At 29.2% G+C, this 70,878-nt stretch overlaps 9 protein-coding genes across 17 annotated transcripts in view; 3 read left to right on the top strand and 6 right to left on the bottom strand.

The window, feature by feature from the left end:
- Positions 1-20,923: 20,923 nt before the first annotated feature.
- Positions 20,924-26,787, bottom strand: LOC111676078 (N-terminal kinase-like protein). Of its 2 annotated transcripts, none has more exons than XM_023436964.2 (13): positions 25,876-26,787; positions 25,593-25,816; positions 25,204-25,530; positions 25,030-25,108; positions 24,742-24,963; positions 24,518-24,673; positions 24,328-24,443; positions 24,113-24,261; positions 23,894-24,058; positions 23,671-23,816; positions 23,477-23,596; positions 22,997-23,417; positions 20,924-21,164 (listed from the first exon to the last, which is right to left on the bottom strand). In XM_023436964.2, exons 1-13 carry the CDS (start codon positions 26,254-26,256, stop codon positions 21,037-21,039), a joined length of 2,634 nt encoding a protein of 877 aa, XP_023292732.1. In that variant the 5' UTR covers positions 26,257-26,787; the 3' UTR covers positions 20,924-21,036. The 2 variants fall into 2 exon arrangements, with proteins under 2 accessions (XP_023292732.1, XP_023292730.1); XM_023436962.2 differs by having other exon boundaries at positions 23,477-23,605; positions 25,876-26,786.
- Positions 26,788-27,373: 586 nt separating this feature from the next.
- Positions 27,374-29,798, bottom strand: LOC111676086 (integrator complex subunit 11). Of its 2 annotated transcripts, none has more exons than XM_023436971.2 (4): positions 29,664-29,798; positions 29,093-29,447; positions 28,060-29,034; positions 27,374-28,002 (listed from the first exon to the last, which is right to left on the bottom strand). In XM_023436971.2, the coding sequence occupies exons 2-4, from the start codon at positions 29,304-29,306 to the stop codon at positions 27,398-27,400; spliced, it is 1,794 nt and encodes a 597-aa protein (XP_023292739.2). In that variant the 5' UTR covers positions 29,307-29,447; positions 29,664-29,798; the 3' UTR covers positions 27,374-27,397. The 2 variants fall into 2 exon arrangements, with proteins under 2 accessions (XP_023292739.2, XP_023292740.2); XM_023436972.2 differs by having other exon boundaries at positions 29,093-29,345.
- Positions 29,798-33,789, top strand: LOC111676144 (GATOR complex protein WDR24). Of its 2 annotated transcripts, XM_046948636.1 has the most exons (11): positions 29,798-29,896; positions 30,358-30,560; positions 30,620-30,737; positions 30,804-31,245; positions 31,312-31,423; positions 31,486-31,574; positions 31,639-31,968; positions 32,032-32,113; positions 32,174-32,803; positions 32,870-33,055; positions 33,192-33,789. In XM_046948636.1, exons 3-11 carry the CDS (start codon positions 30,629-30,631, stop codon positions 33,546-33,548), a joined length of 2,337 nt encoding a protein of 778 aa, XP_046804592.1. In that variant the 5' UTR covers positions 29,798-29,896; positions 30,358-30,560; positions 30,620-30,628; the 3' UTR covers positions 33,549-33,789. The 2 variants fall into 2 exon arrangements, with proteins under 2 accessions (XP_046804592.1, XP_023292808.2); XM_023437040.2 differs by lacking the exons at positions 29,798-29,896; positions 30,358-30,560 and having other exon boundaries at positions 30,587-30,737.
- On the bottom strand, positions 33,668-35,718 carry LOC111676145 (probable glucosamine 6-phosphate N-acetyltransferase). The gene is made up of 5 exons (XM_023437041.2): positions 35,563-35,718; positions 35,135-35,345; positions 34,818-34,945; positions 34,695-34,756; positions 33,668-34,629 (listed from the first exon to the last, which is right to left on the bottom strand). Exons 1-5 carry the CDS (start codon positions 35,665-35,667, stop codon positions 34,392-34,394), a joined length of 744 nt encoding a protein of 247 aa, XP_023292809.2. The 5' UTR covers positions 35,668-35,718; the 3' UTR covers positions 33,668-34,391.
- Positions 35,719-40,708: 4,990 nt separating this feature from the next.
- Positions 40,709-41,920, bottom strand: LOC111676105 (complex I intermediate-associated protein 30, mitochondrial). Its single transcript, XM_023436997.2, has 3 exons — positions 41,303-41,920; positions 41,051-41,236; positions 40,709-40,996 (listed from the first exon to the last, which is right to left on the bottom strand). Exons 1-3 carry the CDS (start codon positions 41,816-41,818, stop codon positions 40,766-40,768), a joined length of 933 nt encoding a protein of 310 aa, XP_023292765.2. The 5' UTR covers positions 41,819-41,920; the 3' UTR covers positions 40,709-40,765.
- Positions 41,921-42,259: 339 nt separating this feature from the next.
- LOC111676076 (dehydrogenase/reductase SDR family protein 7-like) lies at positions 42,260-43,645 on the top strand. Of its 3 annotated transcripts, none has more exons than XM_023436959.2 (4): positions 42,260-42,354; positions 42,478-42,844; positions 42,907-43,372; positions 43,441-43,645. In XM_023436959.2, the coding sequence occupies exons 2-4, from the start codon at positions 42,530-42,532 to the stop codon at positions 43,638-43,640; spliced, it is 981 nt and encodes a 326-aa protein (XP_023292727.1). In that variant the 5' UTR covers positions 42,260-42,354; positions 42,478-42,529; the 3' UTR covers positions 43,641-43,645. The 3 variants fall into 3 exon arrangements, with proteins under 3 accessions (XP_023292727.1, XP_046805086.1, XP_023292728.1); XM_046949130.1 differs by having other exon boundaries at positions 42,275-42,354; positions 42,452-42,844; XM_023436960.2 differs by having other exon boundaries at positions 42,296-42,354; positions 42,418-42,844.
- A 27-nt stretch (positions 43,646-43,672) lies between these two features.
- Positions 43,673-45,711, bottom strand: LOC111676074 (probable cardiolipin synthase (CMP-forming)). Of its 3 annotated transcripts, XM_046949129.1 has the most exons (6): positions 45,463-45,662; positions 45,038-45,368; positions 44,706-45,004; positions 44,419-44,634; positions 44,220-44,355; positions 43,673-44,154 (listed from the first exon to the last, which is right to left on the bottom strand). In XM_046949129.1, the coding sequence occupies exons 2-6, from the start codon at positions 45,246-45,248 to the stop codon at positions 44,015-44,017; spliced, it is 1,002 nt and encodes a 333-aa protein (XP_046805085.1). In that variant the 5' UTR covers positions 45,249-45,368; positions 45,463-45,662; the 3' UTR covers positions 43,673-44,014. The 3 variants fall into 3 exon arrangements, with proteins under 3 accessions (XP_046805085.1, XP_023292726.2, XP_046805084.1); XM_023436958.2 differs by having other exon boundaries at positions 44,706-45,368; positions 45,560-45,711; XM_046949128.1 differs by having other exon boundaries at positions 44,706-45,368.
- Positions 45,712-57,227: 11,516 nt separating this feature from the next.
- Positions 57,228-70,878, bottom strand: part of LOC111676115 (flocculation protein FLO11) — a 78,004-nt gene continuing 64,353 nt past the window's right edge. For both annotated transcript variants that reach the window (XM_046950186.1, XM_023437009.2), the window contains exons 4-7: positions 62,917-63,020; positions 62,185-62,322; positions 58,037-58,177; positions 57,228-57,448 (exon numbers count right to left, since the gene is read on the bottom strand). In XM_046950186.1, the coding sequence (XP_046806142.1) occupies positions 57,341-57,448; positions 58,037-58,177; positions 62,185-62,322; positions 62,917-63,020 (491 nt within the window). In that variant the 3' untranslated portion in view covers positions 57,228-57,340. The remainder of the gene's footprint in view (positions 57,449-58,036; positions 58,178-62,184; positions 62,323-62,916; positions 63,021-70,878) is intronic.
- Positions 68,464-70,878, top strand: part of LOC124419719 (neprilysin-4-like) — a 3,084-nt gene continuing 669 nt past the window's right edge. The window contains exon 1 of the mRNA XM_046950185.1: positions 68,464-70,878. This exon is cut by the window's right edge and continues 669 nt beyond it. Coding sequence (XP_046806141.1) covers positions 68,531-70,594 — 2,064 coding nt within the window. The 5' untranslated portion in view covers positions 68,464-68,530 and the 3' untranslated portion in view covers positions 70,595-70,878.

The raw sequence follows: 70,878 nt of genomic DNA, 5'->3' as shown, positions 1-70,878 counted from the left end.
TATAGACTAGACTATAGACTAGACTATAGACTAGACTATAGACTAGACTATAGACTAGACTATAGACTAGACTATAGACTAGACTATAGACTAGACTATAGACTAGACTATAGACTAGACTATAGACTAGACTATAGACTAGACTATAGACTAGACTATAGACTAGACTATAGACTAGACTATAGACTAGACTATAGACTAGACTATAGACTAGACTATAGACTAGACTATAGACTAGACTATAGACTAGACTATAGACTAGACTATAGACTCCACAAGTGCAGCTCTGGTTCTCTCCGGTATTCCACCCATTGATCTTCTTTTACTAGAGCGAGAAGAAATATGGCAGAAGTTAAAAGTAAATCCGGACCATGAATTTAACGCCCAAAGTATTGGGAACATAAAAGAAGAAGCCAGAAATAATCTAATCCTAAAGTGGCAAGAAAGATGGGATTGTGATGAAAAAGGTCGGTGGACTCATAGGTTAATACCATATATCAGAAACTGGATCAACCGAAGACATGGTAATATGCACTATTACATAACACAAATGATGACCGGACATGGTAACTTTAATCTATACCTAATGAGGTTCAAAATCAAAGAAAATTCCTTCTGCGATGACTGTGGGGCAGCTGATGATAATGCCGAGCATGTTCTATTTCTCTGTTCAAAATGGGCTGAAAGAAGACAATCCTTAAATAGATATATTGGAACTACACTAACACCGGAAAATATTGTGTCGGAAATCTTAAAGTCCGAAAATGCATGGAAAAGATGTCACGATTTCATTGTTCGTATAATGAAAAATAGATATCAACGAAACTCTGAACCCCTAATCTCATACGAGGATGGGGGAGTAGGAGAATAGTAAACAAATCGTCCGCCCTGATGAAATGCGAGAGTGGTACCGGGGCTGGGCGAAGAAGCAATCGTGGGGCCACTAGCTGATGGCGCGCTATCACTACGTCCTATCAAAAAAAAAAAAAAAAAAAAAAGACTAGACTATAGACTAGACTATAGACTAGACTATAGACTAGACTATAGACTTGTCTATAGACTGGACTATAGACTAGACTATAGACTTGTTTATAGACTAGACTATAGACTAGACTATAGTCTAGACTATAGTCTAGACTATAGACTAGACTATAGACTAGACTATAGACTAGACTATAGACTAGACTATAGACTAGACTATAGACTAGACTATAGACTAGACTATATACTAGACTATATACTAGACTATAGACTAGACTATAGACTAGACTATAGACTAGACTATAGACTAGACTATAGACTAGACTATAGACTAGACTATAGACTAGACTATAGACTAGACTATAGACTAAACTATAGACTAGACTATAGACTAGACCATAGACTAGACTATAGACTAGACTATACACTAGACTATAGACTAGACTATAGACTAGACTATAGACTAGACTATACACTAGACTATAGACTAGACTATAGACTAGACTATAGACTAGACTATAGACTAGACTATAGACTAGACTATAGACTAGACTATAGACTAGACTATAGACTAGACTATAGACTAGACTATAGACTAGACTATAGACTAGACTATAGACTAGACTATAGACTAGACTATAGACTAGACTATAGACTAGACTATAGACTAGACTATAGACTAGACTATAGACTAGACTATAGACTAGACTATAGACTAGACTATAGACTAGACTATAGACTAGACTATAGACTAGACTATAGACTAGACTATAGACTAGACTATAGACTAGACTATAGACTAGACTATAGACTAGACTATAGACTAGACTATAGACTAGACTATAGACTAGACTATAGACTAGACTATAGACTAGACTATAGACTAGACTATAGACTAGACTATAGACTAGACTATAGACTAGACTATAGACTAGACTATAGACTAGACTATAGACTAGACTATAGACTAGACTATAGACTAGACTATAGACTAGACTATAGACTAGACTATAGACTAGACTATAGACTAGACTATAGACTAGACTATAGACTAGACTATAGACTGGACTATAGACTAGACTATAGACTAGACTATAGACTGGACTATAGACTAGACTATAGACTAGACTATAGACTAGACTATAGACTAGACTATAGACTAGACTATAGACTAGACTATAGACTAGACTATAGACTAGACTATAGACTAGACTATAGACTAGACTATAGACTAGACTATAGACTAGACTATAGACTAGACTATAGACTAGACTATAGACTAGACTATAGACTAGACTATAGACTAGACTATAGACTAGACTATAGACTAGACTATAGACTAGACTATAGACTAGACTATAGACTAGACTATAGACTAGACTATAGACTAGACTATAGACTAGACTATAGACTAGACTATAGACTAGACTATAGACTAGACTATAGACTAGACTATAGACTAGACTATAGACTAGACTATAGACTAGACTATAGACTAGACTATAGACTAGACTATAGACTAGACTATAGACTAGACTATAGACTAGACTATAGACTAGACTATAGACTAGACTATAGACTAGACTATAGACTAGACTATAGACTAGACTATAGACTAGACTATAGACTAGACTATAGACTAGACTATAGACTAGACTATAGACTAGACTATAGACTAGACTATAGACTAGACTATAGACTAGACTATAGACTAGACTATAGACTAGACTATAGACTAGACTATAGACTAGACTATAGACTAGACTATAGACTAGACTACAGACTAGACTATAGACTAGACTATAGACTAGACTATAGACTAGACTATAGACTAGACTATAGACTAGACTATAGACTAGACTATAGACTAGACTATAGACTAGACTATAGACTAGACTATAGACTAGACTATAGACTAGACTATAGACTAGACTATAGACTAGACTATAGACTAGACTATAGACTAGACTATAGACTAGACTATAGACTAGACTATAGACTAGACTATAGACTAGACTATAGACTAGACTATAGACTAGACTATAGACTAGACTATAGACTAGACTATAGACTAGACTATAGACTAGACTATAGACTAGACTATAGACTAGACTATAGACTAGACTATAGACTAGACTATAGACTAGACTATAGACTAGACTATAGACTAGACTATAGACTCGACTATAGACTAGACTATAGACTCGACTATAGACTAGACTATAGACTAGACTATAGACTAGACTATAGACTAGACTATAGACTAGACTATAGACTCGACTATAGACTAGACTATAGACTCGACTATAGACTAGACTATAGACTAGACTATAGACTAGACTATAGACTAGACTATAGACTAGACTATAGACTAGACTATAGACTAGACTATAGACTAGACTATAGACTAGACTATAGACTAGACTATAGACTAGACTATAGACCAGACTATAGACTAGACTATAGACTAGACTATAGACTAGAGTATAGACTAGACTATAGACTAGACTATAGACTAGAGTATAGACTAGACTATAGACTAGACTATAGACTAGACTATAGACTAGACTATAGACTAGACTATAGACTAGACTATAGACTAGACTATAGACTAGACTATAGACTAGACTATAGACTAGACTATAGACTAGACTATAGACTAGACTATAGACTAGACTATAGACTAGACTATAGACTAGACTATAGACTAGACTATGGACTAGACTATAGACTAGACTATAGACTAGACTATAGACTAGACTATAGACTAGACTATAGACTAGACTATAGACTAGACTATAGACTAGACTATAGACTAGACTATAGACTAGACTATAGACTAGACTATAGACTAGACTATAGACTAGACTATAGACTAGACTATAGACTAGACTATAGACTAGATATAGACTAGACTATAGACTAGACTATAGACTAGACCATAGACTAGACTGTAGACTAGACTATAGACTAGACTATTGACTAGACTATAAACTTGACTAAAGACTAGACTATTGACTAGACTATAAACTTGACTAAAGACTAGACTATAGACATGACTAAAGACTGGATTAGACTAGACTATAATTTATACTAGACAATGAACTGCACAAGCTTCCAGCGTTTGAGTTTTTTTTACGGAAAATTTCGAATTTATAGAGAAATTCCAATTAAAATATTTTCTGCAAAAATGTTTAGCAAAATCTGTCACACAATTATGGTCTCATATCATAAATAATTAAAAATAATCGAAAAAATATAAAATTTTCAGAATGTTTCTTAAAGTACTTTTTTAGCACACAATTGTCGTCTCATATCATACCTGAAACATATTGTTGTACCAAATGATGCGATGTGATTTAAATTGAAATATAAGTAAACATTTTTAAACGTTTCTTTTGGATTCAATGGAAAAAACGTGATTTTTATTGTATTTTTTGATTTTAATTCACTAAATAAAAATAATTGTATCAGTTTAGACTTGTAAGCCGGACCTAGGTCTATATGAAACCTTAAACTATAATGGAATTTCATAAAATAATAATAATGAAATTATTTAATTTCACGGAACAAAAACAGTTAAATGTAACAGAGTTCTGTTGTTTTTGTTATTATATGGAATTGTTGTTGTTGTTTGTGTATTTCAGCCGTGTTTCCCTTTGAAGTTAATTTTATGATGGCAAAATGGAAATGCCAATGGTATTTTAGTTGTGTTTTTTTTTTTGCGACGTTATCATTAAAAGAAATTTAAATATATTAACGCGTCGCATATTTTTTTTTTAAGTCAAGGTGAAGGTTTTTCTATTTATTTCAATGTAATTTTTTCTATATTTCTAGAAATTATATTAAAATAAAGGGGCAAATAAAGTGCAGTTGGTTAAAATAAAATCATTTTATAAATGACGGTTTCTGTGGTTGGTAGATTTGAAATAGATTTCGAACTTTGTAGATTTGTATATTTTATGAGCAAAATAGACTTTCTAAGATTTAAAATGATCACATGACAAGAAGACTTAAAGGCATTTATTTTTTGAAATTAATTACTAAAAGAAAATAAAGCTTAATATTAAATGTAAAACAAAACCATTTTGGTTATTCCAATTAACCACCACTTTATACAAGCGAAATAGAAATTATTTTAAAAACCCTATATAAACAATAAAATCCCTCCTAACTAAAATAGTCCATTTCTAACAATAAACATCGTGAAAAAAAACTCCAAATAAAAATAGTACACAAAATAACAATAACACTCATGATTACCCTTAAAGTTAAGATAAAAATATGAATATTTAAAATAAATTATAACACAAAGTAGCTGTAGTATATGAAGTGCGGGTATCGCACTCTAAATAAAGCGAAACACTTCCAAACACTTAAAATTGCACTGCCACTCCTTGAAAAATTTAAACAAAAATATGTATTTACAAAGAAAAACATAAAAAAATTTGAAATTCTAAATAAAATCAATATTGCACACAATGGCCATGGAATTATAAAAAAATACAAAAATTAAAAAAATAAATGTTAAAAAAAACAGCATCAGATAACCCTCAAAATAAATAAATACTCATTATTGTAGCATTAATAACAACAACAGCAACAACTATAAAATTTTAAATAAAACAAAACTACAATGGAGACAACATGCAACTTTAAAAAAAAACTGCAGGCACATAAGACGCAGTCAATCCATGTATGTTTTAAACAGGGTGTTGCATTTAAAAAGAGTTATATGACTATAGACTAGACTATAGACTAGACTATAGACTAGACTATAGACTAGACTATAGACTAGACTATAGACTAGACTATAGACTAGACTAAACTATAGACTAGACAATAGTCTATTATAGTATACTATAAACTATACACTAGGCAATACATTCTACTATAGACTAGACTATTGACTAGACTATAGACCATATAACTCTTTTTAAATGCAACACCCTGTTTAAAACATACATGGATTGACTGCGTCTTATGTGCCTGCAGTTTTTTTTTAAAGTTGCATGTTGTCTCCATTGTAGTTTTGTTTTATTTAAAATTTTATAGTTGTTGCTGTTGTTGTTATTAATGCTACAATAATGAGTATTTATTTATTTTGAGGGTTATCTGATGCTGTTTTTTTTAACATTTATTTTTTTAATTTTTGTATTTTTTTATAATTCCATGGCCATTGTGTGCAATATTGATTTTATTTAGAATTTCAAATTTTTTTATGTTTTTCTTTGTAAATACATATTTTTGTTTAAATTTTTCAAGGAGTGGCAGTGCAATTTTTAAGTGTTTGGAAGTGTTTCGCTTTATTTAGAGTGCGATACCCGCACTTCATATACTACAGCTACTTTGTGTTATAATTTATTTTAAATATTCATATTTTTATCTTAACTTTAAGGGTAATCATGAGTGTTATTGTTATTTTGTGTACTATTTTTATTTGGAGTTTTTTTCACGATGTTATTGTTAGAAATGGACTATTTTAGTTAGGAGGGATTTTATTGTTTATATAGGGTTTTTAAAATAATTTCTATTTCGCTTGTATAAAGTGGTGGTTAATTGGAATAACCAAAATGGTTTTGTTTTACATTTAATATTAAGCTTTATTTTCTTTTAGTAATTAATTTCAAAAAATAAATGCCTTTAAGTCTTCTTGTCATGTGATCATTTTAAATCTTAGAAAGTCTATTTTGCTCATAAAATATACAAATCTACAAAGTTCGAAATCTATTTCAAATCTACCAACCACAGAAACCGTCATTTATAAAATGATTTTATTTTAACCAACTGCACTTTATTTGCCCCTTTATTTTAATATAATTTCTAGAAATATAGAAAAAATTACATTGAAATAAATAGAAAAACCTTCACCTTGACTTAAAAAAAAATATTGCGACGCGTTAATATATTTAAATTTCTTTTAATGATAACGTCGCAAAAAAAAAAACACAACTAAAATACCATTGGCATTTCCATTTTGCCATCATAAAATTAACTTCAAAGGGAAACACGGCTGAAATACACAAACAACAACAACAATTCCATATAATAACAAAAACAACAGAACTCTGTTACATTTAACTGTTTTTGTTCCGTGAAATTAAATAATTTCATTATTATTATTTTATGAAATTCCATTATAGTTTAAGGTTTCATATAGACCTAGGTCCGGCTTACAAGTCTAAACTGATACAATTATTTTTATTTAGTGAATTAAAATCAAAAAATACAATAAAAATCACGTTTTTTCCATTGAATCCAAAAGAAACGTTTAAAAATGTTTACTTATATTTCAATTTAAATCACATCGCATCATTTGGTACAACAATATGTTTCAGGTATGATATGAGACGACAATTGTGTGCTAAAAAAGTACTTTAAGAAACATTCTGAAAATTTTATATTTTTTCGATTATTTTTAATTATTTTATGATATGAGACCATAATTGTGTGACAGATTTTGCTAAACATTTTTGCAGAAAATATTTTAATTGGAATTTCTCTATAAATTCGAAATTTTCCGTAAAAAAAACTCAAACGCTGGAAGCTTGTGCAGTTCATTGTCTAGTATAAATTATAGTCTAGTCTAATCCAGTCTTTAGTCATGTCTATAGTCTAGTCTTTAGTCAAGTTTATAGTCTAGTCAATAGTCTAGTCTTTAGTCAAGTTTATAGTCTAGTCAATAGTCTAGTCTATAGTCTAGTCTACAGTCTAGTCTATGGTCTAGTCTATAGTCTAGTCTATAGTCTAGTCTATAGTCTAGTCTATAGTCTAGTCTATAGTCTAGTCTATAGTCTAGTCTATAGTCTAGTCTATAGTCTAGTCTATAGTCTAGTCTATAGTCTAGTCTATAGTCTAGTCTATAGTCTAGTCTATAGTCTAGTCTATAGTCTAGTCTATAGTCTAGTCTATAGTCTAGTCTATAGTCCAGATTATAGTCTAGTCTATAGTATAGCCTATAGTCTAGTCTATAGTCCAGATTATAGTCTAGTCTATAGTATAGCCTATAGTCTAGTCTATAGCCTAGTATATAATCTAGTCTATAGACTAGTATATAGTCTAGTCTAGATTATAGTCTAGTCTAGATTATAGTCTAGTCTAAAGCTTTTTGTGTAGTCTAGTCTAGTCTAAAAAATAGCTATTAGGTGTAAACGTAGCTGTAGTAAAAATGTATGTTGGTTATCAAAGGATATTGCAAAATATGACGAATTATATTTTGCAACACCCTTTGACAAAATTTCATGTTAAACATAAACCAGAACTTCAAAGGAGCAATAACAAAATTATTAAATAGATGGTACGATGTTTGATCACATGTTTGTAATGAAATGTATGGATTTTAGTACCATCACTTATATTTTCCATATAATTCGCCGCATTTCATTACCTGACCATTAATCACAAAGGCCAATGTTATAGAATTATTAAAGATTTAGATCTCCAAGATATCTGGGATCTTAAACAAATTAATTTAATTTAATCAAGAAAAAGGGGGCGTGGGTTCAAGTGAGATCTTATTAAGTTTATAGTTCCCTTTAATGCCTTAGTATAACAACCATATTGCAACCGTATTATGCTATGTGTTAACTTTTTTGTTATTATTACATTATAATTTAAACTTTTTGAAGAGACTTTTAGGATCGTTACATTTATAAAATCATGTAACGATCATGGTGTGTCAACTGGTAAAGTTTAATGAAAACACCAACACAAATATATAGAGAAACATTAATTAATTTGTGTTAGTCTATAAATCTGTAGATTGAGGTTTCGATTCTTTATTCTTTCTGAACAAATTCTTTTCTCTAGAAATTATAAAATGATCTCATTCATTTACATTCCCCTTAAACTGTTACTAAGGTGTTTATATTTAGGGAAATATACATTCATACATACATCTGAAAAAAAACTAATTTACATTTTTCATGATTTTTTTCTCGTTCAGTAAGCGGTTTTAATTTGGTAAGAAAAATTAGCAAAAATTAATGCAGCATATCATGATAACGAAAAAAAAAATAAAAAACTCAAACCAACAACATCACAATACAAATTTAAATTTATGAGGGAGGGTTTCATATTGTTGCAATTCATATTTATACATTTTACTTTTACTAACTTGAACATTTGCCACAAATTATTCTAATGTTTTATTTTATTATACGTTTAAATTTTATTCATTTTTGCACCTGCATTTCAAATTGTCACATTATTATGAATTATTTTGAAAAATAAAAACGAAATGTGTTTAAAATAAAACTAAAATTAACTGGCGGCTTTTTAAATATTATTCTTTTGTTAGGTTTAGTTAAGTTATTAAAAAAATTGTTTAGTGGAAAGACATTAATAATTATACGACATATTTAATATGAAAATATAATTTAAAATTAAAAAAAAAAAATAATATTTTGTTGAGAAAAAACAACGATGCTGGTTTAGAGGAAGACACTGAAAAAAAGTATTTGAAAACAACATTTTTAAAACAATTCAAAATAAATTTCTAAGATTTAATTAAAGAATTTGTAATATGTATTGTTTTTTTGAAATCTTTGTCAATTAATTTTTGTCAGTGTTTTATTATTTTGTTATTGTTTTCGATTTGTTGCCACTAGACATCATGGCGTATGAGTAATTATTTATTTTTATATGAATTACTTTACTCTAAATTCACATTTCAAGCATGAGATTTTTTTAGAGATTAGTTAGATGAGATATTTGTATGTTTTTTTAAACACTTGCAAATAGTTGTATGTATGTGTATACATTTAAATACTACTAGATTTCAATATGTTTTCTATTTGTGTGATGGAAAATTTAGATAATCTATTTTTTAAGGTGTATGTACGAGTATTATATAGAATTATTATTATTATTATTTTTTTTGTGAATACTTTTGTAATTTTGTCAACAAACAATAAAAGAAATATGCTAACATAAAGTATTAAAATGTATATTTATTTAAGTGAAAATACATTTTGACAACCTCAAATATGGATCAAAAAGACCGCGTTCTTAATACATAAGGGTTTTTTATTTTCAAAATTTAGAAATATAGAACGAAAATACGGTGAATGAAAAAAATTGCTTGATTTAAAGCAAAACGAGCAATATTTAAAATTTTGATTGATAAGCTAACAATAACATAAGGTAACAATTATTTAAAATTTATTTGAAAGTAGACAGAAAAAATTAATTCATATCTGGAATGAATTTGGTATTAAATATTATGAATCGAACATGACATTTTTCCCAAACCATTTTTATTCAGAATATTAAATTTTTACTTTTTCCTACAATATTTATGAAAAAATGCAAAAGAAGTTCATGATCATTTATTCCGGCCAATTTCGCAAATATTTCATCGATTTTAATCTAAAAATCATAAAGAAATAAAAAAAATTCCAAAGAAAATATCAAACATTTTTAACAAAAAGAAAAATATAATTTAAATTTGAAATATTTTAAGTCAAGGCTTCTGGATTTTGTTTGAAAAATTAATATGAAAATCATGCAATTTAGGAACTTATTCTTAAATATAATTAATTTTTGTCAATGAAAGTAGTTCATAATATTTATGTTGATACTTTTTCCTTTGTATAACCATATTTTGACATAAGCAATAAAACCCAGGGAGATTTTGCTAGCTTCCTAGATTAATTTTTTTTCAATATACTCTGGCTGTTCTAGTTTTTCAGATATTTGGATTTCAGTATTTACATCATACATACAAATATGAGGTTCCCTGGGACATTGTGATTGAAATTCGGGAAAAGAGGTGCTAACAAAACCTCTAGTTTTTCGGAACTATAAATTGGTTCTTTCGTTAAAATAATTTGACCGGTGGTCGTGCCAGAAAGCCATACATTGAACTTTTTCCTGTTTCGCTTACGAGACTGTTACACAGTGAAATCTATATTTCGAAATAATAACTCGAACTTTGTCTTGCATTTATTTTTAGGGTGCACTTGGTGATTGTGGTTTAAACCTAACCTTGCGGATAGAGAATGTTGTATAAAGACTTATACATAGTGAAATCTATATTTTGGGATAATGAGGACATCTTGCGAAGAAGGACATGAAGCGTTTGGAATTTTTTAAAATCCAAGGTAATTCCAGAAATTATAAATTGGCCTTCCACATGCTTGAAACATAAGAACAGATTCGTCTGAATGCAAAACTCTCTATCTTATCCAAAAATTACTTCAAACTCTATTATTTTGGAAAATTTTCTGTTGCAAAATAAGTGTTTTTACTAATTTGGACATGGTGAATACAAATCCGCAAAAATATTTAAAACCGGTGATCATAAAATTTTTGGATGGATCTATGTTTACATAAAATACAATTTTTAGCGAATGGTGAAAATTTAAGTCATTTTCTGAAGGGGTCTTTCTATCAGGGCTAGTAAGTCAAGCGGGGCCCGAAACTTACAGCAGAGTCATAAAGGCAAGTATCAACCTTAATATGCCTGCAAGGAATAATTCCATAGGCAAATAAATATATATACAAATAAAAGATTTGTCGAGATACGAGTATACGAAACATATTATTCAAGATGTTCAGTTGTATGGGAGATAGATGAAATAATTAAATAATAGATCATGTTTCATTCATTCACTTATTTTCAAAATTGTGACTGTAGTTTAAGTACAAGGTTTACAAGTCCTATTAGGGATGTTCTGTTGCATGGGAAATAGGTAAAATTGTGGACCTATAGAATATAAGATCATGTATAAAATTTCATTGAGTTATCATTAAAATTGCGACCACTTTAGAGGGGAAGGTATATTGGGTTTGTGCTGATGTTTGTAACATACAAAAATATTCGTTCTACCCACCTTTATCTATACCAATCGGCTTACAATCGTTTTCTGAGTCGATTAAGTTAATAAAGTACAGGTCACAATTTTCAATATAATTGAATGAAATTTGCACAAACGCTTTTTTAGACCAAGGACGAAGCCTATTGAAAATAGTTTAAATCGGTCCATTATTTCACCTAGCCACCATACAACAGAATACAAATCCGCAAAAATATTTAAAACCGGTTTAATAGTTTTCGAGATATTTCTCATTATGATACAAATTTGATTAATTTTATTGTCGTGTTTAACCATATAACATTGATTTTGGACCACCACCTCATAAGCTGTTGCTTTTTCAATAATTTGGTTTATATTGCAAAAGAACATAATATTTATTAACATTAAATCAAATAAAAATATTATATTTCTATGAAAAACTCTCTCTATGAAAAATTTTTTCGTAGAAAAGAAGCTCTATCTGATATAAATTGTAAATAATTTTGCAAATAATGCAAAATTTTAAATTCTTTTTATATAACGATTTCGAAGATGGTCGTAAAAATATATTGTAGAAGAAAAAACTCAAAAATCTTCATTAACTAGCGAAATAAACAGTTTTTTTGCTCTCCTGAAAACTTGTGTTATTTTAGATAGAGACTATTAAATATAGTCCCTCGATATAACATTGTGTTCTCTGTGAGTAAGAACTTGTCTTTGGATTATTTGATGGATTCGTATTTAAGTCTATCGATAATGTCCATTAAAGTCCATCCTATTCGGGTGGTTGTAAATGGAAGTGAAGATAATTTTGGAAATATCACGCCTTTCAGCATAAACTTCACATACTTAAGCAGAGAAGTAATATTGGAGAAAATTGGAATATATTTTTGGTGAATAACTGGGTACAAGTGTGAGTACCCGATTTCCCGGATTTCAAACCCTTCTTAAATTTCTTTTTTGCGTTTATTTGTATGTTCGCGTACTCAATGCTCCATTACATTTGATGCATTTCTACATGCTCTCTTGTTTTCAAAAAACAGGAGAGTTTATTTGACTCTATATCGATATCTGTTTTAGTATTTTTGTTTTATATTAAGAAGTAACGAAAAGAGAAATGTACTTTTAATTCCTTAAAATATATAATGATATTTTAGAGAATTATTTGATAAACATTGGGAAAGAATAGATTTCGCTAATTGTTGTTATCATCTTCTTAACATATTTTCAATATAAGTTTTTGCTGGGAACCTCTACTATACCTAGTCCGTCCCAAGAGTACAATAGATTATGTCCATACATAATTTCCGTTTTGTCAATTAACCACATTCATAGTTCGATATGAGATAAAACGACGGCCCAACAAGCAAATAAAAACAAACAACAGACATGGCAAGACAAGACCAAAATCAAACAAAACAGTTTGACAATTGTGTGTATGTTTAACATAAAAAGAAAAAACTAAAAACCCAAAATAAAGGTGTTAAGATATCATCGTTAAATAAACAAGAGTCCAAAAGTTTAATCAGTAGCCAAACCCAGAAAAGCTAAGAAAATAAACAAACAGCAACAACACTAGAAGCAGCAAAAAACCAACCTACAACACAACAACAACAACAAAAAAACAGCAACATTGTGTTAAGAGAAAAAAACACACACGAAATTTACATAAATGACTACAATATCAAACCGCAAAAAGATAAAAATATACTCTACACACAAAGTCTAAAAAAATATAGAATGAAGACTTTGACTTGACGTGCGTTCAAACACACATAATCTTGGAAACATTCGTACGTACGTACGACGTACATACGGTCCAAATGTGGTGATCATAGAGGCTACGAATGGATAAGAAACCACAAAAACGACAACGAATATAAAGTAATATTTTGTAAAGCAGAAACGTTTTTAAACTGGGTTTTTTACTTTTATTATATTTTCCTTTTTAAAACCATTAAAACCAAAACAAACCATTTTTTTTAGCTATTTTGGCTAAAGTCGAAAAAATATATAAATGACTCATGTTTGTGGGTACGCATGTGCCAAAGACAGGCATTCCCCAACAAGAACAACAGCAACAATTATAGCACAAGCAACTTTTTTTGTTGCTTTTTTATTAGCAGCTTCTTGTAGTCAAATTCAGAGCTGATAATGAATTTACTTTTTAAATTATATAACAACAGGAAATAACTAAATAATTCCAGAAACTTTGAATTTTCGTCTAGGTTTCTTATGAAAACATAGGAAACTAGAACTTGTTTCCTATTAGAGTATTCTACATGTTTCCTATAAAATATTATTCGAATGTTCGAAATTCGACAAAAATTTCTATAAAAATTCGAACAGCATTCTTTAAAGTTTTTAGTCGAATTAGTATTCGTAATTTTGTAAAAAGCTGTACAAGTTTCTATAGAAAACTGTTCGAATATTAATCATAGTTATACAGTTTGAATATTCGACTTGTATTCTATAGACGTTTTCTACAGAAACGCATTCTAATATTCGACATAATTTATTTCGACAAGTTTTCAATAGAAATTCGACAAGTATTCAGTTCGAATATTTGACATATTTTAATGTAATTATTTTAAGAATTTGATTCGAATATCCTAGAGACTTTATATAGAGTCTGTTTGAATATTCTACAAGTTTTTTTTTATAAACAACTGTGTGAATAGTCGATTAGTTTTCTTCAGAAATTCAATCAGTTTTCTAATCAAAGAGTTCCCTAAAGATAAACAAACGTTGGAGAATTAAACCTATTTTTTACAATATTCGACCAGTTTTATGTGGAAAAGTGTGTGAATGCACGATAAGTTTTATATTGAAAAAAACTATTGGAATATTTGACAAATTTCTAAATCAAACATTTCACAAGTTTTCTAGAAGAATTTGATTGCATTCCTTAACGATATGCTTAGACCCGATATTTATTTGGCAACAACTCTTAGCACCGACCAAGTGTTCACGCGCCAACTTTAGCAGCTGTTCAGTTGTAAAAGCACTAACAACAACAAAAACTCACACAAGACTCAGAAAAAAGTTGCAGCATGCAACATGTTGTAGTGGCATAAATAAAAAAACCTCAACACATAAATACAAACTTATGTACATACATTTGGCTGAATGTGAATTTGTGAATGAATGAAACAAATTATGCCACAACAATTGAGTATCTGAAAGATACAATGTTTAACAGAAAAAAATCTGACTGCTGTTAAATCATTGCACGAGTCCATAGGCAAACAAACACTCGTTCATATCTGTGTCAAAGTACTTTTTTTGCTGTAAAATTTGTGTTTTGAACACACAAAATCCCTTTAAAATATTGTAAATGAAAACAGGTTTGAGAACATTGCAAAACATGGTTTTTGCAAAATAAGAAAACACACGTGTTGCAAACAAATGTTTTTTTTTTGTCTTTTTGTGTCTATAAAACATATGGACTCCTACAAATATGAAAACAAATTTTAAACTACTTTTTTTCATAATATTACTTACAAATTTTACCGACTGTAATCACCATTGAAAGAAGGAAAAAAACATTTTGGTTGCTGTTTTTATGCAACTGGCAAATTGGGTCAATTTCAATTTGTATTAATGAATTATTGGTTTTATAAACATGTTTATTTCTTGTTGATTTGATTGCACAGAAACTCAAAACTAAATAACTGTAAAAGAAATTATATTAAATCAACCAGTTATGGGTGTTAGCAAAAATGTATAATTACTTCAATATTTTAATAAATGACAAATTTATAAGAAATAACATCCAAACAACAATGTTATCTCTGAACTAGGACTCGAACTGCAATAGAATCCAACTAGAACACAACTAGAAGTATATATAACTGAACTAGAATTAGAAATGAATAAGAACTGAACTAGAACTTGAACTGCAATAGAACTGAACTAGAACTGAACCAGAACTGAACTAGAACTGAACTAGAACTGAACTGGAACTGAACTGGAACTGAACTGGAACTGAACTGGAACTGAACTAGAACTGAACTAGAACTGAACTAGAACTGAACTAGAACTGAACTAGAACTGAACTAGAACTGAACTAGAACTGAACTAGAACTGAACTAGAACTGAACTAGAACTGAACTAGAACTAAACTAGAACTGAACTAGAATTCAACTAGAACTGATCCATAACTGAATTTGAACTGAACCATAGGGACACATATACAATACAGAAGTTTGCATATTTGTTACTTTTGTCTTTTCATGTATGTTAACGTCTTGATTTAAACCAAAATTAACAGCAATGACCCCCCATTATAACACTTTTATTATTATTTCATTTTTTTATTTTTTTATTTTTTTATTTATTTTTTACGTTTAATTACTAAATTACCACTTCAATGAATTTTGTTTTATTTGTATGTTTTTTATTTTTTTGTAATTTATTTTATAATTTTTGTTTTTCTTGTTTGTTGCAGTCTTAAAAAATTTTCTAAACATTAATTTAGTTGTTTTGTTTTTTAGTTAATTTTAAATAATATGTTTTTGTTTACGCTTTTTTTCTTTAAACATTTTATTTGTTGTTTATGTTCTGTTACAGATACAAGGGTACCAAAAATTTATGTATTTCTTGTTTCTTTTATTTATTTTTGTGTTTTGTATTTAGAGGTTCATTATTTACAGGATACAATTTGAAATGTTAGTCCTGTTTCTATAGCGAGGATGTTGCACTGTTATTTTTCTATATATGAATATATTTTGGTAATTTATTTTTTTTTCTTTTTTTTTTTTGTTTGTAGTTGCTTATTTGTACAAATTCTATTTGTTGTGGTAATCGAGGAAAAATGTAACTGACAATGAGATTTTTTTGTTATTTTTTTGTAAAATGGAAAAATTTAATGTTAAATTTTTTATTTCATATTTTCGATAACAATTAAAAACATGACAACTATAGTAAAGAGTAGGAGGAGCGGTTTAGGAAGGAGTTGGAGCAGAATTTAATATGAAAAATTTGTTATTCGTTTTAAAAATATTTCTTTCGGTTTTTTTATATATTTTTTTATTTTATACTGTTCATATTTAAACACATTGATTATTAGTGGATTTTCTTTGACGATTTTAACTTTTGTTTTAAGAAAAATACACTTTATTTATTTTAAAATTTCAAAAATACTTTTTGTGTTTCGTTTGTTTGATAAATAAATTATTAAAAAAATATCTTATTTTAGGGTGCATAAACTGAACTAAATTAAAACAATTTTCAAATTGTTTAACAAAGTAGAAATTTTAAGCAACTTAAAATTAAAAAAAAAATGTGCTGAAGTTTTGATGATTTTATCAAAATGTGTTTTTTTGTTGTAATTTTTTTTTTCGCAAAAAAAGCCTTAAAATGATTTTTTTTAATTTTTACACATTTGATTTAAACATTTAATTGTTGTTGAAGGAGATTGTGAGGTTTATTTTATTTTAATTTGTCTATAAAAATATTTTAATTTATTTTCATAAAAATACATTTTTTTCATGGAAAAGTTTTATCGGTTTTGTTCTAAGATTTAAAATGTTGTTTACTATATAGAATTTATATTTCATAAACTGTACAATTTTTATATATAAAATAAAAAAGGCAAAATAAAGAATCCAAATTAATCACTTTTATAGCCGATTTTCTAAGTGTTCAAATGATATAAAAAAATTAATAAATAAAATATGATTCAGATTCGTAAATAGATACACATCAGTTTTAAACTAGTTAGCACTGATTTTGATTTTGAGGGAGAAAGAGAGGAGAGAAGAAAGATATTTTTTGTCTTCTTCAGGGCTTAAGGGAATAAAAGAACAAAATGCACTAAGCATAAAAATTAAAATTTAAAAAACATACAGTTAAAGCCTTTTATAACGAACTATTTCTCAAGTCCCGACATTTTGGTATTTTCGTACAAAAAAGTTTGTTGTGCGCTCTCTCACCAGGGTCCCAGGTGGGCACCGAACCCATAACCTACAATCTAACAGATTAGAAAACTTACCACTACAAAATCTACCGAAGGCCACGCTTTAACGAACTCGGTTTAAATGAATTCTCGCATAAAACGTTATCTGTACCAAAACCAGATCTAACTTAAACTGTATCATTCAAAAGACTTGGACACTAACCACTACACAACCTACCGGAGGCCATACTTTAACAAACTTGGTTTTAACGAATTCTCAGATAAAACGTCATCTCTACAAGATCCAAATCTAACTTAAAAATATCATTTACGATTTCTAAAAAAAGATAAAAATCGAGACGTATTTTTGGACGATGCGAGACTAGACCAGACACAAATTGTCAACTCTTTTGGTCAACAACTGCTTGAGTTAAAGGGGGTTTAAGTAACAGGGTCATTTCAAATGATGATAACTTTTTACCCCTTGCTCCAAGCAAAAATTGTCCAAAGGTCTTAAAATAGCTATTTCTTTAATGTTTCCAAAAAATAGACCTCTATTTTGTATCTGGCATACAATCCAATAGTACTAATCTAGGTACAAATTTCATTTAAATTGATTTTTTTGCCTGTATTTTGATGTGAACAATATTTGAAGATGTGCTCCTATCTATATATTTTTCTATTCCATAAAAATTTTATTGATTTAATTTCACATCAAATTTTTTCACAAATTTATTCATCCCTTATAATTTTGTTCTGAATAGAATGCTGTTCGTTTTTCGAAAGCATGCTGATATAAATATTCCTAATTTGAATCCAGTCAATATCTGAGGTCTCATCGAGGAATTCACTGAGGAACTCATTTCAGATCAACGATCCTGGCTAAACTGGCAGAAATATTTTCTACCAATAAAGATGACAATACGGATGTTGCTGGTGTTGACAACATTTGGGTGTCGCACAAATTGCAAAGTAGAAATAAGGTCCACAAAGCACTAACAGGTAGCAGGAATTGATAAAGAAACCTTGTTGGTTAAATAAAGAAGATTAGTCTGTCAGTGGTTAATAAGGATGGTCCAGTGTGGTCGCCAGTGGAGAAATATTCAAAGCTGCCACAATGCCGCCCTACAGACTGTAAGGGGCTGCCTACTAATCACTTCGGAACATCACCCACTTAAGGAACACAATGTCATGTTGATTAAACAGTTCTTCCTAAGATATCATCAGTGGAGTTATCCGAACTTTAACATTACACAGTTGGCATTTCAGGAAGGATCTTCGTACATACGAGGATAACCAACACAGATATGTGTAAGATCCATTAGATCAGTCCTTGCATACGGCAGGCTACATAAATTCCGCGATCGCAGGATACCGCTTGAATGTCGTACTTGGAGCACGCCTACTGCCCATAAGAAATGCAGAAAAAACCTGCCGCGAAAAAGAAGAGTAGTTCTGAAAAACTTACATTGGGATAATGCAACAGACGTAGTGCCTACTGGTCTCGTATAGACCGTGTCGTCACCAACGAATATCTTGTATGTTTGTCAAGGTCTTCATGACACCACATGAATATGTGGCATTCAACTGTTCAGCCAACTATACTTCACTTTTTAAGAATGGATTTATAGACGAATTTAGTTGTAGTAACCCAATTTTAAGGCCCCAACTAGATTATAGGTTAGGTTTAACTGTTACAACAAGAAAAATACGGAATGCTGGGTAAATACTAATAAACCTAATTCAATCAGAAAATAGTTTTAGCTTTCATGATTATATGACGAATTCCAATAAATCTATAAAATTCGATATTAACAAGATTTTTTTACCTAGTTTTTAAGGAAATAAGTTTAATGTCGAAATTCAAAAAATTATGTGTAAAAAATTTGGTAGAGTTCTTATACATATGTTTTGTAGTTCGCAATTGGCTTTAAAATCGTTATTGGCCTAAATCACGTTACTTAAACTTTTTATATTACTGATCAATCAGACGTGTATGTTTTCATTTTAAAAATATGAAATACAACAGTTGGCTAAGAAATTATCGAAATATTTAAACCACAAATAAAAAACCTAAGAATCAACGGATATAACCAAACAAAAGTTTTAAAATTTTAAAATGAAAAATTCAAATTTATAAAAAAAATAATAAAATTTTGGACTAGATTCTCTTTTAAACAGCTCTGAACATGAGAAAAATTAAAAACAAAAATAAATCAATTATTTTTTACAATATTATCTATCGTCTTATTTGTTATTATTACAATATGAAGTTATTTGGTAATTTATTATTTTCTTTATATTAAATTAGAGTTTATTTTTTTACAATGTATTGTAAAGATATATTTCTTTTTTTATAACTTAAATCATCAATTAGAAGATTCGTTTACAATTTCAAAATTGATAAGCTTAATAATAAATTTTATATAAGACCTAATTACAAATATATATTTTTGTATTCTTATTTTTTTTTTTTCAAATATATATATTTAAGTTCAAGTTGATTTTAAATTCTTTTTAAAAATTTTTTGATATTTATAAAATCTACAAATAGATTGAGGTGAAAATAAACTATAGAAAATTTAAACAAAAATTCATTGTTATAGTTAACATTTTTTATAATATCTTTTTTTTATTTGTTATTATTAAAAATAAATACAGTTTTACTTTAACTGAATAACAAATACTGCAAATAATATATTTAGTTTTTATTATTAAATAAACACAAAAGCTGTGCAATGAAAAATATGACAAAAATTACAACAATTATTAAAAAAAAAGAAAACCAATGCATACTGGAATTATTATTTATATTGTTGTAATATACATTAAACATTTTAATGTGAGTTTTTTTTTTAATTTAAAACAATATAATTATTTAAGCTAATGTTTTATAAATTTAAAAAAAAATTAGAAGAGGAGATTTTTATTTTTTTTTTTTATTAATTATTTAGACAATTTTTTAATATTTTTTAAAATTATTTTTGTTTTATTTTCCTTTGTTATCGAATTCAATGCGTAAAGTATTTATACTTTTCCTAAACATTTGTCGCTTTTTTTGTTTTTGTTTTATTATATATTAAACTGGCATGCAATTTATTTCTTTTTTGTTGTTTGATGTTCAAAAAGAATGATTTTTAATGATTTTTTTCTTTTCTATTAAATATTGCAAAAATTAAGCTAAAAATATTAATGTAGAAAAAAATATATGTATGTATAGACGAATAAAATTATATATCTAATATATTTATTCTTGTTTTTTCTCAATTTTATATTTATGATTATTTATAGTTTAGTTACAAAAGTAAAACTGAACATTTTAAATGTCATTTTAAAATGACAGTTAAATGCTAGTTTTTAAAGCTTTTTGGCGCCCAATTTCATTGGACCACTATTACGTTGAGCACGTCGTGCTTCTAATTCCCTTTGACGTTGTAATTTCTTTTCTTCACGTTTTCGTCGTGCTTCATCTAGTTTTGAATTACCTAAAAAATTTTCGTTTTTTTTATTTTGAATTAAAATTTGAAAAAAAATACCATCTTTTGTTAAATTAAAGCGTGCAGTTTGTGATGGATATTTGTTGGTTAATTGGTTAATGAGAAATAATATAAATTATTGAATTTAAAAAATTAATTTACATTTTTATAAAATTAGTAAATATTTAATACAATTAGTAAGACAAATAACATCTTGAAATTAAATAAATATTTGAGATCTGATGCAAGTAATAAATAAACTATATTGTCTGTTTTGCAATGTTTGCAAAGATTACTTGGGTTAATAATAAAAAGCCTTTTCTCCCACCGACCTGCATTAGGAGATGTGATCTTAGCTGTCTGACTGTTCAGACAACACAGCGTCAAACAGAGATAATTTCTGAGTAGCACTGGTTACTTGACAACTACATAAAACACTCAGCCAGTAACTAACCTTCTTTCAATTCAGTTAACCTTACGTCTCCGCCTTATGTACTTTTCAACTTCCTAAAAATCATCCTTTTTGACCATGACGTCTGTATTGTCCTTAACTAACAAGTCGACTAACAAGTCCGTCGTGTCCCTACTAGCAACCGTATACATAGCAATAGGTTCGTTTGATGTCAACTCAGTATCAACCGGAAGTTTTTTCCCCAGGGAAGAACATCCAGTAACAGCCAACATGTTACAATAACAACAATAGCAATACGGTCCGATATGGTGACCTTCTGCTTGCACAAGGCCATCTTACGAAAGCGTAGCTTCTTGTGAATAAGCCTGTGGTTTGAGAGAGATAATTTCTGGGTAGCACTGGTTACTTGACAACTACAGAAAACACTTAGCCAGTAACTAGCCTTCTTTCAATTCAGTTAATCTTAATTCTCTGTTCAACTTCCTAACATCTTTTGACCGTGACGTCTGTATTGTCCTTAACTAACAGGTCGACCAACAAGTCCGTCGTGTCCCTACTAGCAACCGTATACATAGCAATAGGTTCGTTTGATGTCAACTCAGCAACAGCTGTATCAACCGGAAGATTTTTCCCCAGGGAAGAACATTCAGTAACCGCCAACATGTTACAATAACAACAATAGCAATACATTCCGATATGGTGACCTTCTGCTTGCACAACGCCATCTTACGAAAGCTTATGTTCTTGTGAATAAGCCTGTGGTTTGTGGCTTTAAAAACCAAAATATCTAATGTCATCAATCAAATTAGAATAAATAGTTTAAATTAATGAAAACACAATATAACATGTAAAGTTGTTGTGTTTATATAATTTAGAGTTAACAATTTATTTATTCACATCCGTAGACGTATAATCGTATAACTCTAGGCCAAAGGTCAACTTATCGAGTATCTCGCAAAATGACAAAATTATCAACAGATCTCAAATTAACAATTTAAAAGTGTTAGTAGATGATAGTTATATAAATGCATAATAGTATTAAATGTTATGATACAAATAGATATACATATATACATACAATAGAACATGACATGATATTTGATTTAATAACAATATTGATGATGACACATAAAAATACCAAGAAAATAAACAAAAAAAACTTAAAATTAAAAAAAGATATACATATGTATATTTATATACAAAAACAAAAAAACAAGTTTAAATAATAAAAAAGTGAAATGGACATAAATGAGAATTTTCTTTTTTTTTTCAAACAAAACCTAATCATCATGATCAGTGCTGTTTAAAAAAGAATTATAAATTGTGAAATATGAAATTGAAAGCAAGCAAAAGCCCACAGATGCCACATAAATATCAAGCAATTGTGTAAAAAGAAATAAAAGAAGTTATAATAAAAGTATTGACTTACCCGTCATTGGTTCATCTATGGGTTCAAATTCACCATCAGCCCATGAATCACTATTCCAATTAGCATTATTCGTTGAATTATTAATATGTTGCGGTGATTTCATTTGTGGAGGACTAACATTGTTACAATTGAGGAATGGTGATGGTGTTGTTGTATTGATAGTATTGCTGAGCGAAGATAAATTTGTTGATAAATCATTTGGTCTTAAATTTGTTGATAAAGTGGTTGCCGTCGTTGAGGTTGATAATAATTGTGTGAGTGGTTGTTTCGAGGGTGATGTATTATGTGAATTGAGCTTGGCCAAGGGTTCGATAAGTTCATTTAATTGGTGTTGTTGTAATTGCTGTTGATGCGGTCTTAAAGGTGATTGTCGTAATTGTTGTAGTTGTTGTTGTTCCTGCTCTTGAGCTTCTTCCTCGCCCTAAAAAAAGTAGAAAAAAATTATCACAAAAGCTTATTTTTTATATTTGAATCACTTACCGGATCTTCTTCCAGACTACCCCACTCCTCATTATCCCAACCATCTCTTACTTCAGCTAAAGTGGCAGAGGCATTTAGTGGGCCATTATTAGGTGAACCTGCCATAGGTGAACTGGGATCCTGTGATGTCTAATAACACGTTAAGATATCTATTCTTATAATTTAATAGCCTTAATTAATAAAAGCAAACTTACATCCATTTCACCCCAATTTTCATTGTCCCAATCATTATTGCCATAATCTGAAGCAGAGGCTGATGTATCATTACTTTCATGTTCCAATGAAGTCATGGACGTTACAGATGAGGTGGTCGTTGATAAACTACTGCTAGAAGGTTGTTCTGTTTGTTGATTTAAAACAGGAAAACATTAATTATATTTCTTAGTTAATTTTTAAAAATAGAAATCTTATATTTACCTAATGAAGCCGGTTTTGATAAATTACGTCCGGTTAGAGGAGGTCGGGGTCGAGAGGAATCACTTTGACTGCGATAGAATTTCGAGGTGACGGCTGTTACAGCCCATCCCGCCCAAGTGGCAGCTGCATTGCCAATCGAGGGTGTGGCGGTATGAACATCTGCTTCTGTAATAAAGATACATTTTAATTTAATTTGATAAATATTTTGTAATTACTTACCCATAGTTTCTCTTAGACTAGGATCTTCAGAAACTTTTTCTAGTTTTCCTAGAAAACCACGTATAGTTTTAAAGGCTGGATCGCGTACTGACTTTTCAGGATCTATAGTAAGCGAACACAATGCAGGTAAGACACGATTTGCTACTTCACTGTAAAGTAAATATAAAATTAAATAAACATTTTTCGAAAGAAAATATTTAGAATGGTTAACTCACTTTAATAAGAAGTATTGTTGAGTAGCTGCTAAGGCCAAAACACCCGCAACACGAGCTGGTGGAAAAGGATCTCGCATGGCTCTTATAAAAGCCGATACCAAAACACGTTGTCGTACCTGTTGTATTTGTTAACGAAATTCATTAATTAAATTAGTGTATTTCGTATAAAAACAAAGTGCTGTTTACTCACCTGCGGATGCAAATGTGGTGCTATTTTACCCAAACACACTGTGGTATTCGTTCTAATGCCACCCTGGTCATCACGTGCTTGAAGACGGGCAAAATGGCGTAATACTTCAACATTTAAATTATTATAATTTAATTTAGGAGCCAAATGTATAATTGACTATTGAAATTATTTTAGAAATAGGATTTTATTAGTAAATTTAATTAGTTTGTAAGTGTTCAACTCACTTTTACTGTTTGCTCTCTAATGGTGGCATTCGTATCTAAAAATCCATGCGCCACTTGTGGAAATATCTGTTCATTCACCACTGGTGGCTGTAAATGGGCAATAAATAATTCTAATTGTTGCAAAAGACGCGACCGTGTTACACGATCTGTAGAGGCAAATAATTTAACGACACAGGGTACAATACGTTTTTGATATTCGGCTTCATCTAAAAGTTTTCCCAACTAAAATAAAATAACGATATTTTTGTATTTATAATTACTTCTTTACATCACTATATTTTTACTAACCTTAAACATAGGCGCTAATACAGCTGAACCAGCATCACCATATTCATACGCTGTTATCAGTTGGGGTAAAATTTTGTGTCTTTAAAACAAAAACATAAAAACAAAAAACATTAATTTAAGCTTATCAAATCTGTAATAAACTTACAACATTAGTTCAACTATTACAAAACTTACTTGCACACATTATCGGGGAAATTGTCCAAATGCAATGTAAGACCCGAAAAGAAACGATTCTTTTCCGCCTTATCTTTTATTTGTATCTCTTCCAAAAATAATAACGTGTCCACTAAATCATTTTTGAAGAAACCACCAGGTTTTCGACATCTTGTTATAATATCAGCGGGATTGGGACGATTAGAGGGAGAAGCACCCACTAATTCACAGTATAAAGACTGCAGAGATTTAGGTATATTATCGATATCTTTAAGACTGCCGCGAGAACGTAAAGGCCCATTGAAGGACTCCCATACCAAACAGCCCAGACCCCACATATCAGCCGAGCTATAAAAGGAAAAAAAAATGGTAAATAAAAATTTGACAAAATAATATAATAATATAAATACCATTTAGTTGCTGCTTTTAATTTAGATTGATCATTTTTCTCTGGTGGATCATATACCTCCAAAGAGGGTGGCACTTTAATAGGTGGCAAGGGATTACCATCGGCAGGCGAGACATATTCTAAGCTACCCAATTTCCATTCTCCTGAGGAATTAACAAACACTGACCAAACGGAAACGTTATTGTGTCTCAGGCTGCCATCATTATTTAGAAATGATAAGGCTCTCTGCAACATAAAAATATAACGTTTGAAAATTAATTTATTACGTTAACTTAAGCACCTACCGTTATTTGAAATATGCCCCAAGCCAAATACAAGTCCTTTTGAGGACCCTCTGTGGATAGTTTTTGTATGTGTGTTCCCAAGGGTTCAACCAGCTCCGTGGCAACATACAGCATTTTATCCGTTTCTAATGAATCTAAAAATTGTAATATACTAGGATGTCTAAGGGTCTTCAATCTCTTTAATGACGCCTTCGCCAAGTCGCATTTGGCATCAGAAGCACTACGCAAATCAAACACAAAGACCGATACTTCTTCCAGCGTCCCCTTACGTTTGGCCTTATGTAGTGTCCATATGGAATGTGCCTCAAACCCCACCACTGGTTCGCCTATATCATAAGGAAAATCCTTGGAAGAGTCGCGCGAGAAGAACGACCACATCATGTGCTTTGCTCGTCGCCCAAATATTTTGTTACAAATTTCTATTTAGCAAAGCAAATTTGAACTAAACTCAATATTTTGGTGAGCGTTTTTTTTCTAGCAAAAACAACGTTCCTGCTCAGCAAATAAACTTTTCACTAAAATTTCGCAATTTCTGTCTTTTTTAACAGCTGCTGGTGTTTGTTGGTAAGGAGAAATGCAATAAAAAGAAAATCTTTTGTTTTTCTCGTTTGTTTTTATGATCCTTCGTACGTTGTTGCTTTTTACTTTACTGCTTCTTCACTATTTCTCTTTACACCGTAGTAATCTTAAGCAAAATGAATTGTTCTTAAACGATTTTTAGCGTTTCAAATTTAATTTTCGTTCAATATTTCTACACGCACTTACAATTAACAAATTAAGGTTTCTTTTAATGTAAAATATTTGATGAAAATTTTCATATTTTTCTATAAATTCTTAATTTTTCACAAACTTTTCATGACGTATGCGAATTTTATTTTCTTGACAACTAAACTTTGTGTCATCTGTGTCGCAAAAACCTACGCCGTCCAAAAAAACGGCGTTACAATTAATTCGAAGGCTGCTGAAATTATACTGTAAGCCGGCTAGATATGTTTTGTTTTCTCAATTAACAACTTTTTTAGAAATTATTTGGTATTTCGAAAACTATTGTAGATATCGTAACGTTTAAATTGTTTCCCCAATTTTTTATAGTTGTCGTACTAATAAATGACTAGAGTTTGCCTATAAATATGTAATTCGCTAATATCAATGATGGTATATAATCGAATTAGTTTCGTTTTCATTTTGTTTCAAAGTATTTATTGCTAATAGTATTTATTGCTAATGGAATTGATTGAATTTAATATTTTATAACATATAAAATTCGAAAATTAAAGTTTTGAAAAATTGTATATTTTTATTTAATACCGCAATAAAAAAAATTAAGAATTTCGTAATATGTATTATAAAACAATTTTCTTTTATATAATTTTCATATTAATTTCAGTCGGAATATTTTTATCATTCAAACATCTTTGTTCGATTAAATAATATTTAGAAATATAGTAGAAAATCATTAATTACACATAGGTAGATATTTATTTTTGTAATATTTTTAATGATAAGAAAAACACTTTTTTAACTAACACATATTTTGTAACATATTCAATATGTATGCACCAATATCTTCATCTTGATTAGTCCATGTTATCAAGAGTGTCTTATGTTTAACATCCTTTTCATCCTCTTCGATTTTTATCTCTACCGATTCCACAACAATGGTGCAGTTTTCCTGCATTGTCACTGTCCAACCGGTTAATTTCTCCTGCAGCAAGGCTAAAAGTTTCTCGCCGGTACGTATTTTTGGACCCGGATCATCCATTTTAACTTTGGATGTGAAACGCATAACATGACGATTAATGCCAATTTCCTTTAATGCCTCGGTGAGATTTTGTAACATTATACGGTTGTCTTTCATTACAAGAACGCCGTGTATTAAACGCCTGCGTTTAGGATCCGGTGGCTGAGCATTGTAAATGCGTGTCTCTGCTTTGAGCAAGGAAACAGAGGCATCTACTGGTATTTTAACGGGAGTAGAAATAACCGAAGTTTCACCATTGGCTGGCATGTAGGTTTCAATATTGAATTCTTCGCGGATTTTTGTGCGTAAAAATTGCATTTTCTCAGCTTCACCGTGAACGAGCATAACATTTTTCGGTTCACAATTTTGTATAAGTTGCATAATGCCTGTAAATTAGCATTTAAATTAAATTTGGTATTAAAACTATTAAATTAAATGCATACCTTTAGCATCAGCATGAGCGGAAAAACTCATATATTCCACCGACATTTTAACATCAACCACCTGACGATTCTCAAACTCCACTTTTTTGGCGCCACTTAATATCTTATTGCCCACCGTACCTTGGACACAATAACCAGGCATAATAACCATATTATTTTCATTGGGAGCCCACTTTTTAAAAATCTGCAAAGACAAACCGGCATGTAGCATACCTGGTGTAGCAAAAACCACCATGGCTCCAGGATTATCAATATAGGTCTTATCGAAAGGTTTAATGTGTTTAAAATCAAACATATTGCGGGTGACGAAAGTTTTACGGATTTTCTGATTAGTCCAGGTGATAAACATTTTATAATAAGTGTTGGCCTTTTCGGTAAGACCTACAGCAAAGTAGATGGGATATTTTAAATTCATGCGCTCCCAATAAGTTTCCAATAGAATACATAACTCTTGAGCTCGTCCCAAGGCAAAGACAGGAATGAGGACTTTACCACCTTTAGCTACACACTCATGGACCTTCTTCAAAAAGTCACGCTCACGACAACGTTTAGAATCACGTATAGTGGTGGCATAGGTAGATTCAGAAATCAACAAATCAGGGCGACACTTGTCAATCCAGGCAGCCCCTAAATGACGATCAGGAGTCATATTGTAATCACCGGTATATACTACGGATTGTGAGCCAACACGTATCCAAAACATAGCGGCACCCAAGACATGTCCCGCATAATAAGCTTTGATCTCTAATTCACTGTCTACCATAACACTCTGATGCAAGGTTACAGCGGTCACTTTTTTCATACAATCCTTAATCATTTGAGTGGTAAAGAAATTCGATTCACCCTTACGTTCTACAGCCACTTTACGCATATCTTCTAGCAAAATGGGAGCTATAGCCTTAGTGGGATGAGTCATATAGATTGGCCCCGAATAGCCCACCATTTCGGACATGTAAGGCAAAGCGCCACAATGATCTAATGACAAAAATTTTAAATAACTAGCTATCAAAAACCTCAATATTTTCTAACTTACCCAAATGAAAATGAGAAATGATGACACAATCTATATGACTTGTTATGGGACCATCCGGTACTATATACGAGAAATCGGGAAAACGTCGTTCATCATTGTAGCCCATATGCATGCCACAGTCCAACATGATATTTTTACCACCCATCGACAACAACAAACAACTGCGTCCCACATCTTGACCAGCTCCCAAAGGTGTTACTTTAATGTCCGGCATGAGGTCGGTCTCTTAAATTTTCCTTGTGGTTTTCTGTCTCTATTAAAAATATCAAACACAATCACTCGTCGCTTTTTTTTTCAAAGCAGCATTTAAGTTTTATTTTGTTCTTTTTATAACTATTTATTATCTATTTTGTAACTTAAAAGAAAAATAAACAAAACACAAGAAAATGTTAATGAATAACAAACAATTAAAAAAACAAAATATTTAACAAAAATAAAAGCAAACTTGAGAAAAAAATTTCCATCGACTGCTGTTGCCGCCGCTGCCAATATTAAAGACGCAACAGCTGACTGTCTGGCAGACAGTTCCTAGCTTCACCTTCTCCTCTTTAACATTTACTTTAAAACTTACCAATATTATATTTGCTTAGAATTTCAAAATATTTTTAAATAATTAAATCATGTTTTTTTTTTGAAACAAAAGAAAGTTCAGATAAAAATGCGAGAGAATGTTACGATTTGAAGTATTTGGCGCTGTACAATAATAGAAAATAAAAAAAACGTTGTGTTTACGTACAAAATGTAATGAAAATCAGTTAGAGTTGCCAGCAGCTTTTAACTTTCTGGCGCATTTTGTAAACTGAGGTATTTTGTAAAGTTCAGATGCGTATATGTTTAAACAATTTTATTTAAAATCTTTAAAAAAACTTATTGAATACTTTTTTTAAAATGTAATTATTCTTAATATTTTTTCATAAAACTTTTGGATATATATACATATATGGTTTTCTTCAGAAATTTTTTTTTCGATATATAACCTATTCAAATATATTTATTATTTTTGACAATTACCACACAATTTAACTTGAAAATAAGCCAAGCAAACCGCATTTATCAACTTTTCTTATAATATATGTGTCATTTTATTAATAAGATTTGAAAAAAGAAATTTAGAATTTGAAATATTAATATTTTTCATTTCTTTTATTGATTATTTTATATTAAGTTTATTCTTTTCATATCTCCTTATTAATTTTTAGTTTTTTTCTTAAGTAATTAAGTAAGCTATACAAAAACTTCAATGAATAAATTCTATTCCATTAAAGATTTTGACAATTTGCTGACATTAACTTTAATAATAACAAAACTAGTCAACCCTATCCTATTTAATAGAGTACTACAGAGAATTTAAGAGAAACCCAAATGCAAAACATAAGAGAAACGTCACTTGTTATCAAAAACATATGTTTTATCGGACAAATTGCAATTTTGTTTATTGTTATCGTTTCATTAAGCATTTTATGTTTTGGTATGTAAATTTTCACTTGATAATAACAATAATTAGAAAAAAAATCCTCAAATTTTTAGTGCCTTTAAATGTTGGAAGAATCGGGCACCGTTTCGCTTCGCATTTGCCAAGAAGGCCATGCCAACGCGTTGGTACTCAATAAAGATTGCAATAAAATAGCAGTAGCAGGACGGAGTTGTAAGTTTTTAACAAAATATATTTGATTAAAAGGGAATTTTTGATTATTTCAAAAATGTTTTGCAGTACTTAAAGTTTTTGCTATTAACAATGATGGCTTTACCGAGGTGTGTAATATGCGCGGTGGTAAAAATCAAAATCTTAGCTATTCTTCCAATGATGTAGCCTGGAGTACATTAGACACCAACATATTAGCTACAGCCGCCACTAATGGTGTTGTTTCTGTATGGGACCTTTCGAAATTTGGCAAACAAAAACAATGGTTGGTGTACAATGATCACGAGCGTACAGCCCATGCAGTCACTTTTCACAATACCGAAGTGAATACTTTGATTTCGGGTTCTCAGGATGGTACTATAAAATGTTTTGATACACGTAGCGATAAAGCTTGTAATACGTTTTATAGTAACTCGGAGTCGGTGAGAGATGTTAAATTTAGTCCACATAGTAATAATCTGTTTTCGGCAGTTTTAGAAAATGGTACCGTACAATTGTGGGATTTGAGAAGGTATAGGAGAAGAGTTTTAGGTTATTAAATTAAATACTTTTTGTAAACTACTATTCTTTGTTGTAGAACGGATAAATGTTTGCTGCAATTTCCTGCCCATATGGAGCCCATTTATACATGTGATTGGCATCCTACACAAAATTGGTTGGCTACTGGCAGTAGAGATAAACAGATAAAGGTAAGACAAATAGCACTATTATTTTCAATAGATTTAGTTTTAAATAAAAAGTTTATTTATAGATTTGGAATATGGAGGGTAAAGCTTCCTTGGAACATACCATACATACTATAGCTGTTGTGGGACGTGTCAAATGGCGACCGGAGAAAACGTATGTTATGATACTTAAAATTCGAAAGAAATAAACCAATTCATAAAAAGATTCTTATTTTCAGTTATCACATAGCTAGCTGTTCTCTAGTTGTCGATTACAGTATACATATTTGGGATATACGGCGTCCCTTTGTGCCCTTTGCTTCGTTTAATGATCATACTGATGTTACCACTGGCATAGCGTGGAAAGGCAATGATCCGTATTGTCTTTTATCTACTAGTAAAGATTCTACCATTTATAAACATGCTTTTAAGGATGCTTCCCGGCCGGCACTAAAGGCAAATGTACAAGGCGCCAGTTTAGGACGCAAAGGTGATATATCATTTGCCAATAAATTAAAGTTTTATTTACCAGTAACAGCGGCTCAAGTGGTTAAATCGAATGCCATGTTGTAAGTTTAAAGAAGTAACATAAAGATAACATATAATTAATATAATCATTTTTCGAAAAAAAGAACACGACAAAAGTCTATAACTGGCTTGGAACAGTTTCATATAGGAAAATCCGATATGTGTAGATTCTTACTAAATACATCGGTAAGATTTTTTAAAACTTAAACTTCGAAAATAGTATTTATAAAAAATCTTTCTATTTAGCTTATAGGCTATATGGATCCCGAAAACTCTTCCATTGAACTGAAGGAACATGAATGTTTTATAGGCTGCGCAAAGGAATTAATTTTGACTGGCAAAAAATTAGCCGATATTTGTAAACACAATGCCAATGTCTGTCGCAAACATGGTAAACATAATGCCACTACACTTTGGAATTTCATCGAAATTTGTTATGCTTCCAATGAAATGAATAAACAAAAATACGAACATCGTAATTCGTTTTCCAATCAAAAGAATGCCCAAATTGCTCGCCGCACTGCCCAAGTGGTTAGCACAGATAATTCCAAATGGGATCATAATAAAAATAATAATGTTAACGGTTCCGATGATAATATCGATATAAAATCTCAAGATGATGAAAACTTAATAGATAGCGGTGGTTCGAGTGGTAAACAAACTTATCCACCTTACGGTTCGGTTATTCTGTCGGAATCACAAATTTTATCGGAAATAACTTTTGATAATTTTGATTCTCTGCGTAATGGTTTTATTTATGTGGGTCCGCCGGATTTTACAAAAGCATTATCATTGCCGGAAACTGCTTTGCATTGTGATGTTCAGGCCGCGAGACCTCAATTGGATATAAAGGCAAAGAATAGGGAAAAGTCTCCGGTGAGTTAAATTTATATAATTCCTTTTTTTTAATTTTTATATCAATTTTATGTGAAATTGTTTTAGCCACCTAATTTGCCGGTCGTTTTAAAAATCTCCTCTATACCTCCTATACCCCTGTGGGAACCACATCAATTTCTGGCCGATGCCTTGATGTTACAAAACGATGTGGGTGATGTTCAAACTGCCTTAACTATATTGATTGTTATGGGTGAAAATCGTAAATTTTTACCCATCGAAGAAGACTTAATTGTAAGTATTTTATGCAATTAACCTCATCAAGTTATTGAAATTTAACAATTTATCTTAACAAGTTTTTTTGAAGGCTTTAATAATTATAAAAAATGTCGAACATTGCATTGTACTAATTTTTCGTATTTTCTTTCAGGAACATTGGTTTCAAACATACATCGATCAATTACACCGCTATCAAATGTGGAATGAGGCTTGCACTATAATGAATCTATCATGGTTAAGACCTATACGTGAACTCAATCAAAAGTCCACTGGTGTTCATACAAATTGTGGTGATTGTGGCCGCCCTTTGGGTGGTAGTGTGGGCTGGTATTGTCAGAAATGTAAATCAATGCGTTTGGCAAAATGTTCTATATGCAGTTTAATAGTAAGAGGCTTATATGCCTGGTGTCAGGGTTGTTCACATGGTGGTCATATACAACATGTTATGGATTATTTTGCCAATCATTCAAAATGTCCCAAATGTGGTCATTTGTGTGAGTATAATTAGTTTTTAAGTAAAATGACGAAAAAGCAATTATTGATTTTCTTTTATTATAATATAAAACATGTACTTACTATGTTTTGTATTTAAAACTAACTAAGAAGAGAAGAAAACAAAAAACACGGTTACTATTAATTTTAAGACTTGTGAAGATTTAATTTAATTTTATACAGAATGACAGAACTCATACATAAAATACATAACTCTAAAAAAATAACAATAATAATAAAAATATATATTTTTTCAATTAATAAATGTACTTTTAAATGGTAAAATACATACAACCTGTAGTTTAACACAAAAATTAAGTAGATAGACAGCATTAAAGAAAAAAAAAAAGAAAATATTATTGTTTAAAAGAAATTTTTAAATAATTTGAAAATACTATTTATTTATAGTTAGAATATTATAGGAATTAAGTACTAAAGCAAACAACACTTGACTATGTCTACAAACTACTAGCCAAGCTACTATTGCCAGCACTGCCCTCAAAGCCAAGAGAATATTAGAAAATATGCTCTTTCTGACAAAGCTTTGAGAAATCAGAACTTAAAATTGTTTTTCTAAGAAAATTATAAACACCAGAAAAGAAAAAAAATACAAAAAAACTCATTAATATTAAGGACCTAATTCTATAAAAAATTAAAAGAAATTTTCTTTAAAACTACAAATAAAGAAAAACTCTTTTTCAATTTATAGTAAGAGGGCCTTGTTCCTTTCCTGGGGAAAAAATAACAGCTGTTATTACAATCTATAAAGATTTGAAAACGAATTTTTATACAGCTGTTTAGGTTTATAATTTTAAACAATTTAAAGTTTTGATTTAGCGGCAGTACTGGCGGCTAATTGTCAAGAGTTAAAATCAAGGCTCACGGTTTGACAAGCGTCACTGCCAGCGCCATTGAAAGCAGTTAAATTCTGTTTAACAACTGGAGATTCATCATAACGTATGGTCATTGAATTTGAATTGCCGGGTATTAAAACATAACCCAAAGTTTCATAGAACTTAATCAATTTATCCTTACAATCCAAAGACATTTTATAGCAACCCAAGTATTGAGCCAAAAGGGAAACGGTTACCACAATGCTGTTGAAAAAAAAAACAAATTGTTATTAACCTGTTCTTTGTAAGTTATGTATAAGAACACTTACAGTTTACCCAATTGTTTGCCACGGTAGGTATCATTTACTACCACATCTTCCAAACGTCCACGCTATTTTAGAAAAGTTTTTGTTAATGTATGTGATTATTAAGTATTTTTTGTTTATACTTACAATAGCACAATTGTGTATAAATTTACGTTCAATAATTAAAGATGCAGCTCCGATTATTTCATTTTTTCGTGTATCCTCTATAACGGTTACAAAATAGTCACCACTTGCTTTCATTTGAGAAAATCGTGCTAAAAATAAAAACAACAATAGATGAAAATCTTAGGTAAAGAATATTTACTATAAACTGTTCAAAAATTCCAACTTTAAAAGTGATTTTTTTAAATAACTTTAATTCAATTCTGTTTTTTTCAAAATGTTTGGTATTTTTTAAAACTTTTTTATTTTGAATCGAAATACAATGTATAGAAAAAACTCACTTAAAAATTGTGTCCTCGAGACAGGTCCAACATGTGTCAACTGCGACAACAACTGCAGGAAACCACGATCATAGTCGCCATCTTTTAAGGGACGAACCTTAAGCCAAGATTCACCGGGGCAAGCAGCAGAAATGAAAGGATTAAACTTAGCAGGACTTTGATGGAAATCCAATTTCAATAATACATCAGGATCATAAAGATAGGTTTCTTCCTAAAAATCAAAATAATCAATTAAATACAATATTAAAAAACGCAAAAAATCAGAAAACAAATTACACCAGAGATAGTAAATAAAAGATAACAAATAAAACACATAAGAGATAACACATATTACAATAATAAAACTATTAGATTAGAAATGTAATAACTTTAATTATTAGTAAATAATAATTTCTTTCTACTAAATATAAAAAATATCACATATTTACCTGCCAGCCCACCATTTTATTTGAATTTAAATTCAATTTTATATTTGAATAATTTTGAAAATTTTTTAACCAAAAGGTGTCAACGTAACCACAATCAAAACTCATCTAAATGTTGATGTTTTCTTTAAGACTTTTAGAGACTAAAAGGAAAACCAATCAATCGAATACTACCAACAACGATGCATTTTTAATTGTTACCGGTTTTAATAGAGCGTACGTATATTTTGTTTTCTGTATTTTGCTATTAACAATTCCATACAAGGTCTTTTCGTACGTGTCTGTTACATACATATAATATTTTAAACCTGCTTTGAGAAACACTTTCTTTAACATTTCAAGTTGATGTGTTTAAAAATGTTAAGATACTATGTTTTAAAAAATCACACCCCTTAAACTTGTCTAGAAATATATATGTATGTATGTATGTACATACATATGTATATGTGTCTGTTCTTATGTTTATATATATATTCCAGCTAAAAACAAAAAAATAATGAAAATATGTTTAGACTAGCAAATAAAACAAAGACACAAAACCTTTAAAGACAGAGTGAAGGCTATTATAGCACAAACAAGAAAACCCGTCTTAAAGAGCAAAAAAAATATTTAAATAAAATGCAGTCTGAACCGGTTGATTATAGTATATTTTGAATAGAAAATATAAAGTCAACAAAACGGTAATTATGTGGGGACTTTTTGAAAGACTGTGGCTTTAGAGTATAAATATTCAAATATTATTGGCTAAAACCAATATTTAATTAGATTGGATTTATCTTAGCTAAATCACTATACATAATTGCTTCTATCTCTTCTACAAATAGGTATAAAGGATGTTAGAATAGGAACTAAGGTCTGAGATTTCTTTTTACTTAGAATAGAAGTTAAACTTTAAAATTATAAAAAGCATTCAATCCTATACATTCTGTTTAAATATTGACTGCTTTCATTAAAATTCAATAGATTTCATTAAATGTATTCCAATGAAAATCATTATACCAAACCACAGTGTAGAAACACATTATTGATTTTACAATCTACAATCAACATTGTTGTGGAAAAGTAAAATTTGCTTTTACTTTTATATAAAACATCAGTCTGAGAATTATTTTCTGAAATATTATAATGATATCCGATCGTATAACAAAAGGTTGCAATTTTGAAAATAACTAAGATGAATCTGTTTTAATTTTAATTTGTTAAATATCTGGCCAAATATCTCCTGAAAGTGAATAGTAAAGGCTATAAATATTTTGATATTTTAACCAGATGCTTCCATAAATCCATTGGACAAAGTGGATTATAGCTGACTGAGCAGTTGAATAATTAATGAGTGACATGAGGGCCGTCACCTCAATCGGTTATGAATCTTTAAGAATTTTTTCCTACTAAAAAATTTTGTAATGATCGCGACCAAAGTTAAGATCAATTCTAAAAATAATTGTTAATTTATTAATATTGTAGGGATTTAAATGATCAAAGCTTTATGCAATCTACCACCGAAAATAAATTGATATGAAAGTAGGGTATCAGACAATAGACTTCACGAACACTTCATTTGTTTATTATAGAAAACAGCAAATGCATAAATTAAAAAAATAACTAATATTTAGTAGCATGCCTGCATTAACGGTTTTTATAAGAAAAAAAGTTTATTGAACTTAACAGAAATTTAAAAAATAATAAAACTTTAAATACAATAGTTTAGCAAATTAATAAATTTTTATTAACCTAACCAATTAGTCAAAAGTTTTGCAATAAATATTTAGGTACATAAAAAATTAATTAAACAACATACCATTTCTTTTATCAGCAATTCTCGTTTAGATAAAAAATATTTTACCAACTCCAATTCCACGTTGCAGCTTGTAATACAAACTCAACGTATATAAAATATATTTTTTTTTATTTCTAATGATGTGGATATTAGGTTATACAGCCAGCACCTTGTTTAAGCAAGTAAACGTTCTGCCAACATCACCACCAATGGAAGACTGAGGGCATATGGCTTAGGTTGTTTTTGTTAGTAGCGATAGTTTGTTTTTATTCTAGTTTTTTTTTTATTTATATGCAGCGTTAAATTATTTAACTTTTTGCTATTTACTGTTAAATGAATACTTTTCTATATAATATAATAAAATTAATAAAAATGAAAGTAAATTATACAATTCGTTTGCTTAAGATAAACAAATAAACTAAGATGCAAAAAAAAACAATAATAAAACAAGAGATTTGTTGTATGTCACATAAAAAAGAGAGTTAATAAAGATTTGAAGAGAAAAAATTCGTGTAAATGAAGGTTTAAACAGGGCGCGTCATATGGGGTAACAGTTTATGTCAATTTGCCTAAAATTTTTGATTAAAAAAATTTATTTAATACGCCGATTTCTTTGAAAAATCTTTTAAAAATAAAATTCATAGAAGATATGGCTTACTGTATACATCAGTGTACACTAAACAGGTATATGTAATTGAACATTTTCCATATTAGGTCCATATAGGTACGCTGTCTTTAGCCAAACTTTATCCGTTCAGAACAGAACTTTAATGGCACAAATCAGGTCATTCAAGATATCAACTATATCCCGTATTGCGCACGTTGTCATTTAAAATCACTGCATATTTTTTGAAATAAAATTAAGAATTTTTTTTAAAGAAAAAAAAACATCAAAAAAATATTTTCATTTATTTTGACATTTAGCTCATACAAGTACAAAAACAAAATATATGTTGTTTTGTATTGTTGTAGTGATGCATATACCCGTTTAGTGTACCCTGCTATACATATAATATACGTAAGTACATTTGAAATGTCAATACTCAATTAAATTTAAAAAATAATAACACTTTACAACACTACTTGTTCTTTTTTGCACTTTACAACACATATTTATGTGCTGTCATTTTTGCCGCTCTTTAAAAGCTTTTTCATAAAGAAAAAACGAATAACCTGGTACCGTTATTTAAGACCATAAGTATAGTGAAAAGTGTGAATTGTTAAAAATATTTAAAATAAAATAGTGTTAAAAACATTAAACAAATGTGTAAAAAATGTACAATACAACAAAACCAATTGGAATAATAAGTAAAATAATCAAGTGAAATATGAAATATGTTAATTGAAATGGTTTTCTTTAATAAAGAATAAAAATAATTAAACAAATTGACAAAAAGCTAAAGCAATACGAATAATAAGGTAATCAAGTGAAATATTAATTGGAAACGTTGTGTTCATCGATATGAATTTCCTTATTAAAGAATAAAAATAATACAAATTAATGCATTTGAAGTTAAATTCACACCATGGGTTCCGTAAATATCAAACAAAGTGAGTAGAAGTTTTTTTATTTATCTTATTGAACCAGAACCCTTATAATAATTTTGAGACAATGTCATGAAATATTATTAAGCAAATCAAAAAGTTTTTTATTTTAAAATGGAATGCTTATTTATTGTGTTTAGAACAAAGGGCAAATTGACCAAAGAATTTTTCTCCTAATATCCACTCTAAGTACCTATGTGGAATTGACACAAAAATGCCGGCATTCTTAAAATCTATGGTCAAAATAAGCCACTTAAATTATTATCTGTGTCCAGAACTATTTTTTATTATACATATTTTACTCAAAGGTTAATGGAGTTAAGCTGAAAAAACGAGTAAGTTCTTACACTTAGTAAAAACACAAAAAAATGTATAAATTTGTGTTCAAAGACGAGTCCTCAAGAAATTGGTCTATGATTTGATATAATTTGCGTACAAATTCCCTGACAACAGGGATGGAAAAAGAGATTTTGTTCCAGTATCAAAAAATATTTCAGAGAGTACTTTTTTTGGATCTCAAAGTACTTAGGTTAGGTTGATAGGAAGATGTGTACTACATCAAATCCGAAAAAATGCACCTAGGCCACAATCGGGCCTGTTGTGCGCTCTTTATCATGAAAAAAAAATAACGGAACGAATTATTCCAATCAGTTTTAGTCAGAAATGTTATTTCCAGAATAACATCACTTCCAAGATACTTGGATCTATCTTCGACGAATGCCAGGCAGTGGCAAAGAAAGTGCTCCATAGTTTCACTGTCCTATCCACATGCTCTACATACATCTGAATCCGCACGTTCAATTTTGCATAACTGTGCTCGTAATCCTGTGTGTCCACTAGGAACACGTACTATTATACTAACTTCAGAATTGCTCATTTTGAGGAGATTTTTTGTCTTGCTCTCATCAGGGATACCCCATAGGATTTTCGTAGTTCTACCCACTGTTTCATTATTCCAAGAGGTGGGATTCTCTCACCTATATTTTAGTTCAGCTTTTGTTTCGTCGAATGGATTTGCGTTTGTCAGTTTAACTGCCTTGAGCTCCCTTACATTAAAGCTATTACATTCGCTCTTTCGTTACAGACTACTCCCGAGTGGGCTGGTACCCATATTATGTAAACATTGCCTCTGGGAGAGTATTCAGTTAAAGCTTTCATACAATCCAAAGTACATTTTTTTTCTAAAAGTTTGTAATTTCTGAAATATGTTTATACATTTTAAAGTTGGAATAGGCGTTATATGTTGATATGGTGTCCGTCCCTCAATGTGAACACCTTTGATATAATTTGATGAAGTTTTCCCAGGAAATGCATGGTATCTCATAGCTACGACTCATGGCGCGTTTTCTCAAAACTCAGGACATAATATCTCAGATGTGATGGAGAATATGAAGTAATATTCATATACCACTAAAGTGGTGTAGGGTAGTAAAATTATATTACCAGACTGATTTACTACCGGTTAAACGATAATCGGATATTGAGATTGTAGCCCTAAAAGTATCAAATAAGACTCGGGAGTATCACGGTACTTTTGCACATCAAATAGTATCAAAAAAAGTACCATCGTACCAATTTTGCCATCCCTGCCTGACAGAATAGTTGATAAATGCCCTATAGGGCATTTATCAACATCTATAGATGTTAACATCCGTTATATTGATAAAATTTATTGCAATTAAAAAGTTAACTAACAATTATGCTATGGGAATAAGTTCACTAAAGACCCTTACAACTGCTTCATAAATTAAATGTATAAAATAAAAAATCATATAAATGAATTATAGTTGCATAATTAGTGATGTATCTGCAATTATTTAAAATAAATTAGCATTAAACAAAATTTAAAATTTATTAACAAATTAGTTATCGTAAAATGTTCTATTATGTGGCTACAATATATTTAGGAGTTTGATACATTTCATAGGCAAATTCTTCACGATGACTAGGGTCGAATTCTAAACCCACATAATCGATTTCCAAATTAAACGGACCATCCATACCATTTTTAGCAGCTACAGAAAAACCAAAATGGGTAATACGATTTAATTGTATGGCTTGTTGACGATCTTGTACACGTCCTTTCGATGAATAGAAGAATTTCGAAAAGGGGATCTATAAGAATTAAATAATTTATCAAAATATTTCCTTTTAATATAAATCTACTACCTTAGCTATTTGCCAATGAGGTCCACCTCTTGTATACAGGGCATAATGATAGACATCATTCCACATTAAATCGAAATAACCTTCGCAATGTAAATTAATTAAATAACTACGACCATCACCACGTATTTTTAAAACCAACATATTGTATTGACTCCAGTCATAAGTAGCCTCACGTTTAAATGATTTCTGGAGAGAAGAGAAAAAAATATTATTGAAAAAAACAATATTTTAACAAACTGCATCTTTACTTACCCTCACACGTTTCGTGCGTATATTTGCATATCCCGTTCTCTTTATAACACCATCCTTAATGTGTTCCGAATTGACCTCTCCATGAAAGAGACCTGCTCCCGAATTACTCAATTCCAATGAAGCTGTACTTTTACCTTCATTATGATCCATATCGGTGGTTACTATCCATTTATCTAATGATGATTTATCTTTAAAATTAAAAACAATGTCAGTTTCACCCGGTCGATAAACAAGTATGGGATCTGATTCTAATTTCTCCTTCATTTCTTCGCTCCATAAGTGAATTTCCTCTTTGAGTTCTCTCAAACCATCCAGTATCAATTTCTTTTTGGAAGGTTGCGGCAACGATGTTTTATAACCGGATTTTTTCTCACGTTCCCAAAATGTTTTACATACCGGTGTAGTGTGAACACAGGAAATCGGTATAATTAGAGAATTTATTGGGTTTTCTTGTTGACAGATAGTTTTGAATGGCAGCCGTTTGAGCGCAGGGCAGTTTCGTATTATTGAAAACATTTTTTTTATTAATTTTTGTAAATATTTTCAATATATTTCCAAAAAAATGAAATTTTCACATTTTATTTACAAATGCGTAACCACTCAACAGCTGGTAGAAAATGAAACCAGCTGGTTTTCTTTATTTCATTTTTGCTCTAAATTCGTCAGCTGATAATTATTGTTTTTAACTTGGTAGCACTTGCAATGCCAGAGATCTGCGCCGCCGAATTTTATCTTTTTTCTTGAGTTATTTGCGAAAAATTTGTTTAAAATAAAATATTCTTTCAGTTTGAATACTTTTTAAGCATTGGTATTGATAGTATTTAAGCTTTATCAATAATTATAGTTAAGTCAACATACAAAAGTAGAAACACTTTTAGCGGCTATAGTTTAAGGAATTCTGGAAGGTAGGGGCGACCTAAAGTTAGTGTAAATTGATTTTCCTCTTTGTTAATGAAATTCGTTGTAAACCAACAGCTGGGGTGGAAAATACTTGTTTGAAACAAATGTAAACAATAGATACCAAAAATATATTCATCGATTGATTTCTTTTAGTAAGTGTACATCTGTAAACATATATTTATTCAAAGATTATTATATTAATAGTCTTTGAGCAGATAAGACATTGGAAATTTATATATGGTTTAATAGATATTTGTTTACATCAAAAACATTAGGTTGGTCATACTTTAAAACAAAGACCAAAGTTCATTAGTGAAGTTGCATAAAATGTCTTGCCAACAAGGTGGAAAATGTATGGGACCATCACCTGCAAACGACTGTAATCCTTGGTACTGGATATTGGGTATGATATGTATGCCAGTCGCCATACCTTTCATACTTTTTGATGTCTGGACAAGAAATGCAATAGCCAAAGAACGTAAACGTCTACCCGGTAAAGTAGTATTAATTACTGGAGCCAGTTCTGGTTTAGGAGAAGCTTTGGCCCATACTTTTTATAAAGCAGGCTGTAAAGTTATACTAGCTGCTCGACGTGTTGAGGAATTGGAAAGGGTGAAAAAGGATTTGTTATCTGTAGAAGTGGTATGTTTTGGAATTTTTTTTCGTATTCCAAAAAATTGTTTTCTCTAACACATACATTTTAGGTGGGGCCTGCTTATCCTCCCACAGTTCTGCCCTTAGATTTGGCAGAATTAAATGCCATACCAGCTGTTGCTGCGAAGGCAGTTAATATTTATAATGGAATTGATATACTTATTAATAATGGTGGCATTAGTGTTAGAGCAGACGCCTTAACTACTGCTTTAGATGTGGATTTAAAAGTAATGACTGTTAACTACTTTGGTTCAGTGGCTCTAACAAAGGCTATATTGCCATCCATGGTTAAAAGACAAAAGGGTCATATTTGCTTTATTAGTTCGGTACAAGGTAAATTTGCTTTACCCTTCCGTTCGGCTTATTCAGCCTCTAAACATGCCATACAAGCCTTTTCGGATTCGCTAAGAGCTGAAGTGGCCTCCAAGGGTTTAAAGGTAACGTGCGTAAGTCCTGGTTATATAAGAACACAACTTTCGGTAAATGCTTTAACCTCTACGGGACAGCAACATGGCAGTAAGTAGTTACTAAATTTTCTTTTTAATTCAGTTAACTGTACATACACTTCTCTTAAATCAACGTAGAAATGGATGCTACTACAGCCAAAGGCATGCGTGCTGATGTTTGTGCCCAACGTATCTTGGAGGCTTTGTTAAATAATGAAAAAGATGTCTTAGTATGTGACTTACAGGCTCGTCTTGGTTACTGGTTACGTTTTCTTAGTCCTACTCTCTACTATCGAGTTATGGAGAAGAGAGCTCTTAAATTACAAAATGATAACTAATGAGATTTCCTATAAAGGATTATAACAATTAATTTATTTATTATTTGCAAACTTTATTAGAGTCATTTAGTTTTCTTTAAGAAAATTTCAGTCCTTATAAGTAAATCTAAAACAAACGAACAAAAAAGAAAATTGCCAAACTTAAAAAAAACACAACTTAGGAGAATTTTTAAAATAAACTTAACTAAAAGGAAATAAAATGAAGATAACTGAAAAAATATATACTTTCCTTAATGAATTTAAACCCTTTTGGAGGTTTAGTGATATTATCAAATGATATTTTAGTAGTTTAAAGCTTAATAGCTAAGGCGTCTTGTAAAGGAAGTTTTTTTTCGATTCATCGTTGTAGTTTTTTGATTTTACACAACTTCCTTTTACGTTTTCTTAGAGGTTTTGGGAGTGTTATTATTTTTGGATAAAATTTTAAAAGTATTCTTATTAACTACATAGCTTAAGGCAGCTGCTACGGTAGTGGCTCCGGTTAAATACCAAAGACCATGAAGAGCCACATGATCTGTAAAGAAAATATTAGTTTTGTTAATAAACATAAGAATGAATTATTTTCAAAATAAAACTTACCCATGTAGTGCCAAACTGGAGCACCTAAACTGATGCCAACGGCGGCCAATTGCACACCAGTATTGACTTTACTTATAAATGTTGGCTCCAATTGAGCAGTAACATGCGTGGCATCAAAATAACGCGAAAAAGTGCGCTACGATATAAATTTTTAACAATTTTATTTTCTACAAGACTAGTTTACTAAAACTTGACTTACTGGCGGTGGCAAACTAATATAACGAATAACAAATCCTGCAGCTATTAGGAACACATCACGAAACAGTACAACACCAGCTAACCATAATGGCAGTAGATCACAATAACCCATAGAAATAACCAAAGAACCCATTAACACTTTATCAGCAGCTGGATCTAAAAACGATCCAGCTTTACTAGCCTGACTAGGCCATCTTCTGGCAATTTGACCATCAAGCTGAAAACATATACATATTAAAATGAGAATGTTTAACAACTACCTATATGTAATGTTTGAAAAATACTCACTAAATCTGTTATTCCAGCTACGGCCAACAAACTTATAGCCATACTATAATGACCATCCACAATTACATAACCTATATAAGGAGACAAAACCATACGACTCATAGTCAACAAATTTGGTATGGTCATAATATTTTCCTTCTCATACACTTCCTCCATTTTCTCACGCATCCGCTCCTGCACTTTGTGCTTAGCCTCGCGGATATCATCCACAATAACATTTTTACGTTCTATAAATGATTCTCGTTTCTTATCGATGACACCTTGCAGAATATCACGTCCCTTCAGAGTTTTCATGTGCAGGGAGTGTTTCTTGCTATCGGCATACATACGCAATGTGGCTACATCCCAATTGCGATATTGATTAATATCCAAAAAAGATATGCGTATGAAGCCAGTAGCAGCTGCATAACGATTCAGACAATTGATAACAGCTGTGGGTGGAGGAAATGAGGAAGTCTTTGCACCGCCCACCAATTCTGTAAGCCCCTTGCAAAGGCCACTGGGGTGACGGGAAACTTGGCGAAAGATAGTGGCAGGTAACATGATGACAGCAAATTTAAAAAAAATCCTTTGAGATAGAAATTCGAAATCTGACTGTTGTCCAGAAGAGATTAGATAAGTTCCAGAAAAGTGTTAGAAAACAAGTTGCCGCTTTATTTGGACCTTAAAAGAAAACATTAATTTATAATAATTTTGTTTTTAACAAAACATATCCATTTGTAAACACATTCAGTATGTATTTTGAACTCTTGATAACCTTGTTCCCTTTAGTATTATTTTTATATATTGCCCCAGATCTTCTAGAGTGATCATTGATAGCTCCTTGTAGCTCATTTTGTATTTCATTTAATTACCATTTGTTTTTTGTTAGCTAATATTCTTTTTGTTATATATTAAACTAATTAAGTGTTATTGATTGTTTTTATTAATATTTTTAATACAATTTTCGATTTTCAACCAATTTTTCCCGATTTCCTCAATTGGACGGCAACTGTCAAATGTGTTTTTATTTTTTGTCTAATTAGAACAGAGTTGCACTGTTTTGTATTGAATACAAAATTGTACAGCCATGTGTTATATTAGTATAAACACTGACAAAAAAGTTGAAGTAGTTTTTTATAAATATGCTCTTTTAATACAACTGTCGTAATGTAATATGTTTTACGTTCACAACGTCAGGCTTTTAATGTGTTTTTTGATTTGAAATTTTTTCCGATATATTTTTTTTTAATAAAAAATGCTCTTAAATATAATAAAATTGATAATTCTGATTTGTTTCGTATTAGTATTTTAGAGTTTTTGGTATTTAGTCATGTTTCGGTAACGGTAATTTAGCGTTAACGGTAGTATCCCAAGGAGATAATTTAGCGGCAATTTCGGTGTGATTAAAATAATTCATCAAAAAATATATCGTAAAAAGGTAACATTTGTAATGTAATTCATATCTATGTTTTCCAGAATTGGACCTACAATGGGATTGGGCCAACTGTAGACAAAGATCTCCATAATTTTAAGAAGTGATTAGTTTTTTCATTCTATCATAATAATCATATTGTGGACCGATCCTTATAAAATTAGGTTTTTGTGTCGAATTTCAACTTAACACCTACATTTGAAAGATGATTATGGGTCATTAAGTCATTTTTGAAGAGGAAAATGGTATAGAGATTTTGGTTAATGTGAAATTATATTAAGACAAAATTTATTCATATACTGGCACTTTTAAGCCAACCCTTAAGTCATTTTCTGAAGTTGATCTTATATTGTGGTCGGGTTAATTATGAACCGATCCACCTAGGTTAGGTTAGTTATAGACCTATTCTCATGAAATTAAGTAAGAAGATTTTTGTTCTTATAAAACGTACTAGCTATACCCAGTGTGATTCGCTAAAAGCAAAAAAAAGAAATCCACTTACACATGGGAGATGCCGCTCAAATTATTGCAAGTTTGCCAATTTTTTCGAACGCTAATAAAGATTTTAATTTAAGTTATGAAAAATCTTAATAATATTGTATTGTATATAATTCATATGGGAGGGGCCAATCAGCCATTGGAAAGTCCGCCCTTTTTTCCTAAATGTTTACATGAATGTCAAAGTTATTCATGTTTTCTATATAATTCATATGGGGGTTTCAAGCCACCCCCTGATGAAAGTCCTTTTTTTCCAAAATGTTCAGGTGAATATAAAAGTCCTCTGTACAAAATTTTAGGAATCTAGATCTATTAGTTTCTTAAATAAAATATTTTGTAGTATTTAATTCATATGGGAGGTGTCGCTCCCCCCATTGGTAGTACGCCAATTTGCAACCCAAAATATTTACATGGATGATAAAGTTCTTCGTGCAAAATTTGAAGCTTTTAACTCTAATAGTTTGCAAGATAAACGAATTAATATGGGAGGTAACATGCCCCCTGCTGCTAGTCCGCCCATTAACTAATCGTATTTAGACTTATGTAGCTCCAAACAATTTGTTACACATTCTGAAATATACTGATTTAATATTTTCTTAATATAGAAGGTGCCACGCCCACTATAGTCATTCCTCCCATTTTGTCCAAAAATATTCTTATAGATGTCAAAGTTGTCCGTGCAAAATTTAAGAACTCTAATTTTACCAGTATCCAAGATATACGACTTTTAATAGTTATTCAATAAGTAGGCATGGCACCTCGCCTACTTAAAATTTTAAAATAAAAAGCAGGCTTTATTTCCTTTCAGATATACAGGAAGGTACTGTTAAAATTTCAAGAAAATCGCTCCAGCCGTTTAGCCGTCTGTAGACTTCAAACAAACAAACAAACAAACAAACAAACAAACCCACAAACAAACAAACCCACAAACAAACAAACCCACAAACAAACAAACCCACACATAAATAAACACACATTCATTTTTATATATATGTTGATTTTCGTTACTGTCCTAGTGTTTGTAAGGCACTAATGAGTGTTAATGCAATTTTCTGAACCAGACAATAGGATAAATTATGGACCGAGGAAATTTTCTATACATATTTTCGCTAATAGGAAACTTATTTGCGTTGAGTTTTATTGCTATATATTAGGTCATTAATTAGTCAGTAATTTTCAGAACAGTACTTAGATGGAGATGGGTAGGACCAATTATGGACTTATGTCGACCATACTTTGGTTCTGTTGCAGAATTTTTTTTATTATGACTTTTGTTTAAGGATTTTATATGACTTGCTAGGTTTGATTTGTGGTCAATATATTCTCTAGTCCAATCTATATAGTTTTACAGTTTAGACTAGTCTATACTTTGGTATATAGTAAAGTCTATTATATAGTCTAGTATAAGGGAAATAAAACCCTGTATAACCAAAATATTCAATACAGCAGAACATTTGTGTCTGACTTACTATCCAATAGTACTAAGCTTGGTGAAAAATTTATCCAGATTGATTTTTTGACTTACGTCACTTGACACGAAATTGTTACTTCCAAATTTCTCAACAATCTGTTCTTATATGGCCCTAATTCCCCTACAAATTTCGTTATTGAAAATGGCTAAACATTGTTAACTTTAATGTACAAAATAAAGCCCAAATTTTGTTAGTATCCGTTTTCATATACATATAGTAAAACTATTTATAAATTTACTGTAAAAATTATATAATTTAAAAAGTCATTCTCATAAATAATCTAGGGGTAATTTGTAATAAATATACACTGTCATCCCCTATTTTACATTCATATTCATATGTAAAACTAACTAGCTAAGCTGCATAGTAAACATTATAAATTTTTAATGAAATCATACCGTCCGTGTCTATAAACTTTTGTTTATTGTTCATGCCACACACCCAGCACCTTTATTCAATGCAGTGGGTGTCACAATAATTTATAACTAAATTAAATATTAATACTTAATTGGTATTTTGAAAATATCGCGCTTGTTTGTTCAACATTTTAGCACTTGCACTTTGTCTTCACTAAAGTCATGCAATCAAAAAAAGCTATTAAAAAGTTCAATAGGGTAATTTACGATTTATAAAGGGTAGATCAATTTTTTTATACCTGAAATTAACCTCTCATAAGAATTTAAAAGAAACATTTGTAAAGATGAAGAACTATATAATTTGGAATCTTCAAAATTTATAGGAACAACTTTGACATCCTTGTGAACTTTTGGAATAATATATGTGGACTGACTAGCAATAGGAGGCGTGTTTTATCCTATATAAATTAAATATTCATGAACTAGGGATGTCTGTCCAACCAATATATATTTTCTTTTGCTAGTAGTAAATAACTCTTTAAAATATTTTTTACCCTACACCAATATAGCGGCGAAGGTATTGTAAGTTTCTGCTGATGTTTGTGACACCCAAAAATATTGGTCCTTTAAGTATACCAATCGTCTCAAAATCACTTTTTGAGTCGATTTTGCTATGTCCGACTGTCCCTTTGTGTGTCCATGTAAAGTTTGTGCGATTTGTATGATATTTAATTGGCGTTTGGTCTCTAACTCAGAAACCCAGACTTTTTTGTTATTAATTACTTGTTTATAACAATTTTAGTTTAATTGTTCAATTTGTTAGTATATAATTTATGCTACCATATCCTTTTATTTATTTTTACAAGTACACACTACATTAATATTTATGAATACTAAATACGAATGCATGGTTTAACACGTGTCTGAAAAGTTTTGTTAAACAATATTTTTGTTCCAAAAAACTAACATGATGATAAATTACATGTACTAAATGTATATCTTTACCACATACATACAATAACTACTTTTATGGTTTTGCACATTGTATTTACTAGAAGTATGTAGTTTTGTATTTATGTATGTATTTACGAATGCGTATGTGTTGGGTAAAATTTTATTTTACTCATGCACACTCTAAACTAAATACCCGTATTGTAAAATGTATAAAATTACCACAATTTCTACTTCAATAAAATGTTATGTATATAGAAGTTGATGCATGCATGTATGTACGAATATGTACATGCATACGTAAACAACTAACTATTGCCATGTAAACCCTTTTAGAACTGTTATACTTATACCTTTTAAATAGGTAATCAAATGGATATATAATTTAAAGTGCTGATATAAAAACGAATACATAACATAAAAATGGTTTTATTTTTGGAGTGAAAGATGAATGATTACAGATCAAGCATTTTTTAATTTTAATAATCCTAATTTACGAAATTAAACCTTATTAAAGACAATTTAAAAAATCTATTAATAAGAGATTTCTGTTCAGAAATATGAATTATTTTGAGTTCCTTTAGTTTTCAAATATCTCCAATTTATGGGTTAAGTTTTACAACATTCAAGCACTTAACTGACATGATTATACACTTTAGTATATCTATCAATATTATACCTTGTTATTTTAATAAATAAAAGTAGTTGTTTTTTTATTGGTTTTAAACTTTATTGGAATTTCCTTTTTAATTTAAGTAATTTTTATGATAACGATACAATTGCAATTTCATTAATTACTTATGAAATATAAGGGCATTTCGATTAGAACACTCTATTTAAATATTTTTGAACAATGTTATCCTAAATTAATCAAATAAATAAAAATTTAATTAATTAGGTTGCCCGGTAGTCTAAATGGCAGAAGCTTGTCAATCGGGGGGTTGTGGGTTCGATTCTCACTAGAGACTCAATTCTTCTACACTACAACGGGCGTAGGGATATCGTTACCCTGGTCGGTAAATTAGGTTAGAATATAATTTGTAAAGGTAGAAATAGAGAGTTTTACTCAAAAAAAACTTTTTTTGGGAAACTTTTAATATTTATGTGTGAGAGAAAGAAATATCAAACATCCATTCTCACATACAAAATCAAAGTCGAAATTATTTTCATAATAGGGGGGATTGATTTCGACTTTTATTTTACAAAATGTACCTAAGTATTATAACCAAAATTTGGATCTATCATAGGCCCTATTTTAATAACGAAAAACTGTTTTTTGGGTAATTTTGTGTAAAAACATTCCGCGGCAATTAGATTTTCTAAAACTATTCACAATCAAATTTACATGATTTTTTAACAGAATATTATACGAGTCTAGGTACCAAAATTGAACGAGGGATTAACCGCTGCATCGGATAGCGCACTGGCGCTATCCTTGATGTTTCAACGAAGAAATGTGGGTCAAACAGTCTAAATTTGTATTAAAAACTTTAAAATTTTGTTAGAGCAAATATTGCAAATATTAGAGATTTGCAGCTGAAAATTTTTTACGTTCGGCAATGGGTAGGGCAGATTTCAAAATTTCAATAATTAAATAAAAGTTATAACCCTAATGTACATATATTGACTTATCTGTGAATGTGACTGGTCTATTGACAATTATACAATCTAGTATATGGACTAGTGTATTGTATAACCTTCGGTATACGGTATTGATTAGTCTATTGAATAGTCTAGTGTAATGACTAATATATGTACTATAATATTGACTAGTAGTTGAACTAGTGTATTGATTATGAACTAATATATAAACTAATTTACTTTACCATCTATCCTTATACTAATCATTATACTATTCAATAGACTAGACTAGTCCATAGATAATTCCATGACCTATTCTATGGACAAGTCTATTGACTATGTACTAGTGTATTGACTAATCTATGAACTAGTCTAGGTTATTGACTGCTCTAAGGTTAGTATTTTAATTAGTGCAGTCTACTGACTACTTCTCACTCTAGTCTATTAAATAATGTGGCCTATGAACTAGTGTAATGACAAGTATATGGACTGTTCTGCAAAATAGTTAATGGCATTTTCTTCGACTAGTGCCTTGACTAATCCGTAGACTAGACCTGTAAGGTAGACAATAGACAAGTCAGTTCACTAGTCCACAGATAGGTTTATAATCTCTTCTATACACGAGTCTATTGACTAAACTATGGAATAGTTATAGTTTATTGCATAGGCTAGTTTATGGACTATGTATAGTCATTATTGGTAGCTTTTAAAATGCTGCATTATTTTAAACACAAATCCTACTAATTAAACCTGATTATTTTAAACGTAGTTTAACTATCAATCAATACAAAACCATATTTAGTTTCTAACGAAATAAAACTCTTTTCTCGGTCTTTTATTTGGTTTTAAAATTTATTAGATTTTTAATTTTTATGTATGTATATTATAATTAATTTAATTTATTGCAATTTCATTTTGTTTACTTATAATTTTGAAATATATTTCTTTTGAGTATTTCTAATCTTTTACTCCTTTTGTTTTATTTTATTAAATGTCTTTTTTTTTTGTTTGTTTATTAATTAATGTTTTATTAGCTTTACAATTCGTTTCATAATCTCTATATTATGTATTAATATAATATTTATTAATTTAAATAAGTATTTGTTTTGTTTTTTTTCTAAATGTTTGTTGTATTATTATTTTTTTTTAATTATTTAAATGTATGATTTAATGTATACATAACATTATTAAAATTGTTTTAAATAATTAATTGTTCCACTTTAGTGCTACAGAAAACAAGCCTCTTTATCATATTCATCCAAACATAATTAATAATTAACTTCATTATCTTCATCATTATCATAATAATAATCATCATCAATAATATAGTAGTAATAAGTAACAATATTATTATTTTTTTTTTAATTATGTAAGTAATACAGGGACTACAAAATTAAAGAATGTTTATGTATGTTAATAAATAATTATTTTTATTTGTTATTGTAGAGTATGTTATTATACTTTTTTTCAATAATTTATTTAACAATATAACAAATTAACGCTTTGTCAAAATGTGTTGAATTTCTTTTTTTTCAAAATTTAAAATATTAAACTATTTACGTGGTATGAGTATTAATTAGGAGTTTTGCTTTCATTTAGTTTTATTGTATTTTCTATTTATTTTTATTATTAAAATTTAATTGATTTTCATTTGTTTTGACATTGAACTAATTATTGTGTATTTTAGTTTGTGTATTAGTGTAGTTTTATTTAAAAGTTTGTGGTTTTGTATTTTACTGCTGCTGTTGTCAGTTTAGTGTATAGTAAATTTTGAAAATTGTTTTTAAAAAAATATATAAATTTGTTATATATATTTTTCTTTCTATATATGTATGTACTTATGCTTGTACATTTTAACTGTTATAAGGGGAGGATTTTGATTTTCTTTTAATTTTTATAAAATGTTGATATTGTAATTACATTAAAAACGAAGTTCGTTAGTTTCGTATTGCTTTAGGTTAGAGTTAGATAAACTACACAGTAAATAGAAAATAAATATTGCTTAAAATTTAATTAAAAAAAAATGATGACATAAAATTATTAGAACTGACTGTGAGATTAAACGAAACTTTTAACAAAAATATTATAGTGATCCACTGACCCTAAACGAGCTTCTTTAAAGAAGAAAGATTTTAACTATTTTATATTTTCCATTAAATACTTGATTTTTGGACAGAAACATTTGTGATCACTGTTCTCAGTGTTCTCTGATCACAAATTGAGTTTCATTTCTCAGTCATCATAATGATTCTTAATTTCTTGCAATCATCGATCCATTATATTGGACCTTAATGTCTTTCTTTAAAAAGACATACATTTACGTTTTAGTTTTTTAGAACAATCAATTTATAGGTATTAACTGAAACACTTGTGATCAGTGTTCTCTGATTGCAAATTACGTTTAATTTTTCACTTATCATAATGATTTTTAATTTTTTGCAATCATTCATCCAACTTAATGTGTTTCTTTATAAAGATATTCATTTACGTTTTAGTTTTTTAGAATAATCGATTTATAGGTATAAATATATATATGAGATATCGGAGATTGTTTCGAATACTATTAGCATTGCTAGAAATAAATAAGAGATTTAAAACTTAAAAATATCATAATATTTTTTTTTTACAAAATGTATATTGTTTGAAAGTCAATTGATTTATCTGAGTAGTCTATTGACTGCTACACAATCTAATATATGGACTAGTGTATTGCATAGTCTTCGGACTAGAATATAAAATTATTTCTAACCAGCAAAAATCAATTTAAAGTAAAACTAAGATAATTAGTTAACCTTCTGTAAAAGTGAAGTATAATGACTTCCGAAGAAGCGAAAATTCCATTGTTTAACGCTGTTGTTAAATTTATATGATTTTAACAATGTTATTTTATGGATTTTGTAGTAAATGTTTATATTTCCCCTATTAATGTCAATATTATTTATTTCTCCAAAAGAGAACGTAAAAATGATTTCTTGAGAATGACTTTAGAAGTAAGACAAGCCTGTGTTTAAATCATTTCTTTTTCAGGACTTTCTTAGTACTTTCATAGAGTAAAATCTTCTTCTTTGGAAGTTCTTTTTTTTTTTGACGGGAAACTGTAAATGTAATTTCAAAAATCTCATAAAAAGTTTTTTTTTTAATTAAATTTTTATAAATCATAATTGTTTTTAATAAATATATTTCAAATTTAAAATTTTCTTTTATTATATTATTTCTACTTAATTCCTTGCATTAGCACATTTCCAGTTAAATTTATTTAGTTGTTTATAGCCATTTTCATTTCTTAATTTTAATTAAAATTTTATAATTTAATTCGGTAGTTTTGAAGAAAAGTAACTAGTTGTAGATGTTTGTTTTTGGTGGTTTTAGTATGAGATATTTTTGTTGTTTCGTTTTTTTTTTCATTAGTTTAAAGTTAAAATAATAAATAATTTTATATATAATTTATTTCTTAAAAACTACTGAGGTAAAATGTGAGAAATACGTAATATGAAGTACTTTTTTTTTCTTTTGTTTTTATAAATATTTTAATTATTTAAATAAAACACCTGGTGGAAATTTAAGGTGTATGCTGAATTTTCTGACAAACTGTTTTGAGCCCATGAGTTTACTTAAAAATTTTATGAATAGTTCGCAAATTCAGAAAGTGTTAACCTAGTTTTTTCTACATGGGCTCAGTTGTAGATTTCAGCTGAGGCTGAAATTATATTTTAAAATAAATAATATTTATTTTGTATTAAAGATGAGGAGAAACATTGCAAAATTAGAGAATATTTACAAAAATACTCATGAAACTAATTTTAAATTAAAGTATTTGGTAAATCTGTAAATCATAACTTTGTTCATATTTATCAAATATTTGACGAAAAATACGTAACCACTATTTTTGTAATTTTTTTTACAAAAACTCAATTTTTGAGGAGTCACATTAATTTCCTTAAATATTTGATAGATGTGAATGTATCTTTAATAATTACATAAATGTATATTGCAATGTCCTTAAGTACTAAAAAGACATAATGAACCTAAAAAAAAAAATATAAATTTTAATAAATATATTACACAGGTCAGCAAAAATGTTTATTGAATTGATCATTGCTTACTTAATTAGTTCCCATTAATTGTAAGAGAAATTTCAAGTACTTCTTTAACTCCCTGTGGATTAAAAATATTGAATTAAAATTTTAAAATTTTTTTAACTCATCATTTTTCAATGAAAGTGTTGCCTGGGTTGTGCTGTGAAAAATGTCTTCCGCTAAAGTATTATCAGAAGTTAATAATATATAATTTAAATATATTATTGCCATCTATCAATTAAGATTGTTAACCTTTTGTAATTAGTTTTCCAAGAAGAATCATTTTATCATATTTCCGTTATACCTACTTATAGACATACATTGAGGACCCTCAACTAAGTCTAACATATAGTTCTCAGGAAGACATTAAAGTTTTTAGAAAGTAGAGAAATATATGATTATAATTAAAGTTTTAGACATAATAGTTCAGGCGATTTGATTGAAGAATGATTAATAATGTAATAATCATCATCAATAAATTGTTTGTAGAACTGCCAGTAAAAGGTCACACAGAATCCAAATAGAAGAAGCTCGAGATGTGCGAATTTATTGCGAATATTCTTAGTTATAAATGTTTTTTTTTTTTGCTATTTTCAAATCAGCAATATTCACGATTTCTATTAGTCCTCATACAAATGCCCTCCAGGAGTACTGTTTAAACAGTCACAATTATACAACTCATGTATTGATAATGGGTGGCTATTGAAGATTCGAAATACATAGTTGCATTAAACACTTCTGCTAATCTGTGTAATTTATTTGTTACTGATTCTACTGCTAAATGTTTCAATAATCGATTATATATTTTATTTCAATTCTTATGAAATTTTGCAATAAAATGTAATTTATTTTTGTAAGTTTTAACCATTTTATAAATTAATCTTTTTTTTTAATATTCGTTATGCTTTTGTTTTCTATATAAATTTACTAAACTTTTGTCTTTATTATCATTAATTAAATAATTACATATTGTTCTAAGATTTCTTTTTTATTGTTAAATTGATAAATTATTAAATTTTTTTGTTATATTTTCTAAAATGTTTCATTATTATTGCAACTACTAGTACTAAGTTAATTATTTAATTATTCTTTTGTTTTAATGATTTTTTTCTTCATTTTTTTGTAATTTAAATCTATAAAACTACTATTGATTTTCATTTGCATTATATATTTTGTTAAATTTGTTTATTGTTAAATTTTATTTATTATTTTTTATATAATTTTTATTTTGTTAAACTTTTTTGTATGTTTTTAAATTTAATTATTTATATAATTGTTAGCTTAATATTTAGTACCACAGTCGTAGAGAATTTTATTGGTTTCTTGAAGTACTTTTGTTAGAATTTAATCGTTTTTAATTTGAATGTGTTTTATTTCATTTTTTTTGGTTTATTTTTTTTAGTTATAACTGAAAGTGTAGAGTTTAGGAAAATCTTTTTGAAAGAAACTAGAGTTTACAATTTCATGTACATACATGACAGTAATGTTGTAATCATAAAAACAGTTATTGCAAAAGAAATAGTTAAAAATTTTATAGTTTAATGTCGTTTTGGGTATTCTTTCTAAATAAATTTTCCGACAACAAAATTCAGCTTGCGAAGCATCTACTTTTTGTTTTTATTATAGAAGTAACCGCTTACTGTTCAGCCTTCAAGGACACAAAGCATTTCTGAGCAGTTTGTTGTAAACACAATACCATTATAAATCTATTGCAATATGTGTAACAATTCTCTTTGCTGGTTTGAAGGGTAGTAGGTTTAATTAACTACATAGAACATCTTTTGAACATAAAGGGCTGCAATATTTAAAACTCTAAAATTTTTCAAATAGCATATTTATTTTATGACTACAACACACATTGACAGAGAATATACATGTAACTGTAAAGTCTGTAATTTATTATTTCAAATGGTGCTTAATAAACTTAAATTATCATTTTATTATAATTCTAAAGATTTAAATTTTGTTTGCGTTTTTGTTTTTTATATTAAAAAAAGTTGTTAAAAAGTTGTTTTAATTTCAAAAGACAAAAATAAAATGTTGCTTAAGTTTTAAGAAGGAAGTAAAATTTTTATATTTTTATTAGCTTGTTTCTTGTTTCTGGAATTTTGCAATTTTTTTTTAATTTTTTTATATATTTTTTTCAATATTATTTGAAATAGAATTTTAGTTATATTAATTAATAAATATATTTTAATTTTAGTATCTAGAAATATTTTCAACTATTAAAACTTAATAGAAATAAAAAACGATTATAATAATTTAATAAAGTATTGAATTCAAATGGTCATAGTTCTATTTTCGTATTTAAGGTAGTTTCAAGTACTTTACTAGTGACGTTTACAAAGGCATCACAATTTGTTGAATCCATCCATTCGAAATCTTTAACAGTTGCCTGTGAAATATTATTGATTTTTTGTTAATGTGGAAGTAAATAATTTTAAAAAAGTTAAAATTGCAGACTAAGTATATACTGGAATAAAGACTATAGACTAGACCATAGAATAAACTGTAGACTAGACTACAGACTAGATCATATACTAGACTATAGACAAGACAAGATAAGACTATAGAGATAAGACAAGACTATAGACTAGACTATAGACTAGACTATAGACTAGACTAAAGACTAGATTATAGACTAGACTATAGACTAGACTATAGACTAGACTATAGACTAGACTATAGACTAGACTATAGACTAGACTATAGACTAGACTATAGACTAGACTATAGACTAGACTATAGACTAGACTATAGACTAGACTATAGACTAGACTATAGACTAGACTATAGACTAGACTATAAACTAGACTATAGACTGGACTATAAACTAGACAATAGACTAGACTATAGACTAGACTATAAACTAGACAATAGACTAGACTATAGACTAGACTATAGACTAGACTATGGACTAGACTGTAGACTAGAATATAGACAATAATTTTTTTATGTATGTGTTTTTGCAATTGAAACTTACCTTATGCATGGAATAGACAGCAACGACAACTAAAACATGCATTATATTATGGGAATTTAAATAGAAATCAACTAAACCGGGAAACCATTTTTCTGGAATACGCATAGCGCCAATAGCACCGCCGAATATGGAAACAACGTCCTAAAAAGTAAAATATGTATTGTAAAATTGGAAATTGCAAGTTAAAAAAAAAAATATTCTGAAAAAGTTTATTTTTATAACATTCTTAGCTAAGAGGTTTAAAAGCTTTAAAAAGTTAAAAAATATTTTCAGAGTTGTCCATAAAATATCGATGTTTGGGTAGGTGTTATTTTGTTCGTTAGTGTCTTGAACAAAATAACCCCCATACAAACATATTTTTAAATTTATTGCCTTCTACTTTAACTAGAACTTGTACAATAATCGTTGTCCTTTTTTTTTGTTAAGTAAATATAATTTTAAAATGCTTTCCAATAAATTCTCTCATAGATTCTAGAAATAAAAAATTTTTCTTCAAATATGAAAAATGTTAAGCAAATATTTACACAAAATTTTTCCATTAAAGCGTAAATAAACTCATATATTTTTGCATACATTTGTATGCATTTTAGAGTGATATCATTTATGTCGTTGTAGCGTTGTATGTCATACAAATTTTTCAAATAATTTTTTTTAAACAAAAACAAATTTATAATAAAAAACGACATACTACGTTACAACCGTACAACACCGATTGTGAATTGGACAATTGTTCTTGTAAAATATTAATTGTAATTGCTGTTTACTATCACTAACGGCTAATCTTATGTCTGTATAACTATATTTACAAAATTCCAAAGTTCTAAAAATAATAAATATTGAAATTATATTTATGTACATCTTGACGTTTTTTTTGGAAGGTAGAAAATTAATTATTCTTCATCGTTTTTTCTGTAGTAAAATAAATAAGAATATAGCTTTTTTGTTTTTTTTTTGTGGTGGTAAAAGATTTATTTACACAATTTATTTTAAGGCTAAGGCCTTTATCTCAACCTCCGTTTATTTTTAAATCGGTAGAAATTCTACCGGTTAAAATAATTTTTGTATAAAAACTGTCAATTTATCGCTTTGATAAAATATAACCAGACAAAGTGGAAATGTTGGTAAATATTTATTTAGGACAAAAATAATGTCGAAAAGTAAAGAACATGGATAATTTATTTACTACTTAAAAAGGGTTCACTTATTCACAAATGTCAACTAATAACTTTTGTAATTAATTTTGAAATATTTTAACGACATGAATAACAACAATTTAAATAAAAACTTAAATCTGGTTTACGAAATTTATTTTCTATCATAAAGAGGCTGGGCGAATATCATTCTTTTTAAATGCAATATATTTTAATTTAATTAATAAAATTGGGAGCTTTGATCATATCTTCAGCAATCTTGAAGGCTTAACCCGCCAAAGAAGCGAAAAACAGGTAGAATTTACTCCATGGAAGTACTGAAGAGGACCTGAAGAAGTGATGATAATAACACAAGCTTGTGATAGGAGGGATTTTCATTTTATTTGATTCCAAATTCACTACATTTGAAGTCATTCTGAGAAAGTAATTTTGTTGTTCTTTTTTTAGAAACTTATTAAGAAGTGAAATTTTAGTATAATAGAATACAACTAATTTGATTTAAATAACATTAACATAAAGAAATAAACTACATGTATTTATCGATCAACTCCATAATAATCAACTTCAAAAAATTTTAGTAAAAAATATACCTTCAATCGTAAACAAAATTGTATTCTTTTCGTTTCTTTGGAAGTCAATAAACACCATTTCCACAGAAGGTAAACAAATTCAGTTAATGCTACTTTTGAAGTGGTGATAAATGATATTCATTTGGAAGTACTTCGTTTTATTTTTGCTGGAAAATTACATATTTACAATTTTTATTCCGACTATATTAGAAAGACCTCAGAATAAGTGTACATTCGACTTCAATTGCAATGTAAAATATAAAAAAAAACATTTAAATAAAATTACGTCTTTTTCTTTTTCATTTAGAGCATACTGATGGCGTATGATTGATATTTTTTTTAGACTAAACTAAAATTTTAAAATAAATAAATCATACGCCTTGGTGTTATGTTATGAAATAAGCAAAAAGCAAACAAAAGATTTGCTTTTTAAACAAAATATATATTTATTTACTATATTTGTATTATACACATATTTTCCATTTATGTTTATTGTCCAATCTTTAGTTACAATAACATCATTTTTGTTTTCGTTATATTTACTCATTTTTATCTTAAATAGGTTTTCGCTGTTTTTTCTTTGTTTTCTTAGACCTTGTATAAATCGTTAAACATGAACTTATCGTTTATAAGTAAATTTACTTAAATACTTTTCCAGTCTAATGATTTTTTTATATATGTATTTATGTTAAACATTGATCTTTATTGTCTATAGGCTGGCAATTTTGTCGCCAAATTTTATTTGATGGATTTTATTGGGAAAGAGTTTTAACAACTATAATATAAAAATTTACTACTTAGAGTTAATGATTTAATTTAAAAAATGAGTTTTATTAACTATAAATTTTATATTAAGTTGAAAATTCAAGATTAAGTCTTCGTAGCCATAAAAAAAATGTTTGGCTTTAAATGATAAACCGTTGTCAACACGTTTGTTAACATTTAAAAAAACGGATGTATATAAAATTTAGATTTCGACAACGAGTGTTGTCGTACGTATGTATATACTTTGACAACGGATGTTTTTGAAAAATTATAAACACTTTGGTGTCAATTTGATACCAGACATCTTCATCCCTCTGTGTATAAATGTAAAAAAACACGTTGATATAGCATAAAAATAACCAAAATAATCTGTAAATCTTTAATAACATCTAGCGCTTTTAAACATATTTAAACTGATAATTCTACGAATTAAACACAAACCTAAATCCACCTAAACACATTGAGATTTCCAGCACGTATGATGTACATATAAAGAGTGTATAAGTAGGAAATGCCTTACGGTTATTAAAATGTAAAAAAACGCATTTTTATAACATTTTAATCCACAGGTTGGTAGTAAAAATGAAATTCGTAGAATTGTGAAGCATCCTATCGAAACCATAAATAGGCACAAGGTTACGTTCAATAGACAGTAATTTTTTTTAATATATACTATACAATACATTTCAGAAACAATACCTACTATATATTGTTATGTTTTTTTTTTTTTATTTTATTTTTCTGTCGGAAAACCTTGTATTGTAACGGAAAAAGAAAGAATAATAAAACAAAAAAACTGAAAAGACCCCCTCCCACCATTCAGTAAATAATAAAAGAAAACAATTGCACACAAAATCTAGCCAAACATCAAGCCACTTAAAAGTATAACAATGAAAAAGAATGAATACAATTTATAATAAAACAACACAATAAAAACAGTCTGTATTAATCTTTTATTAAATTATAAAATCCACAAAATAAATACTTATTATATAAATCTTAAGTACAGTTATGGCCAGAGTATTAAATAAATTTAAAAATAAATAAAATAGGAACAAATTTAAGTTGGACAACTAAAAAACTTATGATTCATTTAAAGGAAATTATGTTGTTGTAAAAATTATTTTAGAAATACTATAGTTGCATATAAGACCCCATAAATGATCAGTTATGAAGATAAAAACTTAAAAAAGGACATTTTGTGTCCTAACCCAACTAACTCATCAAATATTGACACCATTAAATAGATATTATCATGTGATAATAAATTTCTACAAACACATATATACAAACCTCCCCCATTACGGTGTTGTTGAATAAACAAATACAAATTATTAAAGTTTTAGTTTAATTAATTCTGTGTAAAATTTTTTAAACATAATTGTTTACTTATTAAAGCAACCACAAACATATGTATGCACATTTATTGCAGTTATCATAAATTGTATTTAATTTTAACATGAATTGAAAAACAAACAAAAAAATCTAAAAAATAAACTTTTAACTTGGCTTAAACTTTCTTGCCAAGTGTATGCATAAACTACAATAATATACATATAGTTTGTAACTTATTATTAACTGCCGTTTATGCCACATTACACTTTATTTAAAAAATAAAACTGGGGTGTTAATAAATTCAGTGCAAATATACTGTTTTACATACCTGCAGGTAAACATGTTCCAATGCAACGCGATTGCCACCCACTAGACCGATGGTGCGGAAAAATGTTAAAATCGATCGCATGGTAAAGGGCAAGGCAAAACACAAACGACGCTGCCAAGGTGAACTAGCTGTTAAGGCCTAAAGAAATAAAATATGAAAAATAAAAGAGTACATACACATAAACAAAATTATATACAAAGTCGGAAATGTATATATAAATAAATATATTTCAGTATGAAAGTTGTGTAAACAAATGTGTATATAAAATAAAAAGTTATGCTTACATTTGTAGTTAATACAAAGTGTAAATGAATTATAACTGAACTAGAACTGAACTAGAACTGAACTAGAACTGAACTAGAACTGAACTAGAACTGAACTAGAACTGAACTAGAACTGAACTAGAACTGAACTAGAACTGAACTAGAACTGAACTAGAACTGAACTAGAACTGAACTAGAACTGAACTAGAACTGAACTAGAACTGAACTAGAACTGAACTAGAACTGAACTAGAACTGAACTAGAAATGAACTAGAACTGAACTAGAACTGAAATTTGCATGTAGTACCTCGTTCTGCTTATTAAATTAACTAAAATTCCCAAATATTATAAAATTAATCATACGCTACATATGCTAACTAATAATACAAATATTGTATAAACGTGTGTGTAATTAACGTAATACATTTATTTAGTATTTAGGAAATTTAATTAGCAACATCATACGTACCTTGTATAAGCCCCATAACGATAAAAGGCAATATGAGATTATAATCAGCGATTTCCATTTAAACGAAAAACAAAACGTGGTTGCCACAACTAAGGGAAGAGCACCTAAAAATATAAGAAAGAAAATATTATAGTATATATAAATACAACAACGTGAAATTATAAAATGAATATATAACAAAATTAGCTAATAATATTATAATTCTATTTAGCAAATGAGTGCTTGTGTATTTAATCATGACGGGCAGAACAGCCCTCGTAATAAAATTGTGGAAAAAATATTAACAATAAAGAAAAGTATATTTTAGAAAACATTACACGTTTGAAACTTTGAAAATGCCAGTTGCAAAACCTTAACTTCCGCTCTAATTATTACATAAATACATTACACATACATATAGAAAACATAAAACCCACATTATAATTTTTATAAGTACCTACAGAGATTCCTGCAGTTCGGAGTAGTTTACTTAAATTAGTGAAGACTGCGTGTGTTAGAACATAATAATTACAGCGATCATTTTGAATTTAATAAACCAAATAAAACAATAATATGTTTACTTTGATCATATTTTTTATTGTCACTACCATTTCCTGTTTGATTCACAATGTGACTATTATCGATTTCCTGTTTGTATGTATTACAAAAAAAAAATTCATATCAAAAAGTAAGTTTCTAAAAATTGCTGTTTAGAAGGTATTGCCTGGTATACTTTTATATTTATTTATTTATGTATATAAGTAGTTGTTAACGAATTATTTATAACAAAGTTTACGATGTCAAAGTTTATGTTTTATATTCCTTTTTTTATTTCTTTTGATATATTTTCATTTTTCGTATTTTATAGTTTCTTTTTATACCCTTCACCTTCGTGAGAAGGGTATATATAAGTTTGTCATTCCGTTTGTAATTTCTATAATATAATTTTCCGACCCTATAAAGTATATATATTAAGCCATGTCCGTCTGTCTGTCCGTCTGTCTGTCTGTCTGTCTGTTGTTTTTAGAGGACCCCAGATATCGGCGAGATCCGAATCTTCAATAATTCTATTAGACATGCTTTCGAGAAGATCGCTATTTAAAATCAGCAAAATCGGTCGGTAAATAACGGAGATATGAGCAAAAATCCGAGACAACCTCTGAAAATTTCATCAAAAAATTGTTATAAAAGCAACAACACTGAATATAGAAAAAGATGTACATGTGTGTGTAGATGTATTTGGTTTTATTCAGCTGTGTATTTTTTTGTATGTTTGGAATCCAAACATACAAAAAATACACAGCAATAAAAATATGATTTGCATTTTTTGTTAAAATAAAATAATTTTCCCTTTTGTTTTGCAAATATATTTTTTAATGAATAGGAAAAAGTATTTAAAACGTTTTCAATTATATGAGAGTAGATTGTGAGTTATTGTACAATAATTTTTATGCGAATAATGTAAGTTTGAAATTTAAAACTAACACAAAATTTTTCCAAGTGCTTTTTAAAACAATTTTTTTTACGATAAACAAAAACAAAATCTACGTCTTTTCAATGTTTACCAGCAATGAATCAGAGGTCGAAGTCGACCGGCTTCGAGTCGGAGCTTAGCCGCCGCCGAACTATATTTAGTTGCTTGAGCCGCCGCCGAATCATTCGGCTTAAATCGACTCAAATTTTTTTAATGTTTTTATTAACTAGACTGAAAGATCAATTATGTTTAAAATACACTATGGTGAAGGGTATATAAGATTCGGCACAGCCGAATATAGCACTCTTACTTGTTTATTTGTCGTTTATGACCTTCATGGAAACACAAAGTGAGTTTTATTAATGAAAATACAATTTAAAATTTTTTATAAACGTTACAATACTGTTAAAAAATTGTGATAAATATAGGTGATTATTTAAATTTATGTTGTTCTTTTTTTGTAAATAATGTAAAAAATATGAATTTGTTATCATGGACCTGAATGTTATTCCAATTGAATTGTTGGATAGTAATATATTGATATTAATATTAATACCTTCTTAAATGGGGGAATGATTAAAGTATGTAACGAATCCTATAAGAAATGATTAATTATTTAGAACAAGGAAATATTGTCGGTTAAAAAAACTCTACCATTGCATTGACCAACCTAAAACTAATCGTATGTATAAAATGTGTATTATTTTTTAAATAATAATGCATTTAATTTGTTTTTACCATAATTTCTGAAATTTTCTAAAAAGGGTTCATATGGGGGTAAGGGTAAATAAAGGGATTTTTTACATTTTGGTATAGGAATTTACGTCTACTTCTACCCGATCATTACAAAAATAGGCAGTGTCATTTAAACTTCTATAAAATATACTAGAACTAGAACCCTAGGGGGGTATGGTTGTATGGGGGCAGGGCGAAATACTGGACCGATTTCACCCATTTTCGTCATTGGGTCAAAAGCAAAGTATGCGCCAAATCATCAAATTATCTTGAAAAGGTTTAGAATGCACACAAGCTTTACATGGTCACACAGACAGACAGACGGATATACATATGTAAATTGATTGTTATATCTGAGCGGATTTAAGGAGGGTGTAGACCCAATATTTGAGTGAGTTATAAACATCAGGACAAATGCATAATACCTTCTCTACTATAGTGATGTAGGGTATAATAAGAACAATTAACGCCTAAGCAATGTTTTTGCTTTTTGGTCAAAGCATTATAATTTTTATTTATTTTTTTTTTAAGTGGTTATCTCAAATTTTTGCTCATATCTCTGTTATTTATAGACGGATTTAGCTAATTTTTAAAAGGAAACTTCTCGAAAGCTTATTAACATAATTTTTGAAAATTTGGATCCCGAAGATGTCTAGTTTCTTCAGAAAACTGATTTCAATAGACAGACGGATATGACTTTATCGATTTCATTATCTTTAAGGATCCAAAATATATACTTTATATAGTCTGAAAATTATACTGTAGAAATTAGAAACGGAATGACGAGAGTATTATGTACATGTGGACACTTCTCACTAAGATGAAAGTAATTACTATTTGTAGGAAAAGATATTTGTATGTGAATAAAAATATTCCTTTATTATAGATTGCAATTCGCTCTTAATGCAGCATATTCGAATTTTAAATGTTAGTCACTGGGTCTTAAGATTTCACAAATATTAAAAAATATTAAAATTATTAAACATTATGTAGATATGCGAAGGTTAAAGTGTTTCTTGTTGAGGAGTATGAATTTAATAATAACATGGTTTTTAAATAATTATCCAAAATATATTTTAAGAGTTAATTAAAGCAAATTGAAGCACATCTTTTAATTACATCTAAATTAAATATTTATCACTAGGATTTAGTTAAATTTCTTGTATATAGATATATAGATGTACGATGTACGTATGTACGTTAAATGTATGTTCTTTTGCGGTTTGCTACTCATATTACAAATAATGTTCAAGATTATGGTTACATATTTTACATCTATTTACATATATACAAATTTTACAGTTGCCCTGCAGTTTTAGAAGTAGTTAACGTTTTTTTATGATACCAGGGTATAAATAATTGTCACTTTGGTGACACTAAATAATCTAGTGTGTTATCATTATGAACTTGTTTTACCCTTGAATATAAGGAAAGACCATTCGCAGTTTTGTTATCAGTAAAGGTTGCCAAAATCAGATCAAGCGGCCAGAATTGCTGGGGTATAGATTATAGATTTTTTATTTACTTGTTTATGAACATAACAAAAATATTATATTAAGTTTGTCTTGTAGCTACGTCAATTTATTTACAATATTTTGCACATGTACATATTGATTTTATTTAATCAAATTATTTATGTAAATCCTTAAACAAATATTGTTAAGAGATTTGCAAGAAAAAAAAATAAAATAAATAATTCCTTTTAAGAATTTTATACATTTATAAGGTAAATTTGTTAATGAGCAAAACAATACTTACATATTGAATTTTCATTTACCCCCTTATATTGTAAAACACGGCACCTTGTATCGAAAATATTTTCAAAAACAAATTGTATAAAATGAGTTACAAAAAGTTCAGATTTTGTTAATTAAACTTCTCCTTAGAATTTTTTTATATTAATTAAGTTTGTAAGAATGTTAATGAAATATTTGGATGGGGGGTTTTTTTATAGCCACTATCAAGAAGCAAGGAAGGGTCTGTTGATTTAATTACTCTGTTTAATATGAATAATAAAACGATCTAGCTATAATCTTCTGTCTTTTGGAAATATGATAGAGTTCGGAGCAGCTAGATGGCTGAACATTCCTGATTCGTTTAAAAGGTTTACAAGGTATTGAAAAATGTCTGTGTGTCGGGCATGGCCGACCATATTATTTAGTTTTTATTAAGAATTTGAATTTTACCTTAATTCCAAAGTATTTAATAAATTTATTGATAAAAGAACAATTTTTAGAAAAGATTTTATATGGGAGTTAGGGTCAAATATGGGCCGATCCTTATTAAATTTTTAGAAAGGATATATTTTTATGTAACAGATAGTTATGCAAAGTTTCATTACGATACTAATGTTAATTTTGGACATTTAAGAAAAATTTTTATGGTGGTTTCGAATGGGGGCTATGGTCAGATAATGACCGATCATTACAAAAATGGGCAGTGTCAATTATACTTATATAAAACTTATTTGTGTCAATTTTTGGAGAGATTGTAGTATATTTGAATAATTATGGCATAAAATATCCCAATCGGGAGGTCCGGTTGTGTAGGTGCTAGTTGAAATAATGGACCGATTTTAACCATTTTCTATGGGCTTCTTTGTTTAATCAAAATATCTTGAAAATTACGACCTATACATAGACATCCAACCAGACGGACGGATATGTTTTAATCGACTCAGAAAGTGGGGGTCGATCGATATGTTTGTGCGTTACAAACATCAGCATAGTGGTCGAAAACACAAACTTCAAAAAAGCTAAAATCGCTTGAATTTCGTTATAATACGTTTAAATAGAAAAAAATTAAAACTTATTTTGTGGTCAACCATATTTCCCCGAACTTTGATGGAATTAAAAAAACACCTAAAAATTGCCCCAAAATTGATATTTTGTTGAAAAGGCAAAAAAAAACTTTATGCGACTTCTTAAAAATACGTTCAAATGGAAAAGGAAGCTAAGTAACTATTAATTTATTTAAAACACGTTAAAATTTCTATATTTTTTTGATGGTACGTTCACATCAAAAAAATATTTTTCAATTATTTTCTTAAACTTAAAACAAAGAAAAATAATAAAAGATCTCACTTCTAATGGCGTACTATAACATTTATATTTTTATTTAAGATTAAAATTTTAACATTTTTAATAATTATCATTTTCAATGTACTTTCAACAATAACAGAAACAATTTTTTGCCTTCATATGCATTTCTCATTTGCAATAGAAGAAATGCCTGGTTTTGAAATGAATTCTATTGATAACCTTTAAAATGACCCAATATTTTGTAAAGACAATGCCAAATAATGAAAAGAAACGTATGTATACTCTTAAAAAGATAAAAACATTCATTCTTAAAAAATATACCAAACAAATTAGTAAGAATTTTCGAATAGCAGCATTAAAATCATTTCAATCTCTTGGGAATAAAATGAAAGTTTTTTCAAATAAATCAACATTTTGTGTCTGTTCAATAATTTACATTTTAATTACAATGCAATCATACGTGTTGAGCTATAACGTTACAAAATTCAATACGCCAGCAGCCCGTCAAATCATGCGTTTGTCCAAATCGGCCGAAATGCGTATCTATATGAAAACCGAAGTGGATGCTTGTAAAGATTTTTACCAATACGCCTGCGGTAATTGGCCAAATATTAATCCTGCACTTAATGAACCTAAAACAGGTATATTTGCCATTTTGTCCAAGGCCTTCGATCGTAAGATATTGAAAATTTTACAAGGAACAAAAACTTTAGAAAGTACAGAAACTGATACAAAAGTGAGGCATTTTTTTGAATCATGTATGCAACGTTTTCAAAAGAATGATAACTATACAGAAAATCTCATAAGCATAATGGAAGAGTTTGGTGGCATGCCTGCTCTGAAAGGTGCGGCTTGGCAGGATACTAAATTTGATTGGCTAGAGACTATAGCCCAGATATTACGAAAATATGGCTATAATATAATATTGGGTGTAGATATCAATTCAGATTTAACCAATAATAAAATAAATCGTTTATATATTGGTCAATTGGATGATTTAATAAGCAATAAATCTAAAGAATATTATTATGGTTTGTCCTTTTTATGGCAAATGCAAATGCAGTCAGTATTGGGCTTATCTCCTGCACTAGCTTCTAACATATCCCAGGAAATTACCGATTTTGCTCAAAATTTAGCTTCTGGTATGATAGATCCTATGGAAGGTTTGGGTATAGAAGAAAAAACTCGTTTAAGATCGCTGGATGAAATGTCCCAGAACTATGGTCCTACTATTAATTTTACACAATTTGTTAAGAGCTGGCTGGGTTACGATTATCGCTTGCCAGTCTATGAATATGTTGAAAGCTATATACAAAATTTACATGACTTGATAGTCAAAACTCCACGTAAAGTCTTAGCCAACTATATTATGTGGGAATTAATACAAGATTTTCGTTTGGAGACTCAAAAAAACGTTGAGAAGCAAATAGAAAAATGTGTGGAAGTCACTAAAAAACATTTTCTAAAATATTTTAATAATCTCATCTACAAACAACTACTTACCGAACAACCAGAAATTATTGAAGAAGTAAAATCTATGTGGCAACAACTAAAATTATCTTTTGAAAACATATTGCTGGCTTCCTCCTCCGGCTGGATGCTGGAGTCTACCAAAAACAAGGCTTTGGAAAAGTTATTGGCCATGGAAATTGAAATAAATGCTTATGAGGATGTTGATTTTCAAACAGAATACAGTTCATTAAAAATTTTATCAGGTGAATTCTTTGAAAACCTTAAAAGTGTTTTACAGCTGAGGGGACACAATTTCAGGATGAAATTAGAAGAAGCACCAAAATTGGAAGAGCATAAAAAGCTTAGTTTTACACCAGCTTATGCGGCGGAATATAATCGTGTTATACTACCCGTAGCTTTCCTACAACCTCGTTATCTTTGGGATGATGTTTATCCTAAAGCTCTGAAATACGGCACTTTGGGCTTCATAATGGGCCATGAAATGGCGCATGGCTTTGATGATACCATACGTAAATTTGATGCTAAAGGAAATCTTAATAATTGGTGGGATCTCAATGCCAGTGCGATCTTTGATGCACGCAAAGAATGTCTACGTCAGCAGTATGGCAAACAAAGATTTGGTGGGGAACTGCTGCCCAAAACTCAGGCTCAGGGAGAAAATATTGCCGATAATGTCGGCATACGTATTGCCTATGCTGCCTATGAGATGTGGTTAAGTGAAAATTATCATACTCCAGAACATTTACCCCATATGGACTCAATAAATGCCCGCCAATTATTTTTCATAAGTACAGCCCAAATGTGGTGTACAGATATTAATCGTATTCTACATCATATACTTATCACTACCGATGTTCATCCACCCGAAGAAGTTCGTGTACGTACGATGTTTGCCAATTTCGATGCATTCGCTGAGGCATTTGAATGTCAACGGGGTTCACAAATGCATCCGGTTAAGAAATGTATTATTTTTTGATCAAATAAATTGTAAGCTATAAATAAGTTAAAGGTTTTCTTCACAGAAGGGGGAAGGATGGGGGGGGTTGTTCTAGATTGAAGTATTGTGAATGAATTGTTCACGACAAGTTCACGATAGCAATTTTCCTTTCGCGGGAAATGAAAATTTTTTATTGGCGATATGGGTTAATATTGTTTTTGATATGGATAATTTTTTGTAGGAGTTAACTATTTTGCAGGGGTATGTATTTTGTTACGGTGCGTCATATTTAATCAAAAGGTAGTTTTTGATATTTTTGTAGC

The sequence above is a fragment of the Lucilia cuprina genome, chromosome 4, assembly GCF_022045245.1.
Source record: "Lucilia cuprina isolate Lc7/37 chromosome 4, ASM2204524v1, whole genome shotgun sequence".
In the NCBI taxonomy this organism is placed as follows: domain Eukaryota; kingdom Metazoa; phylum Arthropoda; class Insecta; order Diptera; family Calliphoridae; genus Lucilia; species Lucilia cuprina.
Note: the sequence above shows the minus strand (reverse complement) of the source record. Positions and strands in the feature narration are given on the sequence as shown.

Excerpts from the sequence above, each read along its gene's own strand:
- LOC111676078 (XM_023436962.2), bottom strand. The coding sequence starts at position 26,256 with ATGATGTGGTCGTTCTTCTCGCGCGACTCTTCCAAGGATTTTCCTTAT. Across the intron at positions 24,674-24,741 it reads TTAGAGAGCAAACAGTAAAA|TCAATTATACATTTGGCTCC; the intron begins GTGAGTTGAACA and ends TAATTTCAATAG. Across the intron at positions 23,817-23,893 it reads ATCAAAACCGGCTTCATTAG|AACAACCTTCTAGCAGTAGT; the intron begins GTAAATATAAGA and ends ATCAACAAACAG.
- LOC111676086 (XM_023436971.2), bottom strand. The coding sequence starts at position 29,306 with ATGCCGGACATTAAAGTAACACCTTTGGGAGCTGGTCAAGATGTGGGA. Across the intron at positions 29,035-29,092 it reads CATTTCTCATTTTCATTTGG|ATCATTGTGGCGCTTTGCCT; the intron begins GTAAGTTAGAAA and ends TTTTGTCATTAG. Across the intron at positions 28,003-28,059 it reads CGCTCATGCTGATGCTAAAG|GCATTATGCAACTTATACAA; the intron begins GTATGCATTTAA and ends GCTAATTTACAG.
- LOC111676144 (XM_046948636.1), top strand. The coding sequence starts at position 30,629 with ATGTTGGAAGAATCGGGCACCGTTTCGCTTCGCATTTGCCAAGAAGGC. Across the intron at positions 30,738-30,803 it reads AGCAGTAGCAGGACGGAGTT|TACTTAAAGTTTTTGCTATT; the intron begins GTAAGTTTTTAA and ends AATGTTTTGCAG. Across the intron at positions 32,114-32,173 it reads GATTCTTACTAAATACATCG|CTTATAGGCTATATGGATCC; the intron begins GTAAGATTTTTT and ends CTTTCTATTTAG.
- LOC111676145 (XM_023437041.2), bottom strand. The coding sequence starts at position 35,667 with ATGAGTTTTGATTGTGGTTACGTTGACACCTTTTGGTTAAAAAATTTT. Across the intron at positions 35,346-35,562 it reads ATAAAATGGTGGGCTGGCAG|GAAGAAACCTATCTTTATGA; the intron begins GTAAATATGTGA and ends TTTGATTTTTAG. Across the intron at positions 34,630-34,694 it reads GGCAAACAATTGGGTAAACT|CATTGTGGTAACCGTTTCCC; the intron begins GTAAGTGTTCTT and ends TTTTTTCAACAG.
- LOC111676105 (XM_023436997.2), bottom strand. The coding sequence starts at position 41,818 with ATGTTTTCAATAATACGAAACTGCCCTGCGCTCAAACGGCTGCCATTC. Across the intron at positions 41,237-41,302 it reads TACGCACGAAACGTGTGAGG|AAATCATTTAAACGTGAGGC; the intron begins GTAAGTAAAGAT and ends TCTTCTCTCCAG. Across the intron at positions 40,997-41,050 it reads CTCATTGGCAAATAGCTAAG|ATCCCCTTTTCGAAATTCTT; the intron begins GTAGTAGATTTA and ends TAATTCTTATAG.
- LOC111676076 (XM_023436959.2), top strand. The coding sequence starts at position 42,530 with ATGTCTTGCCAACAAGGTGGAAAATGTATGGGACCATCACCTGCAAAC. Across the intron at positions 42,845-42,906 it reads ATTTGTTATCTGTAGAAGTG|GTGGGGCCTGCTTATCCTCC; the intron begins GTATGTTTTGGA and ends CATACATTTTAG. Across the intron at positions 43,373-43,440 it reads TACGGGACAGCAACATGGCA|AAATGGATGCTACTACAGCC; the intron begins GTAAGTAGTTAC and ends AAATCAACGTAG.
- LOC111676074 (XM_023436958.2), bottom strand. The coding sequence starts at position 45,248 with ATGTTACCTGCCACTATCTTTCGCCAAGTTTCCCGTCACCCCAGTGGC. Across the intron at positions 44,356-44,418 it reads ATATTAGTTTGCCACCGCCA|CGCACTTTTTCGCGTTATTT; the intron begins GTAAGTCAAGTT and ends TTTATATCGTAG. Across the intron at positions 44,155-44,219 it reads TCCAGTTTGGCACTACATGG|ATCATGTGGCTCTTCATGGT; the intron begins GTAAGTTTTATT and ends TTTTCTTTACAG.